Genomic DNA, 71,626 nt, shown 5'->3' with positions numbered 1-71,626 from the left:
TGTGTTCCCTTCAAGCTAGGTGAAGAACGGCTTTCACACACACTTATCTCTGAGAAATGAGCATGTGGAGAGACGTTCGTTCATCCAGCACAAAGGGAACGGTTTGCAGGAGAAACACTTACTCTGGGTTCTCAGTCTGTTTCCTAGTGCCGGTTTGAAGTGCCTGCCGTTTTCACTGTAAAACCGAGTTGGGGCTTGTACCTCCCCATATATATGTATGGAGTGGAGTTTGCAACTGAAAAGAAACTTTGTGTTCCCTTCAAGCTAGGTGAAGGACGGCTTTCACACACACATATTTCTGAGAACTGAGCATGTGGAGAGACGTTCGTTCATCCAGCACAAAGGGAACGGGTTGCAGGAGAAACACTTACTCTGGGTTCTCACTTTGTTTCCTAGTGCCGGTTTGAAGTGCCTGCCGTTTTCACTGTAAAACCGAGTTGGGGCTTGTACCTCCCCATATATATGTATGGAGTGGAGTTTGCAGATGAAAAGAAACTTTGGGTTCCCTTCAAGCTAGGTGAGGGACGGCTTTCACACACACTTATCTCTGAGAACTGAGCATGTGGAGAGACGTTCGTTCATTCAGCACAAAGGGAACGGGTTGCAGGAGAAACACTTACTCTGGGTTCTCAGTCTGTTTCTTAGTGCCGGTTGGAAGTGCCTGCCGATTTCACTGTAAAACCGAGTTGGGGCTTGTACCTCCCCATATATATGTATGGAGTGGAGTTTGCAACTGAAAAGAAACTTTGTGTTCCCTTCAAGCTAGGTGAAGGACGGATTTCACACACACTTCTCTCTGAGAACTGAGCATGTGGAGAGACGTTCGTTCATCCAGCACAAAGGGAACGGGTTGCAGGAGAAACACTTACTCTGGGTTCTCAGTCTGTTTCCTAGTGCCGGTTTGAAGTGCCTGCCGTTTTCACTGTAAAACCGAGTTGGGGCTTGTACCTCCCCATATATATGTATGGAGTGGAGTTTGCAACTGAAAAGAAACTTTGTGTTCCCTTCAAGCTAGGTGAAGGACGGCTTTCACACACACTTCTCTCTGAGAACTGAGCATGTGGAGAGACGTTCGTTCATCCAGCACAAAGGGAACGGGTTGCAGGAGAAACACTTACTCTGGGTTCTCAGTCTGTTTCCTAGTGCCGGTTTGAAGTGCCTGCCTTTTCACTGTAAAACCGAGTTGGGGCTTGTACCTCCCCATATATATGTATGGAGTGGAGTTTGCAACTGAAAAGAAACTTTGTGTTCCCTTCAAGCTAGGTGAAGGACGGATTTCACACACACTTATCTCTGAGAACTGAGCATGTGGAGAGACGTTCGTTCATCCAGCACAAAGGGAACGGGTTGCAGGAGAAACACTTCCTCTGGGTTCTCAGTCTGTTTCCTAGTGCCGGTTTGAAGTGCCTGCCGTTTTCACTGTAAAACCGAGTTGGGGCTTATACCTCCCCATATATATGTATGGAGTGGAGTTTGCAACTGAAAAGAAACTTTGTGTTCCCTTCAAGCTAGGTGAAGGACGGCTTTCACACACACTTCACTCTGAGAACTGAGCATGTGGAGAGACGTTCGTTCATCCAGCACAAAGGGAACGGGTTGCAGGAGAAACACTTACTCTGGGTTCTCAGTCTGTTTCCTAGTGCCGGTTTGAAGTGCCTGCCGTTTTCACTGTAAAACCGAGTTGGGGCTTGTACCTCCCCATATATATGTATGGAGTGGAGTTTGCAACTGAAAAGAAACTTTGTGTTCCCTTCAAGCTAGGTGAAGGACGGCTTTCACACACACTTATCTCTGAGAACTGAGCATGTGGAGAGACGTTCGTTCATCCAGCACAAAGGGAACGGGTTGCAGGAGAAACACTTACTCTGGGTTCTCAGTCTGTTTCCTAGTGCCGGTTTGAAGTGCCTGCCGTTTTCACTGTAAAACCGTGTTGGGGCTTGTACCTCCCCATATATATGTATGGAGTGGAGTTTGCAACTGAAAAGAAACTTTGTGTTCCCTTCAAGCTAGGTGAAGGACGGCTTTCACACACACTTCTCTCTGAGAACTGAGCTTGTGGAGAGACGTTCGTTCATCCAGCACAAATGGAACGGGTTGCAGGAGAAACACTTACTCTGGGTTCTCAGTCTGTTTCCTAGTGCCGGTTTGAAGTGCCTGCCGTTTTCACTGTAAAACCGAGTTGGGGCTTGTACCTCCCCATATATATGTATGGAGTTGAGTTTGCACCTGAAAAGAAACTTTGTGTTCCCTTCAAGCTAGGTGAGGGACGGCTTTCACACACACTTCTCTCTGAGAACTGAGCATGTGGAGAGACGTTCGTTCATCCAGCACAAAGGGAACGGGTTGCAGGAGAAACACTTCTTCTGGGTTCTCAGTCTGTTTCCTAGTGCCGGTTTGAAGTGCCTGCCGTTTTCACTGTAAAACCGGGTTGGGGCTTGTACCTCCCCATATATATGTATGGAGTGGAGTTTGCAACTGAAAAGAAACTTTGTGTTCCCTTCAAGCTAGGTGAAGGACGGCTTTCACACACACTTATCTCTGAGAACTGAGCATGTGGAGAGACGTTCGTTCATCCAGCACAAAGGGAACGGGTTGCAGGAGAAACACTTACTCTGGGTTCTCAGTCTGTTTCCTAGTGCCGGTTTGAAGTGCCTGCCGTTTTCACTGTAAAACCGAGTTGGGGCTTGTACCTCCCCATATATATGTATGGAGTGGAGTTTGCAACTGAAAAGAAACTTTGTGTTCCCTTCAAGCTAGGTGAAGGACGGCTTTCACACACACTTCTCTCTGAGAACTGAGCATGTGGAGAGACGTTCTTTCTTCCGCATAAAGGGAACGGGTTGCAGGAGAAACACTTACTCTGTGTTCTCAGTCTGTTTCCTAGTGCCGGTTTGAAGTGCCTGCCGTTTTCACTGTAAAACCGAGTTGGGGCTTGTACCTCCCCATATATATGTATGGAGTGGAGTTTGCAACTGAAAAGAAACTTTGTGTTCCCTTCAAGCTAGGTGAAGGACGGCTTTCACACACACTTACCTCTGAGAACTGAGCATGTGGAGAGACGTTCGTTCATCCAGCACAAAGGGAACGGGTTGCAGGAGAAACACTTACTCTGGGTTCTCAGTCTGTTTCCTAGTGCCGGTTTGAAGTGCCTGCCATTTTCATTGTAAAACCGAGTTGGGGCTTGTACCTCCCCATATATATGTATGGAGTGGAGTTTGCAACTGAAAAGAAACTTTGTGTTCCCTTCAAGCTAGGTGAAGGACGGCTTTCACACACACTTATCTCTGAGAACTGAGCATGTGGAGAGACGTTCGTTCATCCAGCACAAAGGGAACGGGTTGCAGGAGAAACACTTACTCTGGGTTCTCAGTCTGTTTCCTAGTGCCGGTTTGAAGTGCCTGCCATTTTCATTGTAAAACCGAGTTGGGGCTTGTACCTCCCCATATATATGTATGGATTGGAGTTTGCAACTGAAAAGAAACTTTGTGTTCCCTTCAAGCTAGGTGAAGGACGGCTTTCACACACACTTATCTCTGAGAACTGAGCATGTGGAGAGACGTTCGTTCATCCAGCACAAAGGGAACGGGTTGCAGGAGAAACACTTACTCTGGGTTCTCAGTCTGTTTCCTAGTGCCGGTTTGAAGTGGCTGCCGTTTTCACTGTAAAACCGAGTTGGGGCTTGTACCTCCCCATATATATGTATGGAGTGGAGTTTGCAGATGAAAAGAAACTTTGTGTTCCCTTCAAGCTAGGTGAAGAACGGCTTTCACACACACTCATCTCTGAGAAATGAGCATGTGGAGAGACGTTCGTTCATCCAGCACAAAGGGAACGGTTTGCAGGAGAAACACTTACTCTGGGTTCTCAGTCTGTTTCCTAGTGCCGGTTTGAAGTGCCTGCCGTTTTCACTGTAAAACCGAGTTGGGGCTTGTACCTCCCCATATATATGTATGGAGTGGAGTTTGCAACTGAAAAGAAACTTTGTGTTCCCTTCAAGCTAGGTGAAGGACGGCTTTCACACACACTTCTCTCTGAGAACTGAGCATGTGGAGAGACGTTCTTTCTTCCGCATAAAGGGAACGGGTTGCAGGAGAAACACTTACTCTGTGTTCTCAGTCTGTTTCCTAGTGCCGGTTTGAAGTGCCTGCCGTTTTCACTGTAAAACCGAGTTGGGGCTTGTACCTCCCCATATATATGTATGGAGTGGAGTTTGCAACTGAAAAGAAACTTTGTGTTCCCTTCAAGCTAGGTGAAGGACGGCTTTCACACACACTTATCTCTGAGAACTGAGCATGTGGAGAGACGTTCGTTCATCCAGCACAAAGGGAACGGGTTGCAGGAGAAACACTTACTCTGGGTTCTCAGTCTGTTTCCTAGTGCCGGTTTGAAGTGCCTGCCATTTTCATTGTAAAACCGAGTTGGGGCTTGTACCTCCCCATATATATGTATGGATTGGAGTTTGCAACTGAAAAGAAACTTTGTGTTCCCTTCAAGCTAGGTGAAGGACGGCTTTCACACACACTTATCTCTGAGAACTGAGCATGTGGAGAGACGTTCGTTCATCCAGCACAAAGGGAACGGGTTGCAGGAGAAACACTTACTCTGGGTTCTCAGTCTGTTTCCTAGTGCCGGTTTGAAGTGCCTGCCATTTTCATTGTAAAACCGAGTTGGGGCTTGTACCTCCCCATATATATGTATGGATTGGAGTTTGCAACTGAAAAGAAACTTTGTGTTCCCTTCAAGCTAGGTGAAGGACGGCTTTCACACACACTTATCTCTGAGAACTGAGCATGTGGAGAGACGTTCGTTCATCCAGCACAAAGGGAACGGGTTGCAGGAGAAACACTTACTCTGGGTTCTCAGTCTGTTTCCTAGTGCCGGTTTGAAGTGGCTGCCGTTTTCACTGTAAAACCGAGTTGGGGCTTGTACCTCCCCATATATATGTATGGAGTGGAGTTTGCAGATGAAAAGAAACTTTGTGTTCCCTTCAAGCTAGGTGAAGAACGGCTTTCACACACACTTATCTCTGAGAAATGAGCATGTGGAGAGACGTTCGTTCATCCAGCACAAAGGGAACGGTTTGCAGGAGAAACACTTACTCTGGGTTCTCAGTCTGTTTCCTAGTGCCGGTTTGAAGTGCCTGCCGTTTTCACTGTAAAACCGAGTTGGGGCTTGTACCTCCCCATATATATGTATGGAGTGGAGTTTGCAACTGAAAAGAAACTTTGTGTTCCCTTCAAGCTAGGTGAAGGACGGCTTTCACACACACTTATTTCTGAGAACTGAGCATGTGGAGAGACGTTCGTTCATCCAGCACAAAGGGAACGGGTTGCAGGAGAAACACTTACTCTGGGTTCTCACTTTGTTTCCTAGTGCCGGTTTGAAGTGCCTGCCATTTTCACTGTAAAACCGAGTTGGGGCTTGTACCTCCCCATATATATGTATGGAGTGGAGTTTGCAGATGAAAAGAAACTTTGGGTTCCCTTCAAGCTAGGTGAAGGACGGCTTTCACACACACTTATCTCTGAGAACTGAGCATGTGGAGAGACGTTCGTTCATCCAGCACAAAGGGAACGGGTTGCAGGAGAAACACTTACTCTGGGTTCTCAGTCTGTTTCCTAGTGCCGGTTTGAAGTGCCTGCCGTTTTCACTGTAAAACCGAGTTGGGGCTTGTACCTCCCCATATATATGTATGGAGTGGAGTTTGCAGATGAAAAGAAACTTTGTGTTCCCTTCAAGCTAGGTGAAGAACGGCTTTCACACACACTTATCTCTGAGAAATGAGCATGTGGAGAGACGTTCGTTCATCCAGCACAAAGGGAACGGTTTGCAGGAGAAACACTTACTCTGGGTTCTCAGTCTGTTTCCTAGTGCCGGTTTGAAGTGCCTGCCGTTTTCACTGTAAAACCGAGTTGGGGCTTGTACCTCCCCATATATATGTATGGAGTGGAGTTTGCAACTGAAAAGAAACTTTGTGTTCCCTTCAAGCTAGGTGAAGGACGGCTTTCACACACACTTATTTCTGAGAACTGAGCATGTGGAGAGACGTTCGTTCATCCAGCACAAAGGGAACGGGTTGCAGGAGAAACACTTACTCTGGGTTCTCACTTTGTTTCCTAGTGCCGGTTTGAAGTGCCTGCCGTTTTCACTGTAAAACCTTGTTGGGGCTTGTACCTCCCCATATATATGTATGGAGTGGAGTTTGCAGATGAAAAGAAACTTTGGGTTCCCTTCAAGCTAGGTGAAGGACGGCTTTCACACACACTTATCTCTGAGAACTGAGCATGTGGAGAGACGTTCGTTCATCCAGCACAAAGGGAACGGGTTGCAGGAGAAACACTTACTCTGGGTTCTCAGTCTGTTTCCTAGTGCCGGTTGGAAGTGCCTGCCGTTTTCACTGTAAAACCGAGTTGGGACTTGTACCTCCCCATATATATGTATGGAATGGAGTTTGCAACTGAAAAGAAACTTTGTGTTCCCTTCAAGCTAGGTGAAGGACGGCTTTCACACACACTTATCTCTGAGAACTGAACATGTGGAGAGACGTTCGTTCATCCAGCACAAATGGAACGGGTTGCAGGAGAAACACTTACTCTGGGTTCTCAGTCTGTTTCCTAGTGCCGGTTTGAAGTGCCTGCCGTTTTCACTATAAAACCGGGTTGGGGCTTGTACCTCCCCATATATATGTATGGAGTGGAGTTTGCAACTGAAAAGAAACTTTGTGTTCCCTTCAAGCTAGGTGAAGGACGGCTTTCACACACACTTCTCTCTGAGAACTGAGCATGTGGAGAGACGTTCGTTCATCCAGCACAAAGGGAACGGGTTGCAGGAGAAACACTTACTCTGGGTTCTCAGTCTGTTTCCTAGTGCCGGTTTGAAGTGCCTGCCGTTTTCACTGTAAAACCGAGTTGGGGCTTGTACCTCCCCATATATATGTATGGAGTGGAGATTGCAACTGAAAAGAAACTTTGTGTTCCCTTCAAGCTAGGTGAAGGACGGCTTTCACACACACTTCTCTCTGAGAACTGAGCATGTGGAGAGACGTTCGTTCATCCAGCACAAAGGGAACGGGTTACAGGAGAAACACTTACTCTGGGTTCTCAGTCTGTTTCCTAGTGCCGGTTTGAAGTGCCTGCCATTTTCATTGTAAAACCGAGTTGGGGCTTGTACCTCCCCATATATATGTATGGATTGGAGTTTGCAACTGAAAAGAAACTTTGTGTTCCCTTCAAGCTAGGTGAAGGACGGCTTTCACACACACTTATCTCTGAGAACTGAGCATGTGGAGAGACGTTCGTTCATCCAGCACAAAGGGAACGGGTTGCAGGAGAAACACTTACTCTGGGTTCTCAGTCTGTTTCCTAGTGCCGGTTTGAAGTGGCTGCCGTTTTCACTGTATAACCGAGTTGGGGCTTGTACCTCCCCATATATATGTATGGAGTGGAGTTTGCAGATGAAAAGAAACTTTGTGTTCCCTTCAAGCTAGGTGAAGAACGGCTTTCACACACACTTATCTCTGAGAAATGAGCATGTGGAGAGACGTTCGTTCATCCAGCACAAAGGGAACGGTTTGCAGGAGAAACACTTACTCTGGGTTCTCAGTCTGTTTCCTAGTGCCGGTTTGAAGTGCCTGCCGTTTTCACTGTAAAACCGAGTTGGGGCTTGTACCTCCCCATATATATGTATGGAGTGGAGTTTGCAACTGAAAAGAAACTTTGTGTTCCCTTCAAGCTAGGTGAAGGACGGCTTTCACACACACTTATTTCTGAGAACTGAGCATGTGGAGAGACGTTCGTTCATCCAGCACAAAGGGAACGGGTTGCAGGAGAAACACTTACTCTGGGTTCTCACTTTGTTTCCTAGTGCCGGTTTGAAGTGCCTGCCGTTTTCACTGTAAAACCGAGTTGGGGCTTGTACCTCCCCATATATATGTATGGAGTGGAGTTTGCAGATGAAAAGAAACTTTGGGTTCCCTTCAAGCTAGGTGAAGGACGGCTTTCACACACACTTATCTCTGAGAACTGAGCATGTGGAGAGACGTTCGTTCATCCAGCACAAAGGGAACGGGTTGCAGGAGAAACACTTACTCTGGGTTCTCAGTCTGTTTCCTAGTGCCGGTTGGAAGTGCCTGCCGTTTTCACTGTAAAACCGAGTTGGGACTTGTACCTCCCCATATATATGTATGGAATGGAGTTTGCAACTGAAAAGAAACTTTGTGTTCCCTTCAAGCTAGGTGAAGGACGGCTTTCACACACACTTCTCTCTGAGAACTGAACATGTGGAGAGACGATCGTTCATCCAGCACAAATGGAACGGGTTGCAGGAGAAACACTTACTCTGGGTTCTCAGTCTGTTTCCTAGTGCCGGTTTGAAGTGCCTGCCGTTTTCACTGTAAAACCGGGTTGGGGCTTGTACCTCCCCATATATATGTATGGAGTGGAGTTTGCAACTGAAAAGAAACTTTGTGTTCCCTTCAAGCTAGGTGAAGGACGGCTTTCACACACACTTCTCTCTGAGAACTGAGCATGTGGAGAGACGTTCGTTCATCCAGCACAAAGGGAACGGGTTGCAGGAGAAACACTTACTCTGGGTTCTCAGTCTGTTTCCTAGTGCCGGTTTGAAGTGCCTGCCGTTTTCACTGTAAAACAGAGTTGGGGCTTGTACCTCCCCATATATATGTATGGAGTGGAGATTGCAACTGAAAAGAAACTTTGTGTTCCCTTCAAGCTAGGTGAAGGACGGCTTTCACACACACTTATCTCTGAGAACTGAGCATGTGGAGAGACGTTCGTTCATCCAGCACAAAGGGAACGGGTTGCAGGAGAAACACTTCCTCTGGGTTCTCAGTCTGTTTCCTAGTGCCGGTTTGAAGTGCCTGCCGTTTTCACTGTAAAACCGAGTTGGGGCTTATACCTCCCCATTTATATGTATGGAGTGGAGTTTGCAACTGAAAAGAAACTTTGTGTTCCCTTCAAGCTAGGTGAAGGACGGCTTTCACACACACTTCCCTCTGAGAACTGAGCATGTGGAGAGACGTTCGTTCATCCAGCACAAAGGGAACGGGTTGCAGGAGAAACACTTACTCTGGGTTCTCAGTCTGTTTCCTAGTGCCGGTTTGAAGTGCCTGCCGTTTTCACTGTAAAACCGAGTTGGGGCTTGTACCTCCCCATATATATGTATGGAGTGGAGTTTGCAACTGAAAAGAAACTTTGTGTTCCCTTCAAGCTAGTTGAAGGACGGCTTTCACACACACTTATCTCTGAGAACTGAGCATGTGGAGAGACGTTCGTTCATCCAGCACAAAGGGAACGGGTTGCAGGAGAAACACTTACTCTGGGTTCTCAGTCTGTTTCCTAGTGCCGGTTTGAAGTGCCTGCCGTTTTCACTGTAAAACCGTGTTGGGGCTTGTACCTCCCCATATATATGTATGGAGTGGAGTTTGCAACTGAAAAGAAACTTTGTGTTCCCTTCAAGCTAGGTGAAGGACGGCTTTCACACACACTTCTCTCTGAGAACTGAGCTTGTGGAGAGACGTTCGTTCATCCAGCACAAATGGAACGGGTTGCAGGAGAAACACTTACTCTGGGTTCTCAGTCTGTTTCCTAGTGCCGGTTTGAAGTGCCTGCCGTTTTCACTGTAAAACCGAGTTGGGGCTTGTACCTCCCCATATATATGTATGGAGTTGAGTTTGCACCTGAAAAGAAACTTTGTGTTCCCTTCAAGCTAGGTGAGGGGCGGCTTTCACACACACTTCTCTCTGAGAACTGAGCATGTGGAGAGACGTTCGTTCATCCAGCACAAAGGGAACGGGTTGCAGGAGAAACAATTCTTCTGGGTTCTCAGTCTGTTTCCTAGTGCCGGTTTGAAGTGCCTGCCGTTTTCACTGTAAAACCGGGTTGGGGCTTGTACCTCCCCATATATATGTATGGAGTGGAGTTTGCAACTGAAAAGAAACTTTGTGTTCCCTTCAAGCTAGGTGAAGGACGGCTTTCACACACACTTATCTCTGAGAACTGAGCATGTGGAGAGACGTTCGTTCATCCAGCACAAAGGGAACGGGTTGCAGGAGAAACACTTACTCTGGGTTCTCAGTCTGTTTCCTAGTGCCGGTTTGAAGTGCCTGTCGTTTTCACTGTAAAACCGAGTTGGGGCTTGTACCTCCCCATATATATGTATGGATTGGAGTTTGCAACTGAAAAGAAACTTTGTGTTCCCTTCAAGCTAGGTGAAGGTCGGCTTTCACACACACTTCTCTCTGAGAACTGAGCATGTGGAGAGACGTTCGTTCATCCAGCACAAAGGGAACGGGTTGCAGGAGAAACACTTACTCTGGGTTCTCAGTCTGTTTCCTAGTGCCGGTTTGAAGTGCCTGCCGTTTTCACTGTAAAACCGAGTTGGGGCTTGTACCTCCCCATATATATGTATGGAGTGGAGTTTGCAACTGAAAAGAAACTTTGTGTTCCCTTCAAGCTAGGTGAAGGACGGCTTTCACACACACTTATCTCTGAGAAATGAGCATGTGGAGAGACGTTCGTTCATCCAGCACAAAGGGAACGGGTTGCAGGAGAAACACTTACTCTGGGTTCTCAGTCTGTTTCCTAGTGCCGGTTTGAAGTGCCTGCCGTTTTCACTGTAAAACCGAGTTGGGGCTTGTACCTCCCCATATATATGTATGGAGTGGAGTTTGCAACTGAAAAGAAACTTTGTGTTCCCTTCAAGCTAGGTGAAGGACGGCTTTCACACACACTTCTCTCTGAGAACTGAGCATGTGGAGAGACGTTCGTTCATCCAGCACAAAGGGAACGGGTTGCAGGAGAAACACTTACTCTGGGTTCTCAGTCTGTTTCCTAGTGCCGGTTTGAAGTGGCTGCCGTTTTCACTGTAAAACCGTGTTGGGGCTTGTACCTCCCCATATATATGTATGGAGTGGAGTTTGCAACTGAAAAGAAACTTTGTGTTCCCTTTAAGTTAGGTGAAGGACGGCTTTCACACACACTTCTCTCTGAGAACTGAGCTTGTGGAGAGACGTTCGTTCATCCAGCACAAAGGGAACGGGTTGCAGGAGAAACACTTACTCTGGGTTCTCAGTCTGTTTCCTAGTGCCGGTTTGAAGTGCCTGCCGTTTTCACTGTAAAACCGAGTTGGGGCTTGTACCTCCCCATATATATGTATGGAGTGGAGTTTGCACCTGAAAAGAAACTTTGTGTTCCCTTCAAGCTAGGTGAAGGACGGCTTTCACACACACTTATCTCTGAGAACTGAGCATGTGGAGAGACGTTCCTTCATCCAGCACAAAGGGAAAGGTTTGCAGGAGAAACACTTACTCTGGGTTCTCAGTCTGTTTCCTAGTGCCGGTTTGAAGTGCCTGCCGTTTTCACTGTAAAACCGAGTTGGGGCTTGTACCTCCCCATATATATGTATGGAGTGGAGTTTGCAACTGAAAAGAAACTTTGTGTTCCATACAAGCTAGGTGAAGGACGGCTTTCACACACACTTATCTCTGAGAACTGAGCATGTGGAGAGACGTTCTTTCTTCCGCACAAAGGGAACGGGTTGCAGGAGAAACACTTACTCTGTGTTCTCAGTCTGTTTCCTAGTGCCGGTTTGAAGTGCCTGCCGTTTTCACTGTAAAACCGAGTTGGGGCTTGTACCTCCCCATATATATGTATGGAGTGGAGTTTGCAACTGAAAAGAAACTTTGTGTTCCCTTCAAGCTAGGTGAAGGACGGCTTTCACACACACTTATCTCTGAGAAATGAGCATGTGGAGAGACGTTCGTTCATCCAGCACAAAGGGAACGGGTTACAGGAGAAACACTTACTCTGGGTTCTCAGTCTGTTTCCTAGTGCCGGTTTGAAGTGCCTGCCGTTTTCACTGTAAAACCGAGTTGGGGCTTGTACCTCCCCATATATATGTATGGATTGGAGTTTGCAACTGAAAAGAAACTTTGTGTTCCCTTCAAGCTAGGTGAAGGACCGCTTTCACACACACTTATCTCTGAGAACTGAGCATGTGGAGAGACGTTCGTTCATCCAGCACAAAGGGAACGGGTTGCAGGAGAAACACTTACTCTGGGTTCTCAGTCTGTTTCCTAGTGCCGGTTTGAAGTGCCTGCCGTTTTCACTGTAAAACCGAGTTGGGGCTTGTACCTCCCCATATATATGTATGGAGTGGAGTTTGCAACTGATAAGAAACTTTGTGTTCCCTTCAAGCTAGGTGAAGGACGGCTTTCACACACACTTATCTCTGAGAAATGAGCATGTGGAGAGACGTTCGTTCATCCAGCACAAAGGGAACGGGTTGCAGGAGAAACACTTCCTCTGGGTTCTCAGTCTGTTTCCTAGTGCCGGTTTGAAGTGCCTGCCGTTTTCACTGTAAAACCGAGTTGGGGCTTGTACCTCCCCATATATATGTATGGAGTGGAGTTTGCAACTGAAAAGAAACTTTGTGTTCCCTTCAAGCTAGGTGAAGGACGGCTTTCACACACACTTATCTCTGAGAACTGAGCATGTGGAGAGACGTTCGTTCATCCAGCACAAAGGGAACGGGTTGCAGGAGAAACACTTACTCTGGGTTCTCAGTCTGTTTCCTAGTGCCGGTTTGAAGTGCCTGCCGTTTTCACTGTAAAACCGAGTTGGGGCTTGTACCTCCCCATATATATGTATGGAGTGGAGTTTGCAGATGAAAAGAAACTTTGGGTTCCCTTCAAGCTAGGTGAGGGACGGCTTTCACACACACTTATCTCTGAGAACTGAGCATGTGGAGAGACGTTCGTTCATCCAGCACAAAGGGAACGGGTTGCAGGAGAAACACTTCCTCTGGGTTCTCAGTCTGTTTCCTAGTGCCGGTTGGAAGTGCCTGCCGTTTTCACTGTAAAACCGAGTTGGGACTTGTACCTCCCCATATATATGTATGGAGTGGAGTTTGCAACTGAAAAGAAACTTTGTGTTCCCTTCAAGCTAGGTGAAGGACGGCTTTCACACACACTTATGTCTGAGAAATGAGCATGTGGAGAGACGTTCGTTCATCCAGCACAAAGGGAACGGGTTACAGGAGAAACACTTACTCTGGGTTCTCAGTCTGTTTCCTAGTGCCGGTTTGAAGTGCCTGCCGTTTTCACTGTAAAACCGAGTTGGGGCTTGTACCTCCCCATATATATGTATGGAGTGGAGTTTGCAACTGAAAAGAAACTTTGTGTTCCCTTCAAGCTAGGTGAAGGACGGCTTTCACACACACTTATCTCTGAGAACTGAGCATGTGGAGAGACGTTCGTTCATCCAGCACAAAGGGAACGGGTTGCAGGAGAAACACTTACTCTGGGTTCTCAGTCTGTTTCCTAGTGCCGGTTTGAAGTGCCTGCCGTTTTCACTGTAAAACCGAGTTGGGGCTTGTACCTCCCCATATATATGTATGGATTGGAGTTTGCAACTGAAAAGAAACTTTGTGTTCCCTTCAAGCTAGGTGAAGGACGGCTTTCACACACACTTATCTCTGAGAACTGAGCATGTGGAGAGACGTTCGTTCATCCAGCACAAAGGGAACGGGTTGCAGGAGAAACACTTACTCTGGGTTCTCAGTCTGTTTCCTAGTGCCGGTTTGAAGTGCCTGCCGTTTTCACTGTAAAACCGAGTTGGGGCTTGTACCTCCCCATATATATGTATGGAGTGGAGTTTGCAACTGATAAGAAACTTTGTGTTCCCTTCAAGCTAGGTGAAGGACGGCTTTCACACACACTTATCTCTGAGAAATGAGCATGTGGAGAGACGTTCGTTCATCCAGCACAAAGGGAACGGGTTGCAGGAGAAACACTTACTTTGGGTTCTCAGTCTGTTTCCTAGTGCCGGTTTGAAGTGCCTGCCGTTTTCACTGTAAAACCGAGTTGGGGCTTGTACCTCCCCATATATATGTATGGAGTGGAGTTTGCAACTGAAAAGAAACTTTGTGTTCCCTTCAAGCTAGGTGAAGGACGGCTTTCACACACACTTATTTCTGAGAACTGAGCATGTGGAGAGACGTTCGTTCATCCAGCACAAAGGGAACGGTTTGCAGGAGAAACACTTACTCTGGGTTCTCAGTCTGTTTCCTAGTGCCGGTTTGAAGTGCCTGCCGTTTTCACTGTAAAACCGAGTTGGGGCTTGTACCTCCCCATATATATGTATGGAGTGGAGTTTGCAACTGAAAAGAAACTTTGTGTTCCCTTCAAGCTAGGTGAAGGACGGCTTTCACACACACTTATCTCTGAGAACTGAGCATGTGGAGAGACGTTCGTTCATCCAGCACAAAGGGAACGGGTTGCAGGAGAAACATTTACTCTGGGTTCTCAGTCTGTTTCCTAGTGCCGGTTTGAAGTGCCTGCCTTTTCACTGTAAAACCGAGTTGGGGCTTGTACCTCCCCATATATATGTATGGAGTGGAGTTTGCAACTGAAAAGAAACTTTGTGTTCCCTTCAAGCTAGGTGAAGGACGGCTTTCACACACACTTATCTCTGAGAACTGAGCATGTGGAGAGACGTTCGTTCATCCAGCACAAAGGGAACGGGTTGCAGGAGAAACACTTCCTCTGGGTTCTCAGTCTGTTTCCTAGTGCCGGTTTGAAGTGCCTGCCGTTTTCACTGTAAAACCGAGTTGGGGCTTGAACCTCCCCATATATTTGTATATAGTGGAGTTTGCAACTGAAAAGAAACTTTGTGTTTCCTTCAAGCTAAGTGAAGGACGGCTTTCACACACACTTCTCTCTGAGAACTGAGCATGTGGAGAGACGTTCGTTCATCCAGCACAAAGGGAACGGGTTGCAGGAGAAACACTTACTCTGGGTTCTCAGTCTGTTTCCTAGTGCCGGTTTGATGTGCCTGCCGTTTTCACTGTAAAACCGAGTTGGGGCTTGTACATCCCCATATATATGTATGGAGTGGAGTTTGCAACTGAAAAGAAACTTTGTGTTCCCTTCAAGCTAGGTGAAGGACGGCTTTCACACACACTTCTCTCTGAGAACTGAGCATGTGGAGAGACGTTCGTTCATCCAGCACAAAGGGAACGGGTTGCAGGAGAAACACTTACTCTGGGTTCTCAGTCTGTTTCCTAGTGCCGGTTTGAAGTGCCTGCCGTTTTCACTGTAAAACCGAGTTGGGGCTTGTACCTCCCCATATAAATGTATGGAGTGGAGTTTGCAACTGAAAAGAAACTTTGTGTTCCCTTCAAGCTAGGTGAAGGACGGCTTTCACACACACTTCTCTCTGAGAACTGAGCATGTGGAGAGACGTTCGTTCATCCAGCACAAAGGGAACGGGTTGCAGGAGAAACACTTACTCTGTGTTCTCAGTCTGTTTCCTAGTGCCGGTTTGAAGTGCCTGCCGTTTTCACTGTAAAACCGAGTTGGGGCTTGTACCTCCCCATATATATGTATGGAGTGGAGTTTGCAACTGAAAAGAAACTTTGTGTTCCCTTCAAGCTAGGTGAAGGACGGCTTTCACACACACTTCTCTCTGAGAACTGAGCATGTGGAGAGACGTTCGTTCATCCAGCACAAAGGGAACGGGTTGCAGGAGAAACAATTACTCTGGGTTCTCAGTCTGTTTCCTAGTGACGGTTTGAAGTGCCTGCCGTTTTCACTGTAAAACCGTGTTGGGGCTTGTACTTCCCCATATATATGTATGGAGTGGAGTTTGCAACTGAAAAGAAACTTTGTGTTCCCTTCAAGCTAGGTGAAGGACGGCTTTCACACACACTTCTCTCTGAGAACTGATCATGTGGAGAGACGTTCGTTCATCCAGCACAAAGGGAACGGGATGCAGGAGAAACACTTACTCTGGGTTCTCAGTCTGTTTCCTAGTGCCGGTTTGATGTGCGTGCCGTTTTCACTGTAAAACCGAGTTGGGGCTTGTACCTCCCCATATATATGTATGGAGTGGAGTTTGCAACTGAAAAGAAACTTTGTGTTCCCTTCAAGCTAGGTGAAGGACGGCTTTCACACACACTTATTTCTGAGAACTGAGCATGTGGAGAGACGTTCGTTCATCCAGCACAAAGGGAACGGGTTGCAGGAGAAACACTTACTCTGGGTTCTCACTTTGTTTCCTAGTGCCGGTTTGAAGTGCCTGCCGTTTTCACTGTAAAACCGAGTTGGGGCTTGTACCTCCCCATATATATGTATGGAGTGGAGTTTGCAGATGAAAAGAAACTTTGGGTTCCCTTCAAGCTAGCTGAGGGTCGGCTTTCACACACACTTCTCTCTGAGAACTGATTATGTGGAGAGACGTTCGTTCATCCAGCACAAAGGGAACGGGTTGCAGGAGAAACACTTCCTCTGGGTTCTCAGTCTGTTTCCTAGTGCCGGTTTGAAGTGCCTGCCGTTTTCACTGTAAAACCGAGTTGGGGCTTATACCTCCCCATTTATATGTATGGAGTGGAGTTTGCAACTGAAAAGAAACTTTGTGTTCCCTTCAAGCTAGGTGAAGGACGGCTTTCACACACACTTCCCTCTGAGAACTGAGCATGTGGAGAGACGTTCGTTCATCCAGCACAAAGGGAACGGGTTGCAGGAGAAACACTTACTCTGGGTTCTCAGTCTGTTTCCTAGTGCCGGTTTGAAGTGCCTGCCGTTTTCACTGTAAAACCGAGTTGGGGCTTGTACCTCCCCATATATATGTATGGAGTGGAGTTTGCAACTGAAAAGAAACTTTGTGTTCCCTTCAAGCTAGTTGAAGGACGGCTTTCACACACACTTATCTCTGAGAACTGAGCATGTGGAGAGACGTTCGTTCATCCAGCACAAAGGGAACGGGTTGCAGGAGAAACACTTACTCTGGGTTCTCAGTCTGTTTCCTAGTGCCGGTTTGAAGTGCCTGCCGTTTTCACTGTAAAACCGAGTTGGGGCTTGTACCTCCCCATATAAATGTATGGAGTGGAGTTTGCAACTGAAAAGAAACTTTGTGTTCCCTTCAAGCTAGGTGAAGGACGGCTTTCACACACACTTCTCTCTGAGAACTGAGCATGTGGAGAGACGTTCGTTCATCCAGCACAAAGGGAACGGGTTGCAGGAGAAACACTTACTCTGTGTTCTCAGTTTGTTTCCTAGTGCCGGTTTGAAGTGCCTGCCGTTTTCACTGTAAAACCGAGTTGGGGCTTGTACCTCCCCATATATATGTATGGAGTGGAGTTTGCAACTGAAAAGAAACTTTGTGTTCCCTTCAAGCTAGGTGAAGGACGGCTTTCACACACACTTATCTCTGAGAACTGAGCATGTGGAGAGACGTTCGTTCATCCAGCACAAAGGGACCGGGTTGCAGGAGAAACACTTACTCTGGGTTCTCAGTCTGTTTCCTAGTGCCGGTTTGATGTGCCTGCCGTTTTCACTGTAAAACCGAGTTGGGGCTTGTACATCCCCATATATATGTATGGAGTGGAGTTTGCAACTGAAAAGAAACTTTGTGTTCCCTTCAAGCTAGGTGAAGGACGGCTTTCACACACACTTCTCTCTGAGAACTGATCATGTGGAGAGACGTTCGTTCATCCAGCACAAAGGGAACGGGATGCAGGAGAAACACTTACTCTGGGTTCTCAGTCTGTTTACTAGTGCCGGTTTGAAGTGCGTGCCGTTTTCACTGTAAAACCGAGTTGGGGCTTGTACCTCCCCATATATATGTATGGAGTGGAGTTTGCAACTGAAAAGAAACTTTGTGTTCCCTTCAAGCTAGGTGAAGGACGGCTTTCACACACACTTATTTCTGAGAACTGAGCATGTGGAGAGACGTTCGTTCATCCAGCACAAAGGGAACGGGTTGCAGGAGAAACACTTACTCTGGGTTCTCACTTTGTTTCCTAGTGCCGGTTTGAAGTGCCTGCCGTTTTCACTGTAAAACCGAGTTGGGGCTTGTACCTCCCCATATATATGTATGGAGTGGAGTTTGCAGATGAAAAGAAACTTTGGGTTCCCTTCAAGCTAGCTGAGGGTCGGCTTTCACACACACTTCTCTCTGAGAACTGAGCATGTGGAGAGACGTTCGTTCATCCAGCACAAAGGGAACGGGTTGCAGGAGAAACACTTCCTCTGGGTTCTCAGTCAGTTTCCTAGTGCCGGTTTGAAGTGCCTGCCGTTTTCACTGTAAAACCGAGTTGGGGCTTATACCTCCCCATTTATATGTATGGAGTGGAGTTTGCAACTGAAAAGAAACTTTGTGTTCCCTTCAAGCTAGGTGAAGGACGGCTTTCACACACACTTCCCTCTGAGAACTGAGCATGTGGAGAGACGTTCGTTCATCCAGCACAAAGGGAACGGGTTGCAGGAGAAACACTTACTCTGGGTTCTCAGTCTGTTTCCTAGTGCCGGTTTGAAGTGCCTGCCGTTTTCACTGTAAAACCGAGTTGGGGCTTGTACCTCCCCATATATATGTATGGAGTGGAGTTTGCAACTGAAAAGAAACTTTGTGTTCCCTTCAAGCTAGTTGAAGGACGGCTTTCACACACACTTATCTCTGAGAACTGAGCATGTGGAGAGACGTTCGTTCATCCAGCACAAAGGGAACGGGTTGCAGGAGAAACACTTACTCTGGGTTCTCAGTCTGTTTCCTAGTGCCGGTTTGAAGTGCCTGCCGTTTTCACTGTAAAACCGTGTTGGGGCTTGTACCTCCCCATATATATGTATGGAGTGGAGTTTGCAACTGAAAAGAAACTTTGTGTTCCCTTCAAGCTAGGTGAAGGACGGCTTTCACACACACTTATCTCTGAGAACTGAGCATGTGGAGAGACGTTCGTTCATCCAGCACAAAGGGAACGGGTTGCAGGAGAAACACTTCCTCTGGGTTCTCAGTCTGTTTCCTAGTGCCGGTTTGAAGTGCCTGCCGTTTTCACTGTAAAACCGAGTTGGGGCTTGAACCTCCCCATATATTTGTATATAGTGGAGTTTGCAACTGAAAAGAAACTTTGTGTTTCCTTCAAGCTAAGTGAAGGACGGCTTTCACACACACTTCTCTCTGAGAACTGAGCATGTGGAGAGACGTTCGTTCATCCAGCACAAAGGGAACGGGTTGCAGGAGAAACACTTACTCTGGGTTCTCAGTCTGTTTCCTAGTGCCGGTTTGATGTGCCTGCCGTTTTCACTGTAAAACCGAGTTGGGGCTTGTACATCCCCATATATATGTATGGAGTGGAGTTTGCAACTGAAAAGAAACTTTGTGTTCCCTTCAAGCTAGGTGAAGGACGGCTTTCACACACACTTCTCTCTGAGAACTGAGCATGTGGAGAGACGTTCGTTCATCCAGCACAAAGGGAACGGGTTGCAGGAGAAACACTTACTCTGGGTTCTCAGTCTGTTTCCTAGTGCCGGTTTGAAGTGCCTGCCGTTTTCACTGTAAAACCGAGTTGGGGCTTGTACCTCCCCATATAAATGTATGGAGTGGAGTTTGCAACTGAAAAGAAACTTTGTGTTCCCTTCAAGCTAGGTGAAGGACGGCTTTCACACACACTTCTCTCTGAGAACTGAGCATGTGGAGAGACGTTCGTTCATCCAGCACAAAGGGAACGGGTTGCAGGAGAAACACTTACTCTGTGTTCTCAGTCTGTTTCCTAGTGCCGGTTTGAAGTGCCTGCCGTTTTCACTGTAAAACCGAGTTGGGGCTTGTACCTCCCCATATATATGTATGGAGTGGAGTTTGCAACTGAAAAGAAACTTTGTGTTCCCTTCAAGCTAGGTGAAGGACGGCTTTCACACACACTTCTCTCTGAGAACTGAGCATGTGGAGAGACGTTCGTTCATCCAGCACAAAGGGAACGGGTTGCAGGAGAAACAATTACTCTGGGTTCTCAGTCTGTTTCCTAGTGACGGTTTGAAGTGCCTGCCGTTTTCACTGTAAAACCGTGTTGGGGCTTGTACTTCCCCATATATATGTATGGAGTGGAGTTTGCAACTGAAAAGAAACTTTGTGTTCCCTTCAAGCTAGGTGAAGGACGGCTTTCACACACACTTCTCTCTGAGAACTGATCATGTGGAGAGACGTTCGTTCATCCAGCACAAAGGGAACGGGATGCAGGAGAAACACTTACTCTGGGTTCTCAGTCTGTTTCCTAGTGCCGGTTTGATGTGCGTGCCGTTTTCACTGTAAAACCGAGTTGGGGCTTGTACCTCCCCATATATATGTATGGAGTGGAGTTTGCAACTGAAAAGAAACTTTGTGTTCCCTTCAAGCTAGGTGAAGGACGGCTTTCACACACACTTATTTCTGAGAACTGAGCATGTGGAGAGACGTTCGTTCATCCAGCACAAAGGGAACGGGTTGCAGGAGAAACACTTACTCTGGGTTCTCACTTTGTTTCCTAGTGCCGGTTTGAAGTGCCTGCCGTTTTCACTGTAAAACCGAGTTGGGGCTTGTACCTCCCCATATATATGTATGGAGTGGAGTTTGCAGATGAAAAGAAACTTTGGGTTCCCTTCAAGCTAGCTGAGGGTCGGCTTTCACACACACTTCTCTCTGAGAACTGATTATGTGGAGAGACGTTCGTTCATCCAGCACAAAGGGAACGGGTTGCAGGAGAAACACTTCCTCTGGGTTCTCAGTCTGTTTCCTAGTGCCGGTTTGAAGTGCCTGCCGTTTTCACTGTAAAACCGAGTTGGGGCTTATACCTCCCCATTTATATGTATGGAGTGGAGTTTGCAACTGAAAAGAAACTTTGTGTTCCCTTCAAGCTAGGTGAAGGACGGCTTTCACACACACTTCCCTCTGAGAACTGAGCATGTGGAGAGACGTTCGTTCATCCAGCACAAAGGGAACGGGTTGCAGGAGAAACACTTACTCTGGGTTCTCAGTCTGTTTCCTAGTGCCGGTTTGAAGTGCCTGCCGTTTTCACTGTAAAACCGAGTTGGGGCTTGTACCTCCCCATATATATGTATGGAGTGGAGTTTGCAACTGAAAAGAAACTTTGTGTTCCCTTCAAGCTAGTTGAAGGACGGCTTTCACACACACTTATCTCTGAGAACTGAGCATGTGGAGAGACGTTCGTTCATCCAGCACAAAGGGAACGGGTTGCAGGAGAAACACTTACTCTGGGTTCTCAGTCTGTTTCCTAGTGCCGGTTTGAAGTGCCTGCCGTTTTCACTGTAAAACCGAGTTGGGGCTTGTACCTCCCCATATAAATGTATGGAGTGGAGTTTGCAACTGAAAAGAAACTTTGTGTTCCCTTCAAGCTAGGTGAAGGACGGCTTTCACACACACTTCTCTCTGAGAACTGAGCATGTGGAGAGACGTTCGTTCATCCAGCACAAAGGGAACGGGTTGCAGGAGAAACACTTACTCTGTGTTCTCAGTTTGTTTCCTAGTGCCGGTTTGAAGTGCCTGCCGTTTTCACTGTAAAACCGAGTTGGGGCTTGTACCTCCCCATATATATGTATGGAGTGGAGTTTGCAACTGAAAAGAAACTTTGTGTTCCCTTCAAGCTAGGTGAAGGACGGCTTTCACACACACTTATCTCTGAGAACTGAGCATGTGGAGAGACGTTCGTTCATCCAGCACAAAGGGACCGGGTTGCAGGAGAAACACTTACTCTGGGTTCTCAGTCTGTTTCCTAGTGCCGGTTTGATGTGCCTGCCGTTTTCACTGTAAAACCGAGTTGGGGCTTGTACATCCCCATATATATGTATGGAGTGGAGTTTGCAACTGAAAAGAAACTTTGTGTTCCCTTCAAGCTAGGTGAAGGACGGCTTTCACACACACTTCTCTCTGAGAACTGATCATGTGGAGAGACGTTCGTTCATCCAGCACAAAGGGAACGGGATGCAGGAGAAACACTTACTCTGGGTTCTCAGTCTGTTTACTAGTGCCGGTTTGAAGTGCGTGCCGTTTTCACTGTAAAACCGAGTTGGGGCTTGTACCTCCCCATATATATGTATGGAGTGGAGTTTGCAACTGAAAAGAAACTTTGTGTTCCCTTCAAGCTAGGTGAAGGACGGCTTTCACACACACTTATTTCTGAGAACTGAGCATGTGGAGAGACGTTCGTTCATCCAGCACAAAGGGAACGGGTTGCAGGAGAAACACTTACTCTGGGTTCTCACTTTGTTTCCTAGTGCCGGTTTGAAGTGCCTGCCGTTTTCACTGTAAAACCGAGTTGGGGCTTGTACCTCCCCATATATATGTATGGAGTGGAGTTTGCAGATGAAAAGAAACTTTGGGTTCCCTTCAAGCTAGCTGAGGGTCGGCTTTCACACACACTTCTCTCTGAGAACTGAGCATGTGGAGAGACGTTCGTTCATCCAGCACAAAGGGAACGGGTTGCAGGAGAAACACTTCCTCTGGGTTCTCAGTCAGTTTCCTAGTGCCGGTTTGAAGTGCCTGCCGTTTTCACTGTAAAACCGAGTTGGGGCTTATACCTCCCCATTTATATGTATGGAGTGGAGTTTGCAACTGAAAAGAAACTTTGTGTTCCCTTCAAGCTAGGTGAAGGACGGCTTTCACACACACTTCCCTCTGAGAACTGAGCATGTGGAGAGACGTTCGTTCATCCAGCACAAAGGGAACGGGTTGCAGGAGAAACACTTACTCTGGGTTCTCAGTCTGTTTCCTAGTGCCGGTTTGAAGTGCCTGCCGTTTTCACTGTAAAACCGAGTTGGGGCTTGTACCTCCCCATATATATGTATGGAGTGGAGTTTGCAACTGAAAAGAAACTTTGTGTTCCCTTCAAGCTAGTTGAAGGACGGCTTTCACACACACTTATCTCTGAGAACTGAGCATGTGGAGAGACGTTCGTTCATCCAGCACAAAGGGAACGGGTTGCAGGAGAAACACTTACTCTGGGTTCTCAGTCTGTTTCCTAGTGCCGGTTTGAAGTGCCTGCCGTTTTCACTGTAAAACCGTGTTGGGGCTTGTACCTCCCCATATATATGTATGGAGTGGAGTTTGCAACTGAAAAGAAACTTTGTGTTCCCTTCAAGCTAGGTGAAGGACGGCTTTCACACACACTTCTCTCTGAGAACTGAGCTTGTGGAGAGACGTTCGTTCATCCAGCACAAATGGAACGGGTTGCAGGAGAAACACTTACTCTGGGTTCTCAGTCTGTTTCCTAGTGCCGGTTTGAAGTGCCTGCCCTTTTCACTGTAAAACCGAGTTGGGGCTTGTACCTCCCCATATATATGTATGGAGTTGAGTTTGCACCTGAAAAGAAACTTTGTGTTCCCTTCAAGCTAGGTGAGGGGCGGCTTTCACACACACTTCTCTCTGAGAACTGAGCATGTGGAGAGACGTTCGTTCATCCAGCACAAAGGGAACGGGTTGCAGGAGAAACAATTCTTCTGGGTTCTCAGTCTGTTTTCTAGTGCCGGTTTGAAGTGCCTGCCGTTTTCACTGTAAAACCGGGTTGGGGCTTGTACCTCCCCATATATATGTATGGAGTGGAGTTTGCAACTGAAAAGAAACTTTGTGTTCCCTTCAAGCTAGGTGAAGGACGGCTTTCACACACACTTATCTCTGAGAACTGAGCATGTGGAGAGACGTTCGTTCATCCAGCACAAAGGGAACGGTTTGCAGGAGAAACACTTACTCTGGGTTCTCAGTCTGTTTCCTAGTGCCGGTTTGAAGTGCGTGTCGTTTTCACTGTAAAACCGAGTTGGGGCTTGTACCTCCCCATATATATGTATGGAGTGGAGTTTGCAACTGAAAAGAAACTTTGTGTTCCCTTCAAGCTAGGTGAAGGACGGCTTTCACACACACTTCTCTCTGAGAACTGAGCATGTGGAGAGACGTTCGTTCATCCAGCACAAAGGGAAAGGGTTGCAGGAGAAACACTTCCTCTGGGTTCTCAGTCTGTTTCCTAGTGCCGGTTTGAAGTGCCTGCCGTTTTCACTGTAAAACCGAGTTGGGGCTTGTACCTCCCCATAGATATGTATGGAGTGGAGTTTGCAACTGAAAAGAAACTTTGTGTTCCCTTCAAGCTAGGTGAAGGTCGGCTTTCACACACACTTCTCTCTGAGAACTGAGCATGTGGAGAGACGTTCGTTCATCCAGCACAAAGGGAACGGGTTGCAGGAGAAACACTTACTCTGGGTTCTCAGTCTGTTTCCTAGTGCCGGTTTGAAGTGCCTGCCGTTTTCACTGTAAAACCGAGTTGGGGCTTGTACCTCCCCATATATATGTATGGAGTGGAGTTTGCAACTGAAAAGAAACTTTGTGTTCCCTTCAAGCTAGGTGAAGGACGGCTTTCACACACACTTATCTCTGAGAACTGAGCATGTGGAGAGACGTTCGTTCATCCAGCACAAAGGGAACGGGTTGCAGGAGAAACACTTACTCTGGGTTCTCAGTCTGTTTCCTAGTGCCGGTTTGAAGTGCCTGCCGTTTTCACTGTAAAACCGAGTTGGGGCTTGTACCTCCCCATATATATGTATGGAGTGGAGTTTGCAACTGAAAAGAAACTTTGTGTTCCCTTCAAGCTAGGTGAAGGACGGCTTTCACACACACTTCTCTCTGAGAACTGAGCATGTGGAGAGACGTTCGTTCATCCAGCACAAAGGGAACGGGTTGCAGGAGAAACACTTACTCTGGGTTCTCAGTCTGTTTCCTAGTGCCGGTTTGAAGTGGCTGCCGTTTTCACTGTAAAACCGTGTTGGGGCTTGTACCTCCCCATATATATGTATGGAGTGGAGTTTGCAACTGAAAAGAAACTTTGTGTTCCCTTTAAGTTAGGTGAAGGACGGCTTTCACACACACTTCTCTCTGAGAACTGAGCTTGTGGAGAGACGTTCGTTCATCCAGCACAAAGGGAACGGGTTGCAGGAGAAACACTTACTCTGGGTTCTCAGTCTGTTTCCTAGTGCCGGTTTGAAGTGCCTGCCGTTTTCACTGTAAAACCGAGTTGGGGCTTGTACCTCCCCATATATATGTATGGAGTGGAGTTTGCAACTGAAAAGAAACTTTGTGTTCCCTTCAAGCTAGGTGAAGGACGGCTTTCACACACACTTATCTCTGAGAACTGAGCATGTGGAGAGACGTTCGTTCATCCAGCACAAAGGGAACGGGTTGCAGGAGAAACACTTACTCTGGGTTCTCAGTCTGTTTCCTAGTGCCGGTTTGAAGTGCCTGCCGTTTTCACTGTAAAACCGAGTTGGGGCTTGTACCTCCCCATATATATGTATGGAGTGGAGTTTGCAGATGAAAAGAAACTTTGGGTTCCCTTCAAGCTAGGTGAGGGACGGCTTTCACACACACTTATCTCTGAGAACTGAGCATGTGGAGAGACGTTCGTTCATCCAGCACAAAGGGAACGGGTTGCAGGAGAAACACTTACTCTGGGTTCTCAGTCTGTTTCCTAGTGCCGGTTGGAAGTGCCTGCCGTTTTCACTGTAAAACCGAGTTGGGACTTGTACCTCCCCATATATATGTATGGAGTGGAGTTTGCAACTGAAAAGAAACTTTGTGTTCCCTTCAAGCTAGGTGAAGGACGGCTTTCACACACACTTCTCTCTTAGAACTGAGCATGTGGAGAGACGTTCGTTCATCCAGCACAAAGGGAACGGGTTGCAGGAGAAACACTTCCTCTGGGTTCTCAGTCTGTTTCCTAGTGCCGGTTTGAAGTGCCTGCCGTTTTCACTGTAAAACCGAGTTGGGGCTTGTACCTCCCCATAGATATGTATGGAGTGGAGTTTGCAACTGAAAAGAAACTTTGTGTTCCCTTCAAGCTAGGTGAAGGTCGGCTTTCACACACACTTCTCTCTGAGAACTGAGCATGTGGAGAGACGTTCGTTCATCCAGCACAAAGGGAACGGGTTGCAGGAGAAACACTTACTGTGGGTTCTCAGTCTGTTTCCTAGTGCCGGTTTGAAGTGCCTGCCGTTTTCACTGTAAAACCGAGTTGGGGCTTGTACCTCCCCATATATATGTATGGAGTGGAGTTTGCAACTGAAAAGAAACTTTGTGTTCCCTTCAAGCTAGGTGAAGGACGGCTTTCACACACACTTATCTCTGAGAACTGAGCATGTGGAGAGACGTTCGTTCATCCAGCACAAAGGGAACGGGTTGCAGGAGAATCACTTACTCTGGGTTCTCAGTCTGTTTCCTAGTGCCGGTTTGAAGTGCCTGCCGTTTTCACTGTAAAACCGAGTTGGTGCTTGTACCTCCCCATATATATGTATGGAGTGGAGTTTGCAACTGAAAAGAAACTTTGTGTTCCCTTCAAGCTAGGTGAAGGACGGCTTTCACACACACTTATGTCTGAGAAATGAGCATGTGGAGAGACGTTCGTTCATCCAGCACAAAGGGAACGGGTTACAGGAGAAACACTTACTCTGGGTTCTCAGTCTGTTTCCTAGTGCCGGTTTGAAGTGCCTGCCGTTTTCACTGTAAAACCGAGTTGGGGCTTGTACCTCCCCATATATATGTATGGAGTGGAGTTTGCAACTGAAAAGAAACTTTGTGTTCCCTTCAAGCTAGGTGAAGGACGGCTTTCACACACACTTATCTCTGAGAACTGAGCATGTGGAGAGACGTTCGTTCATCCAGCACAAAGGGAACGGGTTGCAGGAGAAACACTTACTCTGGGTTCTCAGTCTGTTTCCTAGTGCCGGTTTGAAGTGCCTGCCGTTTTCACTGTAAAACCGAGTTGGGGCTTGTACCTCCCCATATATATGTATGGATTGGAGTTTGCAACTGAAAAGAAACTTTGTGTTCCCTTCAAGCTAGGTGAAGGACGGCTTTCACACACACTTATCTCTGAGAACTGAGCATGTGGAGAGACGTTCGTTCATCCAGCACAAAGGGAACGGGTTGCAGGAAAAACACTTACTCTGGGTTCTCAGTCTGTTTCCTAGTGCCGGTTTGAAGTGCCTGCCGTTTTCACTGTAAAACCGAGTTGGGGCTTGTACCTCCCCATATATATGTATGGAGTGGAGTTTGCAACTGATAAGAAACTTTGTGTTCCCTTCAAGCTAGGTGAAGGACGGCTTTCACACACACTTATCTCTGAGAAATGAGCATGTGGAGAGACGTTCGTTCATCCAGCACAAAGGGAACGGGTTGCAGGAGAAACACTTACTTTGGGTTCTCAGTCTGTTTCCTAGTGCCGGTTTGAAGTGCCTGCCGTTTTCACTGTAAAACCGAGTTGGGGCTTGTACCTCCCCATATATATGTATGGAGTGGAGTTTGCAACTGAAAAGAAACTTTGTGTTCCCTTCAAGCTAGGTGAAGGACGGCTTTCACACACACTTATTTCTGAGAACTGAGCATGTGGAGAGACGTTCGTTCATCCAGCACAAAGGGAACGGTTTGCAGGAGAAACACTTACTCTGGGTTCTCAGTCTGTTTCCTAGTGCCGGTTTGAAGTGCCTGCCGTTTTCACTGTAAAACCGAGTTGGGGCTTGTACCTCCCCATATATATGTATGGAGTGGAGTTTGCAACTGAAAAGAAACTTTGTGTTCCCTTCAAGCTAGGTGAAGGACGGCTTTCACACACACTTATCTCTGAGAACTGAGCATGTGGAGAGACGTTCGTTCATCCAGCACAAAGGGAACGGGTTGCAGGAGAAACATTTACTCTGGGTTCTCAGTCTGTTTCCTAGTGCCGGTTTGAAGTGCCTGCCTTTTCACTGTAAAACCGAGTTGGGGCTTGTACCTCCCCATATATATGTATGGAGTGGAGTTTGCAACTGAAAAGAAACTTTGTGTTCCCTTCAAGCTAGGTGAAGGACGGCTTTCACACACACTTATCTCTGAGAACTGAGCATGTGGAGAGACGTTCGTTCATCCAGCACAAAGGGAACGGGTTGCAGGAGAAACACTTCCTCTGGGTTCTCAGTCTGTTTCCTAGTGCCGGTTTGAAGTGCCTGCCGTTTTCACTATAAAACCGAGTTGGGGCTTGAACCTCCCCATATATTTGTATATAGTGGAGTTTGCAACTGAAAAGAAACTTTGTGTTTCCTTCAAGCTAAGTGAAGGACGGCTTTCACACACACTTCTCTCTGAGAACTGAGCATGTGGAGAGACGTTCGTTCATCCAGCACAAAGGGAACGGGTTGCAGGAGAAACACTTACTCTGGGTTCTCAGTCTGTTTCCTAGTGCCGGTTTGATGTGCCTGCCGTTTTCACTGTAAAACCGAGTTGGGGCTTGTACATCCCCATATATATGTATGGAGTGGAGTTTGCAACTGAAAAGAAACTTTGTGTTCCCTTCAAGCTAGGTGAAGGACGGCTTTCACACACACTTCTCTCTGAGAACTGAGCATGTGGAGAGACGTTCGTTCATCCAGCACAAAGGGAACGGGTTGCAGGAGAAACACTTACTCTGGGTTCTCAGTCTGTTTCCTAGTGCCGGTTTGAAGTGCCTGCCGTTTTCACTGTAAAACCGAGTTGGGGCTTGTACCTCCCCATATAAATGTATGGAGTGGAGTTTGCAACTGAAAAGAAACTTTGTGTTCCCTTCAAGCTAGGTGAAGGACGGCTTTCACACACACTTCTCTCTGAGAACTGAGCATGTGGAGAGACGTTCGTTCATCCAGCACAAAGGGAACGGGTTGCAGGAGAAACACTTACTCTGTGTTCTCAGTCTGTTTCCTAGTGCCGGTTTGAAGTGCCTGCCGTTTTCACTGTAAAACCGAGTTGGGGCTTGTACCTCCCCATATATATGTATGGAGTGGAGTTTGCAACTGAAAAGAAACTTTGTGTTCCCTTCAAGCTAGGTGAAGGACGGCTTTCACACACACTTCTCTCTGAGAACTGAGCATGTGGAGAGACGTTCGTTCATCCAGCACAAAGGGAACGGGTTGCAGGAGAAACACTTACTCTGGGTTCTCAGTCTGTTTCCTAGTGCCGGTTTGAAGTGCCTGCCGTTTTCACTGTAAAACCAAGTTGGGGCTTGTACCTCCCCATATATATGTATGGAGTGGAGTTTGCAACTGAAAAGAAACTTTGTGTTCCCTTCAAGCTAGGTGAAGGACGGCTTTCACACACACTTCTCTCTGAGAACTGAGCATGTGGAGAGACGTTCGTTCATCCAGCACAAAGGGAACGGGTTGCAGGAGAAACACTTACTCTGGGTTCTCAGTCTGTTTCCTAGTGACGGTTTGAAGTGCCTGCCGTTTTCACTGTAAAACCGTGTTGGGGCTTGTACTTCCCCATATATATGTATGGAGTGGAGTTTGCAACTGAAAAGAAACTTTGTGTTCCCTTCAAGCTAGGTGAAGGACGGCTTTCACACACACTTATCTCTGAGAATTGAGCATGTGGAGAGACGTTCGTTCATCCAGCACAAAGGGAACGGGTTGCAGGAGAAACACTTCCTCTGGGTTCTCAGTCTGTTTCCTAGTGCCGGTTTGAAGTGCCTGCCGTTTTCACTGTAAAACCGAGTTGGGGCTTCAACCTCCCCATATATTTGTATGTAGTGGAGTTTGCAACTGAAAAGAAACTTTTTGTTCCCTTCAAGCTAGGTGAAGGACGGCTTTCACACACACTTCTCTCTGAGAACTGAGCATGTGGAGAGACGTTCGTTCATCCAGCACAAAGGGAACGGGTTGCAGGAGAAACACTTACTCTGGGTTCTCAGTCTGTTTCCTAGTGCCGGTTTGAAGTGCCTGCCGTTTTCACTATAAAACCGAGTTGGGGCTTGTACCTCCCCATATATATGTATGGAGTGGAGTTTGCAACTGAAAAGAAACTTTGTGTTCCCCTCAAGCTAGGTGAAGGACGGCTTTCACACACACTTCTCTCTGAGAACTGAGCATGTGGAGAGACGTTCGTTCATCCATCACAAAGGGAACGGGTTGCAGGAGAAATACTTACTCTGGGTTCTCAGTCTGTTTCCTAGTGCCGGTTTGAAGTGCCTGCCGTTTTCACTGTAAAACCGAGTTGGGGCTTGTACCTCCCCATAGATATGTATTGAGTGGAGTTTGCAACTGAAAAGAAACTTTGTGTTCCCTTCAAGCTAGGTGAAGTTCGGCTTTCACACACACTTCTCTCTGAGAACTGAGCATGTGGAGAGACGTTCGTTCATCCAGCACAAAGGGAACGGGTTGCAGGAGAAACACTTACTCTGGGTTCTCAGTCTGTTTCCTAGTGCCGGTTTGAAGTGGCTGCCGTTTTCACTGTAAAACCGTGTTGGGGCTTGTACCTCCCCATATATATGTATGGAGTGGAGTTTGCAACTGAAAAGAAACTTTGTGTTCCCTTTAAGCTAGGTGAAGGACGGCTTTCACACACACTTCTCTCTGAGAACTGAGCTTGTGGAGAGACGTTCGTTCATCCAGCACAAAGGGAACGGGTTGCAGGAGAAACACTTACTCTGGGTTCTCAGTCTGTTTCCTAGTGCCGGTTTGAAGTGCCTGCCGTTTTCACTGTAAAACCGAGTTGGGGCTTGTACCTCCCCATATATATGTATGGAGTGGAGTTTGCACCTGAAAAGAAACTTTGTGTTCCCTTCAAGCTAGGTGAAGGACGGCTTTCACACACACTTATCTCTGAGAACTGAGCATGTGGAGAGACGTTCCTTCATCCAGCACAAAGGGAACGGTTTGCAGGAGAAACACTTACTCTGGGTTCTCAGTCTGTTTCCTAGTGCCGGTTTGAAGTGCCTGCCGTTTTCACTGTAAAACCGAGTTGGGGCTTGTACCTCCCCATATATATGTATGGAGTGGAGTTTGCAAATGAAAAAAAACTTTGTGTTCCATACAAGCTAGGTGAAGGACGGCTTTCACACACACTTATCTCAGAGAACTGAGCATGTGGAGAGACTTTCGTTCATCCAGCACAAAGGGAACGGGTTGCAGGAGAAACACTTACTCTGGGTTCTCAGTCTGTTTCCTAGTGCCGGTTTGAAGTGCCTGCCGTTTTCACTGTAAAACCGAGTTGGCGCTTGTACCTCCCCATATATATGTAATGGAGTGGAGTTTGCAACTGAAAAGAAACTTTGTGTTCCCTTCAAGCTAGGTGAAGGACGGCTTTCACACACACTTATTTCTGAGAACTGAGCATGTGAAGAGACGTTCGTTCATCCAGCACAAAGGGAACGGGTTGCAGGAGAAACAATTCCTCTGGGTTCTCAGTCTGTTTCCTAGTGCCGGTTTGAAGTGCCTGCCGTTTTCACTGTAAAACCGAGTTGGGGCTTGTACCTCCCCATATATATGTATGGAGTGGAGTTTGCAACTGAAAAGAAACTTTGTGTTCCCTTCAAGCTAGGTGAAGGACGGCTTTCACACACACTTATCTCTGAGAACTGAGCATGTGGAGAGACGTTCGTTCATCCAGCACAAAGGGAACGGGTTGCAGGAGAAACACTTACTCTGGGTTCTCAGTCTGTTTCCTAGTGCCGATATGAAGTGCCTGCCGTTTTCACTGTAAAACCGAGTTGGGGCTTGTACCTCCCCATATATATGTATGGAGTGGAGTTTGCAACTGAAAAGAAACTTTGTGTTCCCTTCAAGCTAGGTGAAGGACGGCTTTCACACACACTTCTCTCTGAGAACTGAGCATGTGGAGAGACGTTCGTTCATCCAGCACAAAGGGAACGGTTTGCAGGAGAAACACTTACTCTGGGTTCTCAGTCTGTTTCCTAGTACCGGTTTGAAGTGCCTGCCGTTTTCACTGTAAAACCGAGTTGGGGCTTGTACCTCCCCATAGATATGTATGGAGTGGAGTTTGCAACTTAAAAGAAACTTTGTGTTCCCTTCAAGCTAGGTGAAGGACGGCTTTCACACACACTTCTCTCTGAGAACTGAGCATGTGGAGAGACGTTCGTTCATCCAGCACAAAGGGAACGGGTTGCAGGAGAAACACTTACTCTGGGTTCTCAGTCTGTTTCCTAGTGCCGGTTTGAAGTGCCTGCCGTTTTCACTGTAAAACCGAGTTGGGGCTTGTACCTCCCCATATATATGTATGGAGTGGAGTTTGCAACTGAAAAGAAACTTTGTGTTCCCTTCAAGCTAGGTGAAGAACGGCTTTCACACACACTTATCTCTGAGAACTGAGCATGTGGAGAGACGTTCGTTCATCCAGCACAAAGGGAACGGGTTGCAGGAGAAACACTTACTCTGGGTTCTCAGTCTGTTTCCTAGTGCCGGTTTGAAGTGCCTGCCTTTTTCACTGTAAAACCGAGTTGGGGCTTGTACCTCCCCATATATATGTAATGGAGTGGAGTTTGCAACTGAAAAGAAACTTTGTGTTCCCTTCAAGCTAGGTGAAGGACGGCTTTCACACACACTTATTTCTGAGAACTGAGCATGTGAAGAGACGTTCGTTCATCCAGCACAAAGGGAACGGGTTGCAGGAGAAACAATTCCTCTGGGTTCTCAGTCTGTTTCCTAGTGCCGGTATGAAGTGCCTGCCGTTTTCACTGTAAAACCGAGTTGGGGCTTGTACCTCCCCATATATATGTATGGAGTGGAGTTTGCAACTGAAAAGAAACTTTGTGTTCCCTTCAAGCTAGGTGAAGGACGGCTTTCACACACACTTCTCTCTGAGAACTGAGCATGTGGAGAGACGTTCGTTCATCCAGCACAAAGGGAACGGTTTGCAGGAGAAACACTTACTCTGGGTTCTCAGTCTGTTTCCTAGTACCGGTTTGAAGTGCCTGCCGTTTTCACTGTAAAACCGAGTTGGGGCTTGTACCTCCCCATAGATATGTATGGAGTGGAGTTTGCAACTGAAAAGAAACTTTGTGTTCCCTTCAAGCTAGGTGAAGGACTTCTTTCACACACACTTCTCTCTGAGAACTGAGCATGTGGAGAGACGTTCGTTCATCCAGCACAAAGGGAACGGGTTGCAGGAGAAACAATTCCTCTGGGTTCTCAGTCTGTTTCCTAGTGCCGGTTTGAAGTGCCTGCCGTTTTCACTGTAAAACCGAGTTGGGGCTTGTACCTCCCCATATATATGTATGGAGTGGAGTTTGCAACTGAAAAGAAACTTTGTGTTCCCTTCAAGCTAGGTGAAGGACGGCTTTCACACACACTTATCTCTGAGAACTGAGCATGTGGAGAGACGTTCGTTCATCCAGCACAAAGGGAACGGGTTGCAGGAGAAACACTTACTCTGGGTTCTCAGTCTGTTTCCTAGTGCCGATATGAAGTGCCTGCCGTTTTCACTGTAAAACCGAGTTGGGGCTTGTACCTCCCCATATATATGTATGGAGTGGAGTTTGCAACTGAAAAGAAACTTTGTGTTCCCTTCAAGCTAGGTGAAGGACGGCTTTCACACACACTTCTCTCTGAGAACTGAGCATGTGGAGAGACGTTCGTTCATCCAGCACAAAGGGAACGGTTTGCAGGAGAAACACTTACTCTGGGTTCTCAGTCTGTTTCCTAGTACCGGTTTGAAGTGCCTGCCGTTTTCACTGTAAAACCGAGTTGGGGCTTGTACCTCCCCATAGATATGTATGGAGTGGAGTTTGCAACTTAAAAGAAACTTTGTGTTCCCTTCAAGCTAGGTGAAGGACGGCTTTCACACACACTTCTCTCTGAGAACTGAGCATGTGGAGAGACGTTCGTTCATCCAGCACAAAGGGAACGGGTTGCAGGAGAAACACTTACTCTGGGTTCTCAGTCTGTTTCCTAGTGCCGGTTTGAAGTGCCTGCCGTTTTCACTGTAAAACCGAGTTGGGGCTTGTACCTCCCCATATATATGTATGGAGTGGAGTTTGCAACTGAAAAGAAACTTTGTGTTCCCTTCAAGCTAGGTGAAGAACGGCTTTCAAACACACTTATCTCTGAGAACTGAGCATGTGGAGAGACGTTCGTTCATCCAGCACAAAGGGAACGGGTTGCAGGAGAAACACTTACTCTGGGTTCTCAGTCTGTTTCCTAGTGCCGGTTTGAAGTGCCTGCCTTTTTCACTGTAAAACCGAGTTGGGGCTTGTACCTCCCCATATATATGTAATGGAGTGGAGTTTGCAACTGAAAAGAAACTTTGTGTTCCCTTCAAGCTAGGTGAAGGACGGCTTTCACACACACTTATTTCTGAGAACTGAGCATGTGAAGAGACGTTCGTTCATCCAGCACAAAGGGAACGGGTTGCAGGAGAAACAATTCCTCTGGGTTCTCAGTCTGTTTCCTAGTGCCGGTATGAAGTGCCTGCCGTTTTCACTGTAAAACCGAGTTGGGGCTTGTACCTCCCCATATATATGTATGGAGTGGAGTTTGCAACTGAAAAGAAACTTTGTGTTCCCTTCAAGCTAGGTGAAGGACGGCTTTCACACACACTTCTCTCTGAGAACTGAGCATGTGGAGAGACGTTCGTTCATCCAGCACAAAGGGAACGGTTTGCAGGAGAAACACTTACTCTGGGTTCTCAGTCTGTTTCCTAGTACCGGTTTGAAGTGCCTGCCGTTTTCACTGTAAAACCGAGTTGGGGCTTGTACCTCCCCATAGATATGTATGGAGTGGAGTTTGCAACTGAAAAGAAACTTTGTGTTCCCTTCAAGCTAGGTGAAGGACTTCTTTCACACACACTTCTCTCTGAGAACTGAGCATGTGGAGAGACGTTCGTTCATCCAGCACAAAGGGAACGGGTTGCAGGAGAAACAATTCCTCTGGGTTCTCAGTCTGTTTCCTAGTGCCGGTTTGAAGTGCCTGCCGTTTTCACTGTAAAACCGAGTTGGGGCTTGTACCTCCCCATATATATGTATGGAGTGGAGTTTGCAACTGAAAAGAAACTTTGTGTTCCCTTCAAGCTAGGTGAAGGACGGCTTTCACACACACTTATCTCTGAGAACTGAGCATGTGGAGAGACGTTCGTTCATCCAGCACAAAGGGAACGGGTTGCAGGAGAAACACTTACTCTGGGTTCTCAGTCTGTTTCCTAGTGCCGATATGAAGTGCCTGCCGTTTTCACTGTAAAACCGAGTTGGGGCTTGTACCTCCCCATATATATGTATGGAGTGGAGTTTGCAACTGAAAAGAAACTTTGTGTTCCCTTCAAGCTAGGTGAAGGACGGCTTTCACACACACTTCTCTCTGAGAACTGAGCATGTGGAGAGACGTTCGTTCATCCAGCACAAAGGGAACGGTTTGCAGGAGAAACACTTACTCTGGGTTCTCAGTCTGTTTCCTAGTACCGGTTTGAAGTGCCTGCCGTTTTCACTGTAAAACCGAGTTGGGGCTTGTACCTCCCCATAGATATGTATGGAGTGGAGTTTGCAACTTAAAAGAAACTTTGTGTTCCCTTCAAGCTAGGTGAAGGACGGCTTTCACACACACTTCTCTCTGAGAACTGAGCATGTGGAGAGACGTTCGTTCATCCAGCACAAAGGGAACGGGTTGCAGGAGAAACACTTACTCTGGGTTCTCAGTCTGTTTCCTAGTGCCGGTTTGAAGTGCCTGCCGTTTTCACTGTAAAACCGAGTTGGGGCTTGTACCTCCCCATATATATGTATGGAGTGGAGTTTGCAACTGAAAAGAAACTTTGTGTTCCCTTCAAGCTAGGTGAAGAACGGCTTTCAAACACACTTATCTCTGAGAACTGAGCATGTGGAGAGACGTTCGTTCATCCAGCACAAAGGGAACGGGTTGCAGGAGAAACACTTACTCTGGGTTCTCAGTCTGTTTCCTAGTGCCGGTTTGAAGTGCCTGCCTTTTTCACTGTAAAACCGAGTTGGGGCTTGTACCTCCCCATATATATGTAATGGAGTGGAGTTTGCAACTGAAAAGAAACTTTGTGTTCCCTTCAAGCTAGGTGAAGGACGGCTTTCACACACACTTATCTCTGAGAACTGAGCATGTGGAGAGACGTTCGTTCATCCAGCACAAAGGGAACGGGTTGCAGGAGAAACACTTCCTCTGGGTTCTCAGTCTGTTTCCTAGTGCCGGTTTGAAATGCCTGCCGTTTTCACTGTAAAACAGAGTTGGGGCTTGTACCTCCCCATATATATGTATGGAGTGGAGTTTGCAACTGAAAAGAAACTTTGTGTTCCCTTCAAGCTAGGTGAAGGACGGCTTTCACACACACTTATCTCTGAGAACTGAGCATGTGGAGAGACGTTCGTTCATACAGCACAAAGGGAACGGGTTGCAGGAGAAACACTTACTCTGGGTTCTCAGTCTGTTTCCTAGTGCCGGTTTGAAGTGGCTGCCGTTTTCACTGTAAAACCGTGTTGGGGCTTGTACCTCTCCATATATATGTATGGAGTGGAGTTTGCAACTGAAAAGAAACTTTGTGTACCCTTCAAGCTAGGTGAAGGACGGCTTTCACACACACTTATCTCTGAGAACTGAGCATGTGGAGAGACGTTCCTTCATCCAGCACAAAGGGAACGGTTTGCAGGAGAAACACTTACTCTGGGTTCTCAGTCTGTTTCCTAGTGCCGGTTTGAAGTGCCTGCCGTTTTCACTGTAAAACCGAGTTGGGGCTTGCACCTCCCCATATATATGTATGGAGTGGAGTTTGCTACTGAAAAGAAACTTTGTGTTCCATACAAGCTAGGTGAAGGACGGCTTTCACACACACTTATCTCCGAGAACTGAGCATGTGGAGAGACTTTCGTTCATCCAGCACAAAGGGAACGGGTTGCAGGAGAAACACTTACTCTGTGTTCTCAGTCTGTTTCCTAGTGCCGGTTTGAAGTGCCTGCCGTTTTCACGGTAAAACCGAGTTGGGGCTTGTACCTCCCCATATATATGTATGGAGTGGAGTTTGCAACTGAAAAGAAACTTTGTGTTCCCTTCAAGCTAGGTGAAGGACGGCTTTCACACACACTTATTTCTGAGAACTGAGCATGTGGAGAGACGTTCGTTCATCCAGCACAAAGGGAACGGGTTGCAGGAGAAACACTTACTCTGGGTTCTCAGTCTGTTTCCTAGTGCCGGTTTGAAGTGCCTGCCGTTTTCACTGTAAAACCGAGTTGGGGCTTGTACCTCCCCATAGATATGTATGGAGTGGAGTTTGCAACTTAAAAGAAACTTTGTGTTCCCTTCAAGCTAGGTGAAGGACTTCTTTCACACACACTTCTCTCTGAGAACTGAGCATGTGGAGAGACGTTCGTTCATCCAGCACAAAGGGAACGGGTTGCAGGAGAAACACTTACTCTGGGTTCTCAGTCTGTTTCCTAGTGCCGGTTTGAAGTGCCTGCCGTTTTCACTGTAAAACCGAGTTGGGGCTTGTACCTCCCCATATATATGTATGGAGTGGAGTTTGCAACTGAAAAGAAACTTTGTGTTCCCTTCAAGCTAGGTGAAGAACGGCTTTCACACACACTTCTCTCTGAGAACTGAGCATGTGGAGAGACGTTCGTTCATCCAGCACAAAGGGAACGGGTTGCAGGAGAAACACTTACTCTGGGTTCTCAGTCTGTTTCCTAGTGCCGGTTTGAAGTGCCTGCCGTTTTCACTGTAAAACCGAGTTGGGGCTTGTACCTCCCCATATATATGTATGGAGTGGAGTTTGCAACTGAAAAGAAACTTTGTGTTCCCTTCAAGCTAGGTGAAGGACGGCTTTCACACACACTTATCTCTGAGAACTGAGCATGTGGAGAGACGTTCGTTCATCCAGCACAAAGGGAACGGGTTGCAGGAGAAACACTTACTCTGGGTTCTCAGTCTGTTTCCTAGTGCCGGTTTGAAGTGCCTGCTGTTTTCACTGTAAAACCGAGTTGGGGCTTGTACCTCCCCATATATATGTATGGAGTGGAGTTTGCAACTGAAAAGAAACTTTGTGTTCCCTTCAAGCTAGGTGAAGGACGGCTTTCACACACACTTATCTCTGAGAACTGAGCATGTGGAGAGACGTTCCTTCATCCAGCACAAAGGGAACGGTTTGCAGGAGAAACACTTACTCTGGGTTCTCAGTCTGTTTCCTAGTGCCGGTTTGAAGTGCCTGCCGTTTTCACTGTAAAACCGAGTTGGGGCTTGTACCTCCCCATATATATGTATGGAGTGGAGTTTGCAACTGAAAAGAAACTTTGTGTTCCATACAAGCTAGGTGAAGGACGGCTTTCACACACACTTCTCTCTTAGAACTGAGCATGTGGAGAGACGTTCGTTCATCCAGCACAAAGGGAACGGGTTGCAGGAGAAACACTTACTCTGGGTTCTCAGTCTGTTTCCTAGTGCCGGTTTGAAGTGCCTGCCGTTTTCACTGTAAAACCGAGTTGGGGCTTGTACCTCCCCATATATATGTATGGAGTGGAGTTTGCAACTGAAAAGAAACTTTGTGTTCCCTTCAAGCTAGGTGAAGGACGGCTTTCACACACACTTATTTCTGAGAACTGAGCATGTGGAGAGACGTTCGTTCATCCAGCACAAAGGGAACGGGTTGCAGGAGAAACACTTCCTCTGGGTTCTCAGTCTGTTTCCTAGTGCCGGTTTGAAGTGCCTGCCGTTTTCACTGTAAAACCGAGTTGGGGCTTGTACCTCCCCATATATATGTATGGAGTGGAGTTTGCAACTGAAAAGAAACTTTGTGTTCCCTTCAAGCTAGGTGAAGGACGGCTTTCACACACACTTATCTCTGAGAACTGAGCATGTGGAGAGACGTTCGTTCATCCAGCACAAAGGGAACGGGTTGCAGGAGAAACCCTTACTCTGGGTTCTCAGTCTGTTTCATAGTGCCGGTTTGAAGTGCCTGCCTTTTTCACTGTAAAACCGAGTTGGGGCTTGTACCTCCCCATATATATGTATGGAGTGGAGTTTGCAACTGAAAAGAAACTTTGTGTTCCCTTCAAGCTAGGTGAAGGACGGCTTTCACACACACTTATCTCTGAGAACTGAGCATGTGGAGAGACGTTCGTTCATCCAGCACAAAGGGAACCGGTTGCAGGAGAAACACTTACTCTGGGTTCTCAGTCTGTTTTCTTGTGCTGGTTGGAAGTGCCTGCCGTTTTCACTGTAAAACCGAGTTGGGGCTTGTACCTCCCCATATATATGTATGGAGTGGAGTTTGCAACTGAAAAGAAACTTTGTGTTCCCTTCAAGCTAGGTGAAGGACGGCTTTCACACACACTTATCTCTGAGAACTGAGCATGTGGAGAGACGTTTGTTCATCCAGCACAAAGGGAACTGGTTGCAGGAAAAACACTTACTCTGGGTTCTCAGTCTGCTTCCTAGTGCCGGTTTGAAGTGGCTGCCGTTTTCACTGTAAAACCGAGTTGGGGCTTGTACCTCCCCATATATATGTATGGAGTGGAGTTTGCAACTGAAAAGAAACTTTGTGTTCCCTTCAAGCTAGGTGAAGGACGGCTTTCACACACACTTATCTCTGAGAACTGAGCATGTGGAGAGACGTTCGTTCATCAAGCACAAAGGAAACGGGTTGCAGGAGAAACACTTACTCTGGGTTCTCAGTCTGTTTCCTAGTGCCGGTTGGAAGTGCCTGCCGTTTTCACTGTAAAACCGAGTTGGGGCTTGTACCTCCCCATATATATGTATGGAGTGGAGTTTACAACTGAAAAGAAACTTTGTGTTCCCTTCAAGCTAGGTGAAGGACGGCTTTCACACACACTTATCTCTGAGAACTGAGCATGTGGAGAGACGTTCGTTCATCCAGCACAAAGGGAACGGGTTGCAGGAGAAACACTTACTCTGGGTTCTCAGTCTGTTTCCTAGTGCCGGTTTGAAGTGCCTGCCGTTTTCACTGTAAAACCGAGTTGGGGCTTGTACCTCCCCATATATATGTATGGAGTGGAGTTTGCAACTGAAAAGAAACTTTGTGTTCCCTTCAAGCTAGGTGAAGGACGGCTTTCACACACACTTATCTCTGAGAACTGAGCATGTGGAGAGACGTTCGTTCATCCAGCACAAAGGGAACGGGTTGCAGGAGAAACACTTCCTCTGGGTTCTCAGTCTGTTTCCTAGTGCCGGTTTGAAATGCCTGCCGTTTTCACTGTAAAACAGAGTTGGGGCTTGTACCTCCCCATATATATGTATGGAGTGGAGTTTGCAACTGAAAAGAAACTTTGTGTTCCCTTCAAGCTAGGTGAAGGACGGCTTTCACACACACTTATCTCTGAGAACTGAGCATGTGGAGAGACGTTCGTTCATACAGCACAAAGGGAACGGGTTGCAGGAGAAACACTTACTCTGGGTTCTCAGTCTGTTTCCTAGTGCCGGTTTGAAGTGGCTGCCGTTTTCACTGTAAAACCGTGTTGGGGCTTGTACCTCTCCATATATATGTATGGAGTGGAGTTTGCAACTGAAAAGAAACTTTGTGTACCCTTCAAGCTAGGTGAAGGACGGCTTTCACACACACTTATCTCTGAGAACTGAGCATGTGGAGAGACGTTCCTTCATCCAGCACAAAGGGAACGGTTTGCAGGAGAAACACTTACTCTGGGTTCTCAGTCTGTTTCCTAGTGCCGGTTTGAAGTGCCTGCCGTTTTCACTGTAAAACCGAGTTGGGGCTTGCACCTCCCCATATATATGTATGGAGTGGAGTTTGCTACTGAAAAGAAACTTTGTGTTCCATACAAGCTAGGTGAAGGACGGCTTTCACACACACTTATCTCCGAGAACTGAGCATGTGGAGAGACTTTCGTTCATCCAGCACAAAGGGAACGGGTTGCAGGAGAAACACTTACTCTGTGTTCTCAGTCTGTTTCCTAGTGCCGGTTTGAAGTGCCTGCCGTTTTCACGGTAAAACCGAGTTGGGGCTTGTACCTCCCCATATATATGTATGGAGTGGAGTTTGCAACTGAAAAGAAACTTTGTGTTCCCTTCAAGCTAGGTGAAGGACGGCTTTCACACACACTTATTTCTGAGAACTGAGCATGTGGAGAGACGTTCGTTCATCCAGCACAAAGGGAACGGGTTGCAGGAGAAACACTTACTCTGGGTTCTCAGTCTGTTTCCTAGTGCCGGTTTGAAGTGCCTGCCGTTTTCACTGTAAAACCGAGTTGGGGCTTGTACCTCCCCATAGATATGTATGGAGTGGAGTTTGCAACTTAAAAGAAACTTTGTGTTCCCTTCAAGCTAGGTGAAGGACTTCTTTCACACACACTTCTCTCTGAGAACTGAGCATGTGGAGAGACGTTCGTTCATCCAGCACAAAGGGAACGGGTTGCAGGAGAAACACTTACTCTGGGTTCTCAGTCTGTTTCCTAGTGCCGGTTTGAAGTGCCTGCCGTTTTCACTGTAAAACCGAGTTGGGGCTTGTACCTCCCCATATATATGTATGGAGTGGAGTTTGCAACTGAAAAGAAACTTTGTGTTCCCTTCAAGCTAGGTGAAGAACGGCTTTCACACACACTTCTCTCTGAGAACTGAGCATGTGGAGAGACGTTCGTTCATCCAGCACAAAGGGAACGGGTTGCAGGAGAAACACTTACTCTGGGTTCTCAGTCTGTTTCCTAGTGCCGGTTTGAAGTGCCTGCCGTTTTCACTGTAAAACCGAGTTGGGGCTTGTACCTCCCCATATATATGTATGGAGTGGAGTTTGCAACTGAAAAGAAACTTTGTGTTCCCTTCAAGCTAGGTGAAGAACGGCTTTCACACACACTTATCTCTGAGAACTGAGCATGTGGAGAGACGTTCGTTCATCCAGCACAAAGGGAACGGGTTGCAGGAGAAACACTTACTCTGGGTTCTCAGTCTGTTTCCTAGTGCCGGTTTGAAGTGCCTGCCGTTTTCACTGTAAAACCGAGTTGGGGCTTGTACCTCCCCATATATATGTATGGAGTGGAGTTTGCAACTGAAAAGAAACTTTGTGTTCCCTTCAAGCTAGGTGAAGGACGGCTTTCACACACACTTATCTCTGAGAACTGAGCATGTGGAGAGACGTTCCTTCATCCAGCACAAAGGGAACGGTTTGCAGGAGAAACACTTACTCTGGGTTCTCAGTCTGTTTCCTAGTGCCGGTTTGAAGTGCCTGCCGTTTTCACTGTAAAACCGAGTTGGGGCTTGTACCTCCCCATATATATGTATGGAGTGGAGTTTGCAACTGAAAAGAAACTTTGTGTTCCATACAAGCTAGGTGAAGGACGGCTTTCACACACACTTATCTCTGAGAACTGAGCATGTGGAGAGACTTTCGTTCATCCAGCACAAAGGGAACGGGTTGCAGGAGAAACACTTACTCTGGGTTCTCAGTCTGTTTCCTAGTGCCGGTTTGAAGTGCCTGCCGTTTTCACTGTAAAACCGAGTTGGGGCTTGTACCTCCCCATATATATGTATGGAGTGGAGTTTGCAACTGAAAAGAAACTTTGTGTTCCCTTCAAGCTAGGTGAAGGACGGCTTTCACACACACTTATTTCTGAGAACTGAGCATGTGGAGAGACGTTCGTTCATCCAGCACAAAGGGAACGGGTTGCAGGAGAAACACTTCCTCTGGGTTCTCAGTCTGTTTCCTAGTGCCGGTTTGAAGTGCCTGCCGTTTTCACTGTAAAACCGAGTTGGGGCTTGTACCTCCCCATATATATGTATGGAGTGGAGTTTGCAACTGAAAAGAAACTTTGTGTTCCCTTCAAGCTAGGTGAAGGACGGCTTTCACACACACTTATCTCTGAGAACTGAGCATGTGGAGAGACGTTCGTTCATCCAGCACAAAGGGAACGGGTTGCAGGAGAAACCCTTACTCTGGGTTCTCAGTCTGTTTCATAGTGCCGGTTTGAAGTGCCTGCCTTTTTCACTGTAAAACCGAGTTGGGGCTTGTACCTCCCCATATATATGTATGGAGTGGAGTTTGCAACTGAAAAGAAACTTTGTGTTCCCTTAAAGCTAGGTGAAGGACGGCTTTCACACACACTTATCTCTGAGAACTGAGCATGTGGAGAGACGTTCGTTCATCCAGCACAAAGGGAACCGGTTGCAGGAGAAACACTTACTCTGGGTTCTCAGTCTGTTTTCTTGTGCTGGTTGGAAGTGCCTGCCGTTTTCACTGTAAAACCGAGTTGGGGCTTGTACCTCCCCATATATATGTATGGAGTGGAGTTTGCAACTGAAAAGAAACTTTGTGTTCCCTTCAAGCTAGGTGAAGGACGGCTTTCACACACACTTATCTCTGAGAACTGAGCATGTGGAGAGACGTTTGTTCATCCAGCACAAAGGGAAGTGGTTGCAGGAAAAACACTTACTCTGGGTTCTCAGTCTGCTTCCTAGTGCCGGTTTGAAGTGGCTGCCGTTTTCACTGTAAAACCGAGTTGGGGCTTGTACCTCCCCATATATATGTATGGAGTGGAGTTTGCAACTGAAAAGAAACTTTGTGTTCCCTTCAAGCTAGGTGAAGGACGGCTTTCACACACACTTATCTCTGAGAACTGAGCATGTGGAGAGACGTTCGTTCATCAAGCACAAAGGAAACGGGTTGCAGGAGAAACACTTACTCTGGGTTCTCAGTCTGTTTCCTAGTGCCGGTTGGAAGTGCCTGCCGTTTTCACTGTAAAACCGAGTTGGGGCTTGTACCTCCCCATATATATGTATGGAGTGGAGTTTACAACTGAAAAGAAACTTTGTGTTCCCTTCAAGCTAGGTGAAGGACGGCTTTCACACACACTTATCTCTGAGAACTGAGCATGTGGAGAGACGTTTGTTCATCCAGCACAAAGGGAACGGGTTGCAGGAGAAACACTTACTCTGGGTTCTCAGTCTGTTTCCTAGTGCCGGTTTGAAGTGCCTGCCGTTTTCACTGTAAAACCGAGTTGGGGCTTGTACCTCCCCATATATATGTATGGAGTGGAGTTTGCAACTGAAAAGAAACTGTGTTCCCTTCAAGCTAGGTGAAGGACGGCTTTCACACACACTTATCTCTGAGAACTGAGCATGTGGAGAGACGTTCGTTCATCCAGCACAAAGGGAACGGGTTGCAGGTGAAACTCTTACTCTGGGTTCTCAGTCTGTTTCCTAGTGCCGGTTTGAAGTGCCTGCCGTTTTCACTGTAAAACCGAGTTGGGGCTTGTACCTCCCCATATATATGTATGGAGTGGAGTTTGCAACTGAAAAGAAACTTTGTGTTCCCTTCAAGCTAGGTGAAGGACGGCTTTCACACACATTTATCTCTGAAAACTGAGCATGTGGAAAGACGTTCGTTCATCCAGCACAAGGGGAACGGGTTACAGGTGAAACACTTACTCTGGGTTCTCAGTCTGTTTCCTAGTGCCGGTTTGAATTGCCTGCCATTTTCACTGTAAAACCGAGTTGGGGCTTGTTCCTCCCCATATATATGTATGGAGTGGAGTTTGCAACTGAAAAGAAACTTTGTGTTCCCTTCAAGCTAGGTGAAGGACGGCTTTCACACACAGTTATCTCTGAGAACTGAGCATGTGGAGAGACGTTCGTTCATCCAGTACAAAGGGAACGGGTTGCAGGTGAAACACTTACTCTGGGTTCTCAGTTTGTTTCCTAGTGCCGGTTTGAAGTGCCTGCCGTTTTCACTGTAAAACCGAGTTGGGGCTTGTACCTCCCCATAGATATGTATGGAGTGGAGTTTGCAACTGAAAAGAAACTTTGTGTTCCCTTCAAGCTAGGTGAAGTACGGCTTTCACACACACTTCTCTCTGAGAACTGAGCATGTGGAGAGACGTTCGTTCATCCAGCACAAAGGGAACGGGTTGCAGGAGAAACACTTCCTCTGGGTTCTCAGTCTGTTTCCTAGTGCCGGTTTGAAGTGCCTGCCGTTTTCACTGTAAAACCGAGTTGGGGCTTGTACCTCCCCATATATATGTATGGAGTGGAGTTTGCACCTGAAAAGAAACTTTGTGTTCCCTTCAAGCTAGGTGAAGGACGGCTTTCACACACACTTATCTCTGAGAACTGAGCATGTGGAGAGACGTTCGTTCATCCAGCACAAAGGGAACGGGTTGCAGGAGAAACACTTACTCTGGGTTCTCAGTCTGTTTCCTAGTGCCGGTTTGAAGTGGCTGCCGTTTTCACTGTAAAACCGTGTTGGGGCTTGTACCTCCCCATATATATGTATGGAGTGGAGTTTGCAACTGAAAAGAAACTTTGTGTTCCCTTCAAGCTAGGTGAAGGACGGCTTTCACACACACTTCTCGCTGAGAACTGAGCTTGTGGAGAGACGTTCGTTCATCCAGCACAAAGGGAACGGGTTGCAGGAGAAACACTTACTCTGGGTTCTCAGTCTGTTTCCTAGTGCCGGTTTGAAGTGCCTGCCGTTTTAACTGTAAAACCGAGTTGGGGCTTGTACCTTCCCATAGATATGTATGGAGTGGAGTTTGCACCTGAAAAGAAACTTTGTGTTCCCTTCAAGCTAGGTGAAGGACGGCTTTCACACACACTTATCTCTGAGAACTGAGCATGTGGAGAGACGTTCGTTCATCCAGCACAAAGGGAACGGGTTGCAGGTGAAACTCTTACTCTGGGTTCTCAGTCTGTTTCCTAGTGCCGGTTTGAAGTGCCTGCCGTTTTCACTGTAAAACCGAGTTGGGGCTTGTACCTCCCCATAGATATGTATGGAGTGGAGTTTGCAACTGAAAAGAAACTTTGTGTTCCCTTCAAGCTAGGTGAAGTACGGCTTTCACACACACTTCTCTCTGAGAACTGAGCATGTGGAGAGACGTTCGTTCATCCAGCACAAAGGGAACGGGTTGTAGGAGAAACACTTCCTCTGGGTTCTCAGTCTGTTTCCTAGTGCCGGTTTGAAGTGGCTGCCGTTTTCACTGTAAATCCGAGTTGTGGCTTGTACCTCCCCATATATATGTATGGAGTGGAGTTTGCAGATGAAAAGAAACTTTGTGTTCCCTTCAAGCTAGGTGAGGGACGGCTTTCACACACACTTATCTCTGAGAACTGAGCATGTGGAGAGACGTTAGTTCATCCAGCACAAAGGGAACGGGTTGCTGGAGAAACACTTACTCTGGGTTCTCAGTCTGTTTCCTAGTGCCGGTTTGAAGTGTCTGCCGTTTTCACTGTAAAACCGAGTTGGGGCTTGTACCACCCCATATATATGTATGGAGTGGAGTTTGCACCTGAAAAGAAACTTTGTGTTCCCTTCAAACTAGGTGAAGGACGGCTTTCACACACACTTATCTCTGAGAACTGAGCATGTGGAGAGACGTTCCTTCATCCAGCACAAAGGGAACGGTTTGAAGGAGAAACACTTACTCTGGGTTCTCAGTCTGTTTCCTAGTGCCGGTTTGAAGTGCCTGCCGTTTTCACTGTAAAACCGAGTTGGGGCTTGTCCCTCCCCATATATATGTATGGAGTGGAGTTTGCAACTGAAAAGAAACTTTGTGTTCCATACAAGCTAGGTGAAGGACGGCTTTCACACACACTTATCTCTGAGAACTGAGCATGTGGAGAGACTTTCGTTCATCCAGCACAAAGGGAACGGGTTGCAGGAGAAACACTTACTCTGTGTTCTCAGTCTGTTTCCTAGTGCCGGTTTGAAGTGCCTGCCGTTTTCACTGTAAAACCGAGTTGGGGCTTGTACATCCCCATATATATGTATGGAGTGGAGTTTGCAACTGAAAAGAAACTTTGTGTTCCCTTCAAGCTAGGTGAAGGACGGCTTTCACACACACTTATTTCTGAGAACTGAGCATGTGGAGAGACGTTCGTTCATCCAGCACAAAGGGAACGGGTTGCAGGAGAAACACTTACTCTGGGTTCTCAGTCTGTTTCCTAGTGCCGGTTTGAAGTGCCTGCCGTTTTCACTGTAAAACCGAGTTGGGGCTTGTACCTCCCCATATATATGTATGGAGTGGAGTTTGCAACTGAAAAGAAACTTTGTGTTCCCTTCAAGCTAGGTGAAGGACGGCTTTCACACACACTTATCTCTGAGAACTGAGCATGTGGAGAGACGTTCGTTCATCCAGCACAAAGGGAACGGGTTGCAGGAGAAACACTTACTCTGGGTTCTCAGTCTGTTTCCTAGTGCCGGTTTGAAGTGCCTGCCGTTTTCACTGTAAAACCGAGTTGGGGCTTGTACCTCCCCATATATATGTATGGAGTGGAGTTTGCAACTGAAAAGAAACTTTGTGTTCCCTTCAAGCTAGGTGAAGGACGGCTTTCACACACACTTCTCTCTGAGAACTGAGCATGTGGAGAGACGTTCGTTCATCCAGCACAAAGGGAACGGGTTGCAGGAGAAACACTTACTCTGGGTTCTCTATCTGTTTCCTAGTGCCGGTTTGAAGTGCCTGCCGTTTTCACTGTAAAACCGAGTTGGGGCTTGTACCTCCCCATATATATGTATGGAGTAGAGTTTGCAACTGAAAAGAAACTTTGTGTTCCCTTCAAGCTAGGTGAAGGACGGCTTTCACACACACTTAACTCTGAGAACTGAGCATGTGGAGAGACGTTCGTTCATACAGCACAAAGGGAACGGGTTGCAGGAGAAACACTTACTCTAGGTTCTCAGTCTGTTTCCTAGTGCCGGTTTGAAGTGGCTGCCGTTTTCACTGTAAAACCGTGTTGGGGCTTGTACCTCCCCATATATATGTATGGAGTGGAGTTTGCAACTGAAAAGAAACTTTGTGTTCCCTTCAAGCTAGGTGAAGGACGGCTTTCACACACACTTCTCTCTGAGAACTGAGCTTGTGGAGAGACGTTCGTTCATCCAGCACAAAGGGAACGGGTTGCAGGAGAAACACTTACTCTGGGTTCTCAGTCTGTTTCCTAGTGCCGGTTTGAAGTGCCTGCCGTTTTCACTGTAAAACCGAGTTTGGGCTTGTACCTCCCCATATATATGTATGGAGTGGAGTTTGCAGCTGAAAAGAAACTTTGTGTTCCCTTCAAGCTAGGTGAAGGACGGCTTTCACACACACTTATCTCTGAGAACTGAGCATGTGGAGAGACGTTCCTTCATCCAGCACAAAGGGAACGGTTTGCAGGAGAAACACTTACTCTGGGTTCTCAGTCTGTTTCCTAGTGCCGGTTTGAAGTGCCTGCCGTTTTCACTGTAAAACCGAGTTGGGGCTTGTACCTCCCCATATATATGTATGGAGTGGAGTTTGCAACTGAAAAGAAACTTTGTGTTCCATACAAGCTAGGTGAAGGACGGCTTTCACACACACTTATCTCTGAGAACTGAGCATGTGGAGAGACTTTCGTTCATCCAGCACAAAGGGAACGGGTTGCAGGAGAAACACTTACTCTGTGTTCTCAGTCTGTTTCCTAGTGCCGGTTTGAAGTGCCTGCCTTTTTCACTGTAAAACCGAGTTGGGGCTTGTACCTCCCCATATATATGTATGGAGTGGAGTTTGCAACTGAAAAGAAACTTTGTGTTCCCTTAAAGCTAGGTGAAGGACGGCTTTCACACACACTTATTTCTGAGAACTGAGCATGTGGAGAGACGTTCGTTCATCCAGCACAAAGGGAACGGGTTGCAGGAGAAACACTTACTCTGGGTTCTCAGTCTGTTTCCTAGTGCTGGTTGGAAGTGCCTGCCGTTTTCACTGTAAAACCGAGTTGGGGCTTGTACCTCCCCATATATATGTATGGAGTGGAGTTTGCAGATGAAAAGAAACTTTGTGTTCCCTTCAAGCTAGGTGAGGGACGGCTTTCACACACACTTCTCTCTGAGAACTGAGCATGTGGAGAGACGTTCGTTCATCCAGCACAAAGGGAACGGGTTGCAGGAGAAACACTTACTCTGGGTTCTCAGTCTGTTTCCTAGTGCCGGTTTGAAGTGGCTGCCGTTTTCACTGTAAAACCGTGTTGGGGCTTGTACCTCCCCATATATATGTATGGAGTGGAGTTTGCAACTGAAAAGAAACTTTGTGTTCCCTTTAAGCTAGGTGAAGGACGGCTTTCACACACACTTCTCTCTGAGAACTGAGCTTCTGGAGAGACGTTCGTTCATCCAGCACAAAGGGAACGGGTTGCAGGAGAAACACTTACTCTGGGTTCTCAGTCTGTTTCCTAGTGCCGGTTTGAAGTGCCTGCCGTTTTCACTGTAAAACCGAGTTGGGGCTTGTACCTCCCCATATATATGTATGGAGTGGAGTTTGCACCTGAAAAGAAACTTTGTGTTCCCTTCAAGCTAGGTGAAGGACGGCTTTCACACACACTTATCTCTGAGAACTGAGCATGTGGAGAGACGTTCCTTCATCCAGCACAAAGGGAACGGTTTGCAGGAGAAACACTTCCTCTGGGTTCTCAGTCTGTTTCCTAGTGCCGGTTTGAAGTGCCTGCCGTTTTCACTGTAAAACCGAGTTGGGGCTTGTACCTCCCCATATATATGTATGGAGTGGAGTTTGCAACTGAAAAAAAACTTTGTGTTCCATACAAGCTAGGTGAAGGACGGCTTTCACACACACTTATCTCTGAGAACTGAGCATGTGGAGAGACTTTCGTTCATCCAGCACAAAGGGAACGGGTTGCAGGAGAAACACTTACTCTGGGTTCTCAGTCTGTTTCCTAGTGCCGGTTTGAAGTGCCTGCCGTTTTCACTGTAAAACCGAGTTGGGGCTTGTACCTCCCCATATATATGTAATGGAGTGGAGTTTGCAACTGAAAAGAAACTTTGTGTTCCCTTCAAGCTAGGTGAAGGACGGCTTTCACACACACTTATTTCTGAGAACTGAGCATGTGAAGAGACGTTCGTTCATCCAGCACAAAGGGAACGGGTTGCAGGAGAAACAATTCCTCTGGGTTCTCAGTCTGTTTCCTAGTGCCGGTTTGAAGTGCCTGCCGTTTTCACTGTAAAACCGAGTTGGGGCTTGTACCTCCCCATATATATGTATGGAGTGGAGTTTGCAACTGAAAAGAAACTTTGTGTTCCCTTCAAGCTAGGTGAAGGACGGCTTTCACACACACTTATCTCTGAGAACTGAGCATGTGGAGAGACGTTCGTTCATCCAGCACAAAGGGAACGGGTTGCAGGAGAAACACTTACTCTGGGTTCTCAGTCTGTTTCCTAGTGCCGGTATGAAGTGCCTGCCGTTTTCACTGTAAAACCGAGTTGGGGCTTGTACCTCCCCATATATATGTATGGAGTGGAGTTTGCAACTGAAAAGAAACTTTGTGTTCCCTTCAAGCTAGGTGAAGGACGGCTTTCACACACACTTCTCTCTGAGAACTGAGCATGTGGAGAGACGTTCGTTCATCCAGCACAAAGGGAACGGTTTGCAGGAGAAACACTTACTCTGGGTTCTCAGTCTGTTTCCTAGTACCGGTTTGAAGTGCCTGCCGTTTTCACTGTAAAACCGAGTTGGGGCTTGTACCTCCCCATAGATATGTATGGAGTGGAGTTTGCAACTTAAAAGAAACTTTGTGTTCCCTTCAAGCTAGGTGAAGGACTTCTTTCACACACACTTCTCTCTGAGAACTGAGCATGTGGAGAGACGTTCGTTCATCCAGCACAAAGGGAACGGGTTGCAGGAGAAACACTTACTCTGGGTTCTCAGTCTGTTTCCTAGTGCCGGTTTGAAGTGCCTGCCGTTTTCACTGTAAAACCGAGTTGGGGCTTGTACCTCCCCATATATATGTATGGAGTGGAGTTTGCAACTGAAAAGAAACTTTGTGTTCCCTTCAAGCTAGGTGAAGAACGGCTTTCACACACAATTCTCTCTGAGAACTGAGCATGTGGAGAGACGTTCGTTCATCCAGCACAAAGGGAACGGGTTGCAGGAGAAACACTTACTCTGGGTTCTCAGTCTGTTTCCTAGTGCCGGTTTGAAGTGCCTGCCGTTTTCACTGTAAAACCGAGTTGGGGCTTGTACCTCCCCATATATATGTATGGAGTGGAGTTTGCAACTGAAAAGAAACTTTGTGTTCCCTTCAAGCTAGGTGAAGAACGGCTTTCACACACACTTATCTCTGAGAACTGAGCATGTGGAGAGACGTTCGTTCATCCAGCACAAAGGGAACGGGTTGCAGGTGAAACACTTACTCTGGGTTCTCAGTCTGTTTCCTAGTGCCGGTTTGAAGTGCCTGCCGTTTTCACTGTAAAACCGAGTTGGGGGTTGTACCTCCCCATATATATGTATGGAGTGGAGTTTGCAACTGAAAAGAAACTTTGTGTTCCCTTCAAGCTAGGTGAAGGACAGCTTTCACACACACTTATCTCTGAGAACTGAGCATGTGGAGAGACGTTCCTTCATCCAGCACAAAGGGAACGGTTTGCAGGAGAAACACTTACTCTGGGTTCTCAGTCTGTTTCCTAGTGCCGGTTTGAAGTGCCTGCCGTTTTCACTGTAAAACCGAGTTGGGGCTTGTACCTCCCCATATATATGTATGGAGTGGAGTTTGCAACTGAAAAGAAACTTTGTGTTCCATACAAGCTAGGTGAAGGACGGCTTTCACACACACTTATCTCTGAGAACTGAGCATGTGGAGAGACTTTCGTTCATCCAGCACAAAGGGAACGGGTTGCAGGAGAAACACTTACTCTGGGTTCTCAGTCTGTTTCCTAGTGCCGGTTTGAAGTGCCTGCCGTTTTCACTGTAAAACCGAGTTGGGGCTTGTACCTCCCCATATATATGTATGGAGTGGAGTTTGCAACTGAAAAGAAACTTTGTGTTCCCTTCAAGCTAGGTGAAGGACGGCTTTCACACACACTTATTTCTGAGAACTGAGCATGTGGAGAGACGTTCGTTCATCCAGCACAAAGGGAACGGGTTGCAGGAGAAACACTTCCTCTGGGTTCTCAGTCTGTTTCCTAGTGCCGGTTTGAAGTGCCTGCCGTTTTCACTGTAAAACCGAGTTGGGGCTTGTACCTCCCCATATATATGTATGGAGTGGAGTTTGCAACTGAAAAGAAACTTTGTGTTCCCTTCAAGCTAGGTGAAGGACGGCTTTCACACACACTTATCTCTGAGAACTGAGCATGTGGAGAGACGTTCGTTCATCCAGCACAAAGGGAACGGGTTGCAGGAGAAACACTTACTCTGGGTTCTCAGTCTGTTTCCTAGTGCCGGTTTGAAGTGCCTGCCGTTTTCACTGTAAAACCGAGTTGGGGCTTGTACATCCCCATATATATGTATGGAGTGGAGTTTGCAACTGAAAAGAAACTTTGTGTTCCCTTCAATCTAGGTGAAGGACGGCTTTCACACACACTTCTCTCTGAGAACTGAGCTTGTGGAGAGACGTTCGTTCATCCAGCACAATGGGAACGGGTTGCAGGACAAACACTTACTCTGGGTTCTCAGTCTGTTTCCTAGTGCCGGTTTGAAGTGCCTGCCGTTTTCACTGTAAAACCGAGTTGGGGCTTGTACCTCCCCATATATATGTATGGAGTGGAGTTTGCACCTGAAAAGAAACTTTGTGTTCCCTTCAAGCTAGGTGAAGGACGGCTTTCACACACACTTATCTCTGAGAACTGAGCATGTGGAGAGACGTTCGTTCATCCAGCAAAAAGGGAACGGGTTGCAGGAGAAACACTTACTCTGGGTTCTCAGTCTGTTTCCTAGTGCCGGTTTGAAGTGCCTGCCGTTTTCACTGTAAAACCGAGTTGGGGCTTGTACCTCCCCATATATATGTATGGAGTGGAGTTTGCAACTGAAAAGAAACTTTGTGTTCCCTTCAAGCTAGGTGAAGGACGGCTTTCACACACACTTATCTCTGAGAACTGAGCATGTGGAGAGACGTTCGTTCATCCAGCACAAAGGGAACGGGTTGCAGGAGAAACACTTACTCTGGGTTCTCTGTCTGTTTCCTAGTGCCGGTTTGAAGTGCCTGCCGTTTTCACTGTAAAACCGAGTTGGGGCTTGTACCTCCCCATATATATGTATGGAGTAGAGTTTGCAACTGAAAAGAAACTTTGTGTTCCCTTCAAGCTAGGTGAAGGACGGCTTTCACACACACTTATCTCTGAGAACTGAGCATGTGGAGAGACGTTCGTTCATACAGCACAAAGGGAACGGGTTGCAGGAGAAACACTTACTCTGGGTTCTCAGTCTGTTTCCTAGTGCCGGTTTGAAGTGGCTGCCGTTTTCACTGTAAAACCGTGTTGGGGCTTGTACCTCCCCATATATATGTATGGAGTGGAGTGTGCAACTGAAAAGAAACTTTGTGTTCCCTTCAATCTAGGTGAAGGACGGCTTTCACACACACTTCTCTCTGAGAACTGAGCATGTGGAGAGACTTTCGTTCATCCAGCACAAAGGGAACGGGTTGCAGGAGAAACACTTACTCTGTGTTCTCAGTCTGTTTCCTAGTGCCGGTTTGAAGTGCCTGCCTTTTTCACTGTAAAACCGAGTTGGGGCTTGTACCTCCCCATATATATGTATGGAGTGGAGTTTGCAACTGAAAAGAAACTTTGTGTTCCCTTAAAGCTAGGTGAAGGACGGCTTTCACACACACTTATCTCTGAGAACTGAGCATGTGGAGAGACGTTCGTTCATCCAGCACAAAGGGAACCGGTTGCAGGAGAAACACTTACTCTGGGTTCTCAGTCTGTTTTCTTGTGCTGGTTGGAAGTGCCTGCCGTTTTCACTGTAAAACCGAGTTGGGGCTTGTACCTCCCCATATATATGTATGGAGTGGAGTTTGCAACTGAAAAGAAACTTTGTGTTCCCTTCAAGCTAGGTGAAGGACGGCTTTCACACACACTTATCTCTGAGAACTGAGCATGTGGAGAGACGTTTGTTCATCCAGCACAAAGGGAACTGGTTGCAGGAAAAACACTTACTCTGGGTTCTCAGTCTGCTTCCTAGTGCCGGTTTGAAGTGGCTGCCGTTTTCACTGTAAAACCGAGTTGGGGCTTGTACCTCCCCATATATATGTATGGAGTGGAGTTTGCAACTGAAAAGAAACTTTGTGTTCCCTTCAAGCTAGGTGAAGGACGGCTTTCACACACACTTATCTCTGAGAACTGAGCATGTGGAGAGACGTTCGTTCATCAAGCACAAAGGAAACGAGTTGCAGGAGAAACACTTACTCTGGGTTCTCAGTCTGTTTCCTAGTGCCGGTTGGAAGTGCCTGCCGTTTTCACTGTAAAACCGAGTTGGGGCTTGTACCTCCCCATATATATGTATGGAGTGGAGTTTACAACTGAAAAGAAACTTTGTGTTCCCTTCAAGCTAGGTGAAGGACGGCTTTCACACACACTTATCTCTGAGAACTGAGCATGTGGAGAGACGTTTGTTCATCCAGCACAAAGGGAACGGGTTGCAGGAGAAACACTTACTCTGGGTTCTCAGTCTGTTTCCTAGTTCCGGTTTGAAGTGCCTGCCGTTTTCACTGTAAAACCGAGTTGGGGCTTGTACCTCCCCATATATATGTATGGAGTGGAGTTTGCAACTGAAAAGAAACTGTGTTCCCTTCAAGCTAGGTGAAGGACGGCTTTCACACACACTTATCTCTGAGAACTGAGCATGTGGAGAGACGTTCGTTCATCCAGCACAAAGGGAACGGGTTGCAGGTGAAACTCTTACTCTGGGTTCTCAGTCTGTTTCCTAGTGCCGGTTTGAAGTGCCTGCCGTTTTCACTGTAAAACCGAGTTGGGGCTTGTACCTCCCCATATATATGTATGGAGTGGAGTTTGCAACTGAAAAGAAACTTTGTGTTCCCTTCAAGCTAGGTGAAGGACGGCTTTCACACACACTTATCTCTGAAAACTGAGCATGTGGAGAGACGTTCGTTCATCCAGCACAAGGGGAACGGGTTACAGGTGAAACACTTACTCTGGGTTCTCAGTCTGTTTCCTAGTGCCGGTTTGAATTGCCTGCCATTTTCACTGTAAAACCGAGTTGGGGCTTGTTCCTCCCCATATATATGTATGGAGTGGAGTTTGCAACTGAAAAGAAACTTTGTGTTCCCTTCAAGCTAGGTGAAGGACGGCTTTCACACACAGTTATCTCTGAGAACTGAGCATGTGGAGAGACGTTCGTTCATCCAGTACAAAGGGAACGGGTTGCAGGTGAAACACTTACTCTGGGTTCTCAGTTTGTTTCCTAGTGCCGGTTTGAAGTGCCTGCCGTTTTCACTGTAAAACCGAGTTGGGGCTTGTACCTCCCCATAGATATGTATGGAGTGGAGTTTGCAACTGAAAAGAAACTTTGTGTTCCCTTCAAGCTAGGTGAAGTACGGCTTTCACACACACTTCTCTCTGAGAACTGAGCATGTGGAGAGACGTTCGTTCATCCAGCACAAAGGGAACGGGTTGCAGGAGAAACACTTCCTCTGGGTTCTCAGTCTGTTTCCTAGTGCCGGTTTGAAGTGCCTGCCGTTTTCACTGTAAAACCGAGTTGGGGCTTGTACCTCCCCATATATATGTATGGAGTGGAGTTTGCACCTGAAAAGAAAATTTGTGTTCCCTTCAAGCTAGGTGAAGGACGGCTTTCACACACACTTATCTCTGAGAACTGAGCATGTGGAGAGACGTTCGTTCATCCAGCACAAAGGGAACGGGTTGCAGGAGAAACACTTACTCTGGGTTCTCAGTCTGTTTCCTAGTGCCGGTTTGAAGTGGCTGCCGTTTTCACTGTAAAACCGTGTTGGGGCTTGTACCTCCCCATATATATGTATGGAGTGGAGTTTGCAACTGAAAAGAAACTTTGTGTTCCCTTCAAGCTAGGTGAAGGACGGCTTTCACACACACTTCTCGCTGAGAACTGAGCTTGTGGAGAGACGTTCGTTCATCCAGCACAAAGGGAACGGGTTGCAGGAGAAACACTTACTCTGGGTTCTCAGTCTGTTTCCTAGTGCCGGTTTGAAGTGCCTGCCGTTTTAACTGTAAAACCGAGTTGGGGCTTGTACCTTCCCATAGATATGTATGGAGTGGAGTTTGCACCTGAAAAGAAACTTTGTGTTCCCTTCAAGCTAGGTGAAGGACGGCTTTCACACACACTTATCTCTGAGAACTGAGCATGTGGAGAGACGTTCGTTCATCCAGCACAAATGGAACGGGTTGCAGGTGAAACTCTTACTCTGGGTTCTCAGTCTGTTTCCTAGTGCCGGTTTGAAGTGCCTGCCGTTTTCACTGTAAAACCGAGTTGGGGCTTGTACCTCCCCATAGATATGTATGGAGTGGAGTTTGCAACTGAAAAGAAACTTTGTGTTCCCTTCAAGCTAGGTGAAGTACGGCTTTCACACACACTTCTCTCTGAGAAATGAGCATGTGGAGAGACGTTCGTTCATCCAGCACAAAGGGAACGGGTTGTAGGAGAAACACTTCCTCTGGGTTCTCAGTCTGTTTCCTAGTGCCGGTTTGAAGTGGCTGCCGTTTTCACTGTAAATCCGAGTTGTGGCTTGTACCTCCCCATATATATGTATGGAGTGGAGTTTGCAGATGAAAAGAAACTTTGTGTTCCCTTCAAGCTAGGTGAGGGACGGCTTTCACACACACTTATCTCTGAGAACTGAGCATGTGGAGAGACGTTAGTTCATCCAGCACAAAGGGAACGGGTTGCTGGAGAAACACTTACTCTGGGTTCTCAGTCTGTTTCCTAGTGCCGGTTTGAAGTGCCTGCCGTTTTCACTGTAAAACCGAGTTGGGGCTTGTACCACCCCATATATATGTATGGAGTGGAGTTTGCACCTGAAAAGAAACTTTGTGTTCCCTTCAAACTAGGTGAAGGACGGCTTTCACACACACTTATCTCTGAGAACTGAGCATGTGGAGAGACGTTCCTTCATCCAGCACAAAGGGAACGGTTTGAAGGAGAAACACTTACTCTGGGTTCTCAGTCTGTTTCCTAGTGCCGGTTTGAAGTGCCTGCCGTTTTCACTGTAAAACCGAGTTGGGGCTTGTCCCTCCCCATATATATGTATGGAGTGGAGTTTGCAACTGAAAAGAAACTTTGTGTTCCATACAAGCTAGGTGAAGGACGGCTTTCACACACACTTATCTCTGAGAACTGAGCATGTGGAGAGACTTTCGTTCATCCAGCACAAAGGGAACGGGTTGCAGGAGAAACACTTACTCTGTGTTCTCAGTCTGTTTCCTAGTGCCGGTTTGAAGTGCCTGCCGTTTTCACTGTAAAACCGAGTTGGGGCTTGTACATCCCCATATATATGTATGGAGCGGAGTTTGCAACTGAAAAGAAACTTTGTGTTCCCTTCAAGCTAGGTGAAGGACGGCTTTCACACACACTTATTTCTGAGAACTGAGCATGTGGAGAGACGTTCGTTCATCCAGCACAAAGGGAACGGGTTGCAGGAGAAACACTTACTCTGGGTTCTCAGTCTGTTTCCTAGTGCCGGTTTGAAGTGCCTGCCGTTTTCACTGTAAAACCGAGTTGGGGCTTGTACCTCCCCATATATATGTATGGAGTGGAGTTTGCAACTGAAAAGAAACTTTGTGTTCCCTTCAAGCTAGGTGAAGGACGGCTTTCACACACACTTATCTCTGAGAACTGAGCATGTGGAGAGACGTTCGTTCATCCAGCACAAAGGGAACGGGTTGCAGGAGAAACACTTACTCTGGGTTCTCAGTCTGTTTCCTAGTGCCGGTTTGAAGTGCCTGCCGTTTTCACTGTAAAACCGAGTTGGGGCTTGTACCTCCCCATATATATGTATGGAGTGGAGTTTGCAACTGAAAAGAAACTTTGTGTTCCCTTCAAGCTAGGTGAAGGACGGCTTTCACACACACTTCTCTCTGAGAACTGAGCATGTGGAGAGACGTTCGTTCATCCAGCACAAAGGGAACGGGTTGCAGGAGAAACACTTACTCTGGGTTCTCTATCTGTTTCCTAGTGCCGGTTTGAAGTGCCTGCCGTTTTCACTGTAAAACCGAGTTGGGGCTTGTACCTCCCCATATATATGTATGGAGTAGAGTTTGCAACTGAAAAGAAACTTTGTGTTCCCTTCAAGCTAGGTGAAGGACGGCTTTCACACACACTTAACTCTGAGAACTGAGCATGTGGAGAGACGTTCGTTCATACAGCACAAAGGGAACGGGTTGCAGGAGAAACACTTACTCTAGGTTCTCAGTCTGTTTCCTAGTGCCGGTTTGAAGTGGCTGCCGTTTTCACTGTAAAACCGTGTTGGGGCTTGTACCTCCCCATATATATGTATGGAGTGGAGTTTGCAACTGAAAAGAAACTTTGTGTTCCCTTCAAGCTAGGTGAAGGACGGCTTTCACACACACTTCTCTCTGAGAACTGAGCTTGTGGAGAGACGTTCGTTCATCCAGCACAAAGGGAACGGGTTGCAGGAGAAACACTTACTCTGGGTTCTCAGTCTGTTTCCTAGTGCCCGTTTGAAGTGCCTGCCGTTTTCACTGTAAAACCGAGTTTGGGCTTGTACCTCCCCATATATATGTATGGAGTGGAGTTTGCAGCTGAAAAGAAACTTTGTGTTCCCTTCAAGCTAGGTGAAGGACGGCTTTCACACACACTTATTTCTGAGAACTGAGCATGTGGAGAGACGTTCCTTCATCCAGCACAAAGGGAACGGTTTGCAGGAGAAACACTTACTCTGGGTTCTCAGTCTGTTTCCTAGTGCCGGTTTGAAGTGCCTGCCGTTTTCACTGTAAAACCGAGTTGGGGCTTGTACCTCCCCATATATATGTATGGAGTGGAGTTTGCAACTGAAAAGAAACTTTGTGTTCCATACAAGCTAGGTGAAGGACGGCTTTCACACACACTTATCTCTGAGAACTGAGCATGTGGAGAGACTTTCGTTCATCCAGCACAAAGGGAACGGGTTGCAGGAGAAACACTTACTCTGTGTTCTCAGTCTGTTTCCTAGTGCCGGTTTGAAGTGCCTGCCTTTTTCACTGTAAAACCGAGTTGGGGCTTGTACCTCCCCATATATATGTATGGAGTGGAGTTTGCAACTGAAAAGAAACTTTGTGTTCCCTTAAAGCTAGGTGAAGGACGGCTTTCACACACACTTATTTCTGAGAACTGAGCATGTGGAGAGACGTTCGTTCATCCAGCACAAAGGGAACGGGTTGCAGGAGAAACCCTTACTCTGGGTTCTCAGTCTGTTTCCTAGTGCTGGTTGGAAGTGCCTGCCGTTTTCACTGTAAAACCGAGTTGGGGCTTGTACCTCCCCATATATATGTATGGAGTGGAGTTTGCAGATGAAAAGAAACTTTGTGTTCCCTTCAAGCTAGGTGAGGGACGGCTTTCACACACACTTCTCTCTGAGAACTGAGCATGTGGAGAGACGTTCGTTCATCCAGCACAAAGGGAACGGGTTGCAGGAGAAACACTTACTCTGGGTTCTCAGTCTGTTTCCTAGTGCCGGTTTGAAGTGGCTGCCGTTTTCACTGTAAAACCGTGTTGGGGCTTGTACCTCCCCATATATATGTATGGAGTGGAGTTTGCAACTGAAAAGAAACTTTGTGTTCCCTTTAAGCTAGGTGAAGGACGGCTTTCACACACACTTCTCTCTGAGAACTGAGCTTCTGGAGAGACGTTCGTTCATCCAGCACAAAGGGAACGGGTTGCAGGAGAAACACTTACTCTGGGTTCTCAGTCTGTTTCCTAGTGCCGGTTTGAAGTGCCTGCCGTTTTCACTGTAAAACCGAGTTGCGGCTTGTACCTCCCCATATATATGTATGGAGTGGAGTTTGCACCTGAAAAGAAACTTTGTGTTCCCTTCAAGCTAGGTGAAGGATGGCTTTCACACACACTTATCTCTGAGAACTGAGCATGTGGAGAGACGTTCCTTCATCCAGCACAAAGGGAACGGTTTGCAGGAGAAACACTTACTCTGGGTTCTCAGTCTGTTTCCTAGTGCCGGTTTGAAGTGCCTGCCGTTTTCACTGTAAAACCGAGTTGGGGCTTGTACCTCCCCATATATATGTATGGAGTGGAGTTTGCAACTGAAAAAAAACTTTGTGTTCCATACAAGCTAGGTGAAGGACGGCTTTCACACACACTTATCTCTGAGAACTGAGCATGTGGAGAGACTTTCGTTCATCCAGCACAAAGGGAACGGGTTGCAGGAGAAACACTTACTCTGGGTTCTCAGTCTGTTTCCTAGTGCCGGTTTGAAGTGCCTGCCGTTTTCACTGTAAAACCGAGTTGGGGCTTGTACCTCCCCATATATATGTAATGGAGTGGAGTTTGCAACTGAAAAGAAACTTTGTGTTCCCTTCAAGCTAGGTGAAGGACGGCTTTCACACACACTTATTTCTGAGAACTGAGCATGTGAAGAGACGTTCGTTCATCCAGCACAAAGGGAACGGGTTGCAGGAGAAACAATTCCTCTGGGTTCTCAGTCTGTTTCCTAGTGCCGGTTTGAAGTGCCTGCCGTTTTCACTGTAAAACCGAGTTGGGGCTTGTACCTCCCCATATATATGTATGGAGTGGAGTTTGCAACTGAAAAGAAACTTTGTGTTCCCTTCAAGCTAGGTGAAGGACGGCTTTCACACACACTTATCTCTGAGAACTGAGCATGTGGAGAGACGTTCGTTCATCCAGCACAAAGGGAACGGGTTGCAGGAGAAACACTTACTCTGGGTTCTCAGTCTGTTTCCTAGTGCCGGTATGAAGTGCCTGCCGTTTTCACTGTAAAACCGAGTTGGGGCTTGTACCTCCCCATATATATGTATGGAGTGGAGTTTGCAACTGAAAAGAAACTTTGTGTTCCCTTCAAGCTAGGTGAAGGACGGCTTTCACACACACTTCTCTCTGAGAACTGAGCATGTGGAGAGACGTTCGTTCATCCAGCACAAAGGGAACGGTTTGCAGGAGAAACACTTACTCTGGGTTCTCAGTCTGTTTCCTAGTACCGGTTTGAAGTGCCTGCCGTTTTCACTGTAAAACCGAGTTGGGGCTTGTACCACCCCATAGATATGTATGGAGTGGAGTTTGCAACTTAAAAGAAACTTTGTGTTCCCTTCAAGCTAGGTGAAGGACTTCTTTCACACACACTTCTCTCTGAGAACTGAGCATGTGGAGAGACGTTCGTTCATCCAGCACAAAGGGAACGGGTTGCAGGAGAAACACTTACTCTGGGTTCTCAGTCTGTTTCCTAGTGCCGGTTTGAAGTGCCTGCCGTTTTCACTGTAAAACCGAGTTGGGGCTTGTACCTCCCCATATATATGTATGGAGTGGAGTTTGCAACTGAAAAGAAACTTTGTGTTCCCTTCAAGCTAGGTGAAGGATGGCTTTCACACACACTTATCTCTGAGAACTGAGCATGTGGAGAGACGTTCCTTCATCCAGCACAAAGGGAACGGTTTGCAGGAGAAACACTTACTCTGGGTTCTCAGTCTGTTTCCTAGTGCCGGTTTGAAGTGCCTGCCGTTTTCACTGTAAAACCGAGTTGGGGCTTGTACCTCCCCATATATATGTATGGAGTGGAGTTTGCAACTGAAAAAAAACTTTGTGTTCCATACAAGCTAGGTGAAGGACGGCTTTCACACACACTTATCTCTGAGAACTGAGCATGTGGAGAGACTTTCGTTCATCCAGCACAAAGGGAACGGGTTGCAGGAGAAACACTTACTCTGGGTTCTCAGTCTGTTTCCTAGTGCCGGTTTGAAGTGCCTGCCGTTTTCACTGTAAAACCGAGTTGGGGCTTGTACCTCCCCATATATATGTAATGGAGTGGAGTTTGCAACTGAAAAGAAACTTTGTGTTCCCTTCAAGCTAGGTGAAGGACGGCTTTCACACACACTTATTTCTGAGAACTGAGCATGTGAAGAGACGTTCGTTCATCCAGCACAAAGGGAACGGGTTGCAGGAGAAACAATTCCTCTGGGTTCTCAGTCTGTTTCCTAGTGCCGGTTTGAAGTGCCTGCCGTTTTCACTGTAAAACCGAGTTGGGGCTTGTACCTCCCCATATATATGTATGGAGTGGAGTTTGCAACTGAAAAGAAACTTTGTGTTCCCTTCAAGCTAGGTGAAGGACGGCTTTCACACACACTTATCTCTGAGAACTGAGCATGTGGAGAGACGTTCGTTCATCCAGCACAAAGGGAACGGGTTGCAGGAGAAACACTTACTCTGGGTTCTCAGTCTGTTTCCTAGTGCCGGTATGAAGTGCCTGCCGTTTTCACTGTAAAACCGAGTTGGGGCTTGTACCTCCCCATATATATGTATGGAGTGGAGTTTGCAACTGAAAAGAAACTTTGTGTTCCCTTCAAGCTAGGTGAAGGACGGCTTTCACACACACTTCTCTCTGAGAACTGAGCATGTGGAGAGACGTTCGTTCATCCAGCACAAAGGGAACGGTTTGCAGGAGAAACACTTACTCTGGGTTCTCAGTCTGTTTCCTAGTACCGGTTTGAAGTGCCTGCCGTTTTCACTGTAAAACCGAGTTGGGGCTTGTACCTCCCCATAGATATGTATGGAGTGGAGTTTGCAACTTAAAAGAAACTTTGTGTTCCCTTCAAGCTAGGTGAAGGACTTCTTTCACACACACTTCTCTCTGAGAACTGAGCATGTGGAGAGACGTTCGTTCATCCAGCACAAAGGGAACGGGTTGCAGGAGAAACACTTACTCTGGGTTCTCAGTCTGTTTCCTAGTGCCGGTTTGAAGTGCCTGCCGTTTTCACTGTAAAACCGAGTTGGGGCTTGTACCTCCCCATATATATGTATGGAGTGGAGTTTGCAACTGAAAAGAAACTTTGTGTTCCCTTCAAGCTAGGTGAAGAACGGCTTTCACACACACTTCTCTCTGAGAACTGAGCATGTGGAGAGACGTTCGTTCATCCAGCACAAAGGGAACGGGTTGCAGGAGAAACACTTACTCTGGGTTCTCAGTCTGTTTCCTAGTGCCGGTTTGAAGTGCCTGCCGTTTTCACTGTAAAACCGAGTTGGGGCTTGTACCTCCCCATATATATGTATGGAGTGGAGTTTGCAACTGAAAAGAAACTTTGTGTTCCCTTCAAGCTAGGTGAAGAACGGCTTTCACACACACTTATCTCTGAGAACTGAGCATGTGGAGAGACGTTCGTTCATCCAGCACAAAGGGAACGGGTTGCAGGAGAAACACTTACTCTGGGTTCTCAGTCTGTTTCCTAGTGCCGGTTTGAAGTGCCTGCCGTTTTCACTGTAAAACCGAGTTGGGGCTTGTACCTCCCCATATATATGTATGGAGTGGAGTTTGCAACTGAAAAGAAACTTTGTGTTCCCTTCAAGCTAGGTGAAGGACGGCTTTCACACACACTTATCTCTGAGAACTGAGCATGTGGAGAGACGTTCCTTCATCCAGCACAAAGGGAACGGTTTGCAGGAGAAACACTTACTCTGGGTTCTCAGTCTGTTTCCTAGTGCCGGTTTGAAGTGCCTGCCGTTTTCACTGTAAAACCGAGTTGGGGCTTGTACCTCCCCATATATATGTATGGAGTGGAGTTTGCAACTGAAAAGAAACTTTGTGTTCCATACAAGCTAGGTGAAGGACGGCTTTCACACACACTTATCTCTGAGAACTGAGCATGTGGAGAGACTTTCGTTCATCCAGCACAAAGGGAACGGGTTGCAGGAGAAACACTTACTCTGGGTTCTCAGTCTGTTTCCTAGTGCCGGTTTGAAGTGCCTGCCGTTTTCACTGTAAAACCGAGTTGGGGCTTGTACCTCCCCATATATATGTATGGAGTGGAGTTTGCAACTGAAAAGAAACTTTGTGTTCCCTTCAAGCTAGGTGAAGGACGGCTTTCACACACACTTATTTCTGAGAACTGAGCATGTGGAGAGACGTTCGTTCATCCAGCACAAAGGGAACGGGTTGCAGGAGAAACACTTCCTCTGGGTTCTCAGTCTGTTTCCTAGTGCCGGTTTGAAGTGCCTGCCGTTTTCACTGTAAAACCGAGTTGGGGCTTGTACCTCCCCATATATATGTATGGAGTGGAGTTTGCAACTGAAAAGAAACTTTGTGTTCCCTTCAAGCTAGGTGAAGGACGGCTTTCACACACACTTATCTCTGAGAACTGAGCATGTGGAGAGACGTTCGTTCATCCAGCACAAAGGGAACGGGTTGCAGGAGAAACACTTACTCTGGGTTCTCAGTCTGTTTCCTAGTGCCGGTTTGAAGTGCCTGCCGTTTTCACTGTAAAACCGAGTTGGGGCTTGTACCTCCCCATATATATGTATGGAGTGGAGTTTGCAACTGAAAAGAAACTTTGTGTTCCCTTCAAGCTAGGTGAAGGACGGCTTTCACACACACTTCTCTCTGAGAACTGAGCATGTGGAGAGACGTTCGTTCATCCAGCACAAAGGGAACGGGTTGCAGGAGAAACACTTACTCTGGGTTCTCAGTCTGTTTCCTAGTGCCGGTTTGAAGTGCCTGCCGTTTTCACTGTAAAACCGAGTTGGGGCTTGTACCTCCCCATAGATATGTATGGAGTGGAGTTTGCAACTGAAAAGAAACTTTGTGTTCCCTTCAAGCTAGGTGAAGGTCGGCTTTCACACACACTTCTCTCTGAGAACTGAGCATGTGGAGAGACGTTCGTTCATCCAGCACAAAGGGAACGGGTTGCAGGAGAAACACTTACTCTGGGTTCTCAGTCTGTTTCCTAGTGCCGGTTTGAAGTGCCTGCCGTTTTCACTGTAAAACCGAGTTGGGGCTTGTACCTCCCCATATATATGTATGGAGTGGAGTTTGCAACTGAAAAGAAACTTTGTGTTCCCTTCAAGCTAGGTGAAGGACGGCTTTCACACACACTTATCTCTGAGAACTGAGCATGTGGAGAGACGTTCGTTCATCCAGCACAAAGGGAACGGTTTGCAGGAGAAACACTTACTCTGGGTTCTCTGTCTGTTTCCTAGTGCCGGTTTGAAGTGCCTGCCGTTTTCACTGTAAAACCGAGTTGGGGCTTGTACCTCCCCATATATATGTATGGAGTAGAGTTTGCAACTGAAAAGAAACTTTGTGTTCCCTTCAAGCTAGGTGAAGGACGGCTTTCACACACACTTATCTCTGAGAACTGAGCATGTGGAGAGACGTTCGTTCATACAGCACAAAGGGAACGGGTTGCAGGAGAAAAACTTACTCTGGGTTCTCATTCTGTTTCCTAGTGCCGGTTTGAAGTGGCTGCCGTTTTCACTGTAAAACCGAGTTGGGGCTTGTACCTCCCCATATATATGTATGGAGTGGAGTTTGCAACTGAAAAGAAACTTTGTGTTCCCTTCAATCTAGGTGAAGGACGGCTTTCACACACACTTCTCTCTGAGAACTGAGCTTGTGGAGAGACGTTCGTTCATCCAGCACAATGGGAACGGGTTGCAGGACAAACACTTACTCTGGGTTCTCAGTCTGTTTCCTAGTGCCGGTTTGAAGTGCCTGCCGTTTTCACTGTAAAACCGAGTTGGGGCTTGTACCTCCCCATATATATGTATGGAGTGGAGTTTGCACCTGAAAAGAAACTTTGTGTTCCCTTCAAGCTAGGTGAAGGACGGCTTTCACACACACTTATCTCTGAGAACTGAGCATGTGGAGAGACGTTCGTTCATCCAGCACAAAGGGAACGGGTTGCAGGAGAAACACTTACTCTGGGTTCTCAGTCTGTTTCCTAGTGCCGGTTTGAAGTGCCTGCCGTTTTCACTGTAAAACCGAGTTGGGGCTTGTACCTCCCCATATATATGTATGGAGTGGAGTTTGCAACTGAAAAGAAACTTTGTGTTCCCTTCAAGCTAGGTGAAGGACGGCTTTCACACACACTTATCTCTGAGAACTGAGCATGTGGAGAGACGTTCGTTCATCCAGCACAAAGGGAACGCGTTGCAGGAGAAACACTTACTCTGGGTTCTCTGTCTGTTTCCTAGTGCCGGTTTGAAGTGCCTGCCGTTTTCACTGTAAAACCGAGTTGGGGCTTGTACCTCCCCATATATATGTATGGAGTAGAGTTTGCAACTGAAAAGAAACTTTGTGTTCCCTTCAAGCTAGGTGAAGGACGGCTTTCACACACACTTATCTCTGAGAACTGAGCATGTGGAGAGACGTTCGTTCATACAGCAGAAAGGGAACGGGTTGCAGGAGAAACACTTACTCTGGGTTCTCAGTCTGTTTCCTAGTGCCGGTTTGAAGTGGCTGCCGTTTTCACTGTAAAACCGTGTTGGGGCTTGTACCTCCCCATATATATGTATGGAGTGGAGTGTGCAACTGAAAAGAAACTTTGTGTTCCCTTCAATCTAGGTGAAGGACGGCTTTCACACACACTTCTCTCTGAGAACTGAGCTTGTGGAGAGACTTTCGTTCATCCAGCACAAAGGGAACGGGTTGCAGGAGAAACACTTACTCTGGGTTCTCAGTCTGTTTCCTAGTGCCGGTTTGAAGTGCCTGCCGTTTTCACTGTAAAACCGAGTTGGGGCTTGTACCTCCCCATATATATGTATGGAGTGGAGTTTGCACCTGAAAAGAAACTTTGTGTTCCCTTCAAGCTAGGTGAAGGACGGCTTTCACACACACTTATCTCTGAGAACTGAGCATGTGGAGAGACGTTCGTTCATCCAGCACAAAGGGAACGGTTTGCAGGAGAAACACTTACTCTGGGTTCTCAGTCTGTTTCCTAGTGCCGGTTTGAAGTGCCTGCCGTTTTCACTGTAAAACCGAGTTGGGGCTTGTACCTCCCCATATATATGTATGGAGTGGAGTTTGCAACTGAAAAGAAACTTTGTGTTCCATACAAGCTAGGTGAAGGACGGCTTTCACACACACTTATCTCTGAGAACTGAGCATGTGGAGAGACTTTCGTTCATCCAGCACAAAGGGAACGGGTTGCAGGAGAAACACTTACTCTGTGTTCTCAGTCTGTTTCCTAGTGCCGGTTTGAAGTGCCTGCCTTTTTCACTGTAAAACCGAGTTGGGGCTTGTACCTCCCCATATATATGTATGGAGTGGAGTTTGCAACTGAAAAGAAACTTTGTGTTCCCTTAAAGCTAGGTGAAGGACGGCTTTCACACACACTTATCTCTGAGAACTGAGCATGTGGAGAGACGTTCGTTCATCCAGCACAAAGGGAACCGGTTGCAGGAGAAACACTTACTCTGGGTTCTCAGTCTGTTTTCTTGTGCTGGTTGGAAGTGCCTGCCGTTTTCACTGTAAAACCGAGTTGGGGCTTGTACCTCCCCATATATATGTATGGAGTGGAGTTTGCAACTGAAAAGAAACTTTGTGTTCCCTTCAAGCTAGGTGAAGGACGGCTTTCACACACACTTATCTCTGAGAACTGAGCATGTGGAGAGACGTTCGTTCATCCAGCACAAAGGGAACGGGTTGCAGGAGAAACACTTACTCTGGGTTCTCAGTCTGTTTCCTAGTGCCGGTTTGAAGTGCCTGCCGTTTTCACTGTAAAACCGAGTTGGGGCTTGTACCTCCCCATATATATGTATGGAGTGGAGTTTGCAACTGAAAAGAAACTTTGTGTTCCCTTCAAGCTAGGTGAAGGACGGCTTTCACACACACTTCTCTCTGAGAACTGAGCATGTGGAGAGACGTTCGTTCATCCAGCACAAAGGGAACGGGTTGCAGGAGAAACACTTACTCTGGGTTCTCAGTCTGTTTCCTAGTGCCGGTTTGAAGTGCCTGCCGTTTTCACTGTAAAACCGAGTTGGGGCTTGTACCTCCCCATAGATATGTATGGAGTGGAGTTTGCAACTGAAAAGAAACTTTGTGTTCCCTTCAAGCTAGGTGAAGGTCGGCTTTCACACACACTTCTCTCTGAGAACTGAGCATGTGGAGAGACGTTCGTTCATCCAGCACAAAGGGAACGGGTTGCAGGAGAAACACTTACTCTGGGTTCTCAGTCTGTTTCCTAGTGCCGGTTTGAAGTGCCTGCCGTTTTCACTGTAAAACCGAGTTGGGGCTTGTACCTCCCCATATATATGTATGGAGTGGAGTTTGCAACTGAAAAGAAACTTTGTGTTCCCTTCAAGCTAGGTGAAGGACGGCTTTCACACACACTTATCTCTGAGAACTGAGCATGTGGAGAGACGTTCGTTCATCCAGCACAAAGGGAACGGTTTGCAGGAGAAACACTTACTCTGGGTTCTCTGTCTGTTTCCTAGTGCCGGTTTGAAGTGCCTGCCGTTTTCACTGTAAAACCGAGTTGGGGCTTGTACCTCCCCATATATATGTATGGAGTAGAGTTTGCAACTGAAAAGAAACTTTGTGTTCCCTTCAAGCTAGGTGAAGGACGGCTTTCACACACACTTATCTCTGAGAACTGAGCATGTGGAGAGACGTTCGTTCATACAGCACAAAGGGAACGGGTTGCAGGAGAAAAACTTACTCTGGGTTCTCATTCTGTTTCCTAGTGCCGGTTTGAAGTGGCTGCCGTTTTCACTGTAAAACCGAGTTGGGGCTTGTACCTCCCCATATATATGTATGGAGTGGAGTTTGCAACTGAAAAGAAACTTTGTGTTCCCTTCAATCTAGGTGAAGGACGGCTTTCACACACACTTCTCTCTGAGAACTGAGCTTGTGGAGAGACGTTCGTTCATCCAGCACAATGGGAACGGGTTGCAGGACAAACACTTACTCTGGGTTCTCAGTCTGTTTCCTAGTGCCGGTTTGAAGTGCCTGCCGTTTTCACTGTAAAACCGAGTTGGGGCTTGTACCTCCCCATATATATGTATGGAGTGGAGTTTGCACCTGAAAAGAAACTTTGTGTTCCCTTCAAGCTAGGTGAAGGACGGCTTTCACACACACTTATCTCTGAGAACTGAGCATGTGGAGAGACGTTCGTTCATCCAGCACAAAGGGAACGGGTTGCAGGAGAAACACTTACTCTGGGTTCTCAGTCTGTTTCCTAGTGCCGGTTTGAAGTGCCTGCCGTTTTCACTGTAAAACCGAGTTGGGGCTTGTACCTCCCCATATATATGTATGGAGTGGAGTTTGCAACTGAAAAGAAACTTTGTGTTCCCTTCAAGCTAGGTGAAGGACGGCTTTCACACACACTTATCTCTGAGAACTGAGCATGTGGAGAGACGTTCGTTCATCCAGCACAAAGGGAACGCGTTGCAGGAGAAACACTTACTCTGGGTTCTCTGTCTGTTTCCTAGTGCCGGTTTGAAGTGCCTGCCGTTTTCACTGTAAAACCGAGTTGGGGCTTGTACCTCCCCATATATATGTATGGAGTAGAGTTTGCAACTGAAAAGAAACTTTGTGTTCCCTTCAAGCTAGGTGAAGGACGGCTTTCACACACACTTATCTCTGAGAACTGAGCATGTGGAGAGACGTTCGTTCATACAGCAGAAAGGGAACGGGTTGCAGGAGAAACACTTACTCTGGGTTCTCAGTCTGTTTCCTAGTGCCGGTTTGAAGTGGCTGCCGTTTTCACTGTAAAACCGTGTTGGGGCTTGTACCTCCCCATATATATGTATGGAGTGGAGTGTGCAACTGAAAAGAAACTTTGTGTTCCCTTCAATCTAGGTGAAGGACGGCTTTCACACACACTTCTCTCTGAGAACTGAGCTTGTGGAGAGACTTTCGTTCATCCAGCACAAAGGGAACGGGTTGCAGGAGAAACACTTACTCTGGGTTCTCAGTCTGTTTCCTAGTGCCGGTTTGAAGTGCCTGCCGTTTTCACTGTAAAACCGAGTTGGGGCTTGTACCTCCCCATATATATGTATGGAGTGGAGTTTGCACCTGAAAAGAAACTTTGTGTTCCCTTCAAGCTAGGTGAAGGACGGCTTTCACACACACTTATCTCTGAGAACTGAGCATGTGGAGAGACGTTCGTTCATCCAGCACAAAGGGAACGGTTTGCAGGAGAAACACTTACTCTGGGTTCTCAGTCTGTTTCCTAGTGCCGGTTTGAAGTGCCTGCCGTTTTCACTGTAAAACCGAGTTGGGGCTTGTACCTCCCCATATATATGTATGGAGTGGAGTTTGCAACTGAAAAGAAACTTTGTGTTCCATACAAGCTAGGTGAAGGACGGCTTTCACACACACTTATCTCTGAGAACTGAGCATGTGGAGAGACTTTCGTTCATCCAGCACAAAGGGAACGGGTTGCAGGAGAAACACTTACTCTGTGTTCTCAGTCTGTTTCCTAGTGCCGGTTTGAAGTGCCTGCCTTTTTCACTGTAAAACCGAGTTGGGGCTTGTACCTCCCCATATATATGTATGGAGTGGAGTTTGCAACTGAAAAGAAACTTTGTGTTCCCTTAAAGCTAGGTGAAGGACGGCTTTCACACACACTTATCTCTGAGAACTGAGCATGTGGAGAGACGTTCGTTCATCCAGCACAAAGGGAACCGGTTGCAGGAGAAACACTTACTCTGGGTTCTCAGTCTGTTTTCTTGTGCTGGTTGGAAGTGCCTGCCGTTTTCACTGTAAAACCGAGTTGGGGCTTGTACCTCCCCATATATATGTATGGAGTGGAGTTTGCAACTGAAAAGAAACTTTGTGTTCCCTTCAAGCTAGGTGAAGGACGGCTTTCACACACACTTATCTCTGAGAACTGAGCATGTGGAGAGACGTTTGTTCATCCAGCACAAAGGGAACTGGTTGCAGGAAAAACACTTACTCTGGGTTCTCAGTCTGCTTCCTAGTGCCGGTTTGAAGTGGCTGCCGTTTTCACTGTAAAACCGAGTTGGGGCTTGTACCTCCCCATATATATGTATGGAGTGGAGTTTGCAACTGAAAAGAAACTTTGTGTTCCCTTCAAGCTAGGTGATGGACGGCTTTCACACACACTTATCTCTGAGAACTGAGCATGTGGAGAGACGTTCGTTCATCAAGCACAAAGGAAACGGGTTGCAGGAGAAACACTTACTCTGGGTTCTCAGTCTGTTTCCTAGTGCCGGTTGGAAGTGCCTGCCGTTTTCACTGTAAAACCGAGTTGGGGCTTGTACCTCCCCATATATATGTATGGAGTGGAGTTTACAACTGAAAAGAAACTTTGTGTTCCCTTCAAGCTAGGTGAAGGACGGCTTTCACACACACTTATCTCTGAGAACTGAGCATGTGGAGAGACGTTTGTTCATCCAGCACAAAGGGAACGGGTTGCAGGAGAAACACTTACTCTGGGTTCTCAGTCTGTTTCCTAGTGCCGGTTTGAAGTGCCTGCCGTTTTCACTGTAAAACCGAGTTGGGGCTTGTACCTCCCCATATATATGTATGGAGTGGAGTTTGCAACTGAAAAGAAACTGTGTTCCCTTCAAGCTAGGTGAAGGACGGCTTTCACACACACTTATCTCTGAGAACTGAGCATGTGGAGAGACGTTCGTTCATCCAGCACAAAGGGAACGGGTTGCAGGTGAAACTCTTACTCTGGGTTCTCAGTCTGTTTCCTAGTGCCGGTTTGAAGTGCCTGCCGTTTTCACTGTAAAACCGAGTTGGGGCTTGTACCTCCCCATATATATGTATGGAGTGGAGTTTGCAACTGAAAAGAAACTTTGTGTTCCCTTCAAGCTAGGTGAAGGACGGCTTTCACACACACTTATCTCTGAAAACTGAGCATGTGGAGAGACGTTCGTTCATCCAGCACAAGGGGAACGGGTTACAGGTGAAACACTTACTCTGGGTTCTCAGTCTGTTTCCTAGTGCCGGTTTGAATTGCCTGCCATTTTCACTGTAAAACCGAGTTGGGGCTTGTTCCTCCCCATATATATGTATGGAGTGGAGTTTGCAACTGAAAAGAAACTTTGTGTTCCCTTCAAGCTAGGTGAAGGACGGCTTTCACACACAGTTATCTCTGAGAACTGAGCATGTGGAGAGACGTTCGTTCATCCAGTACAAAGGGAACGGGTTGCAGGTGAAACACTTACTCTGGGTTCTCAGTTTGTTTCCTAGTGCCGGTTTGAAGTGCCTGCCGTTTTCACTGTAAAACCGAGTTGGGGCTTGTACCTCCCCATAGATATGTATGGAGTGGAGTTTGCAACTGAAAAGAAACTTTGTGTTCCCTTCAAGCTAGGTGAAGTACGGCTTTCACACACACTTCTCTCTGAGAACTGAGCATGTGGAGAGACGTTCGTTCATCCAGCACAAAGGGAACGGGTTGCAGGAGAAACACTTCCTCTGGGTTCTCAGTCTGTTTCCTAGTGCCGGTTTGAAGTGCCTGCC

This window comes from Vicugna pacos, chromosome 18 (assembly GCF_048564905.1).
Source record: "Vicugna pacos chromosome 18, VicPac4, whole genome shotgun sequence".
Classification (NCBI taxonomy): domain Eukaryota; kingdom Metazoa; phylum Chordata; class Mammalia; order Artiodactyla; family Camelidae; genus Vicugna; species Vicugna pacos.
This window is presented reverse-complemented; position numbering follows the sequence as displayed.